At 38.8% G+C, this 72089-nt stretch overlaps 2 protein-coding genes across 2 annotated transcripts in view; both read left to right on the forward strand.

Annotated features, from left to right (window-relative positions):
* The first annotated feature begins 1594 nt into the window (after positions 1-1594).
* On the forward strand, positions 1595-35402 carry TRPC6 (transient receptor potential cation channel, subfamily C, member 6). Its single transcript, XM_009074380.1, has 11 exons — positions 1595-2365; positions 10689-10868; positions 11492-11656; positions 16296-16509; positions 18354-18581; positions 20815-21079; positions 21877-22072; positions 23387-23590; positions 30170-30253; positions 33251-33326; positions 35251-35402. Exons 1-11 carry the CDS (start codon positions 1679-1681, stop codon positions 35400-35402), a joined length of 2451 nt encoding a protein of 816 aa, XP_009072628.1. The 5' UTR covers positions 1595-1678.
* A 33359-nt stretch (positions 35403-68761) lies between these two features.
* The window catches only part of LOC103801943 (ovostatin-like), a gene marked incomplete at its 3' end in the record, with an annotated part of 28269 nt that continues 24941 nt past the window's right edge, over positions 68762-72089 (forward strand). Inside the window, exons 1-3 of the mRNA XM_009074381.1 lie at positions 68762-68826; positions 70338-70521; positions 71168-71324. Coding sequence (XP_009072629.1) covers positions 68762-68826; positions 70338-70521; positions 71168-71324 — 406 coding nt within the window. The remainder of the gene's footprint in view (positions 68827-70337; positions 70522-71167; positions 71325-72089) is intronic.

The raw sequence follows: 72089 nt of genomic DNA on the forward strand, positions 1-72089 counted from the left end.
CCATACTCCCTCATATTCTCTGAACCCACAGTAACTGAGACAGCCTTTGCAGAGATCTTGAGGAGCAGAAGAAGATGGGGTCTAACTTTATCCTGTATCGTGAAATGATAGACATAGTCCAAACTAGGGCTGAAAACTTGCCATTGTAACACAGTATTAGTATTGTCCATGCACTGAACAATGTTACAGTTGTCAATTGTGATATATTCTACATTCCATAACTATTGCTACCTTGCAGAAAAAAATTGTCCTTTTGTATTTAGATTTTGGCAATTTGAAGCATTTCCAGTGCTACAGAGGACTGTATCTCTTGAAATGAGAAGGCAAGAGGCAAATAGGAAATTTACACTGAAGTTAAATATAAACAATCTAGAATGAATAATATCTTGTAATGTTAGTTTTTATGAAGAAATTTTGAGTCACAAAGGACTAATTTTTTTTAATTGAAATTTAAATTCATATTCATTGGTAAGTATTTACTAAATAAAATATTGCTTGTGGTTATTATGGAAAGTACTGAATACACTGAAGTGTATTTAAGTACATGTATGTAAAGAATCATTAAGCTACTATTCAATAGGAAAAAAGATGAAATTCTGATGAATATTATGTAGTTTAGCAGAGTAATTCTAGAAGAGAAAATTATTTGCAATTGAATCTCTATTGAGGATTGGTATCTTAGTTGACTGATAACAGTTGTGAATTAGATTTTCTTGTTAAAGAGGATGTAGCATATTTTGTAGCATTCCTCTGCAAACTTAACTTTGATATGGATCACTTTATGTTTTAATCATTAAATCATTATTAATGAAGTAATTCATAAGTACTGCAAGAGGTTAGAAATGGCTGAGGATTTCAGTAGTAGCAGACTGGACAACCTTTCAGAGCTATTATGAATCAAGAATTGGCAGGTTTTGTTGGCAAATCACTGAGTGAAAAAATAAACAGGATATCAAGGTTATGAACTGTAGTAATGAAAAGGAGGGTGGAGATGGGGAGTAAGAGATGTCATACAATGTAGTTGATACGCTTTTATCTTGTCCAGATTCAATTTATGACTGAGCATTCAATTACAGATGTCAGAAAAACATCAGTAGGATGACGAGGAGAAACCAGAGCCAAAATGCAAGTTAGATAGTTGCTGAAGTAGAGATAGGAGTAGGAATAATATCAGCAAGTGAAGTCAGTCTGCCTGCTTTTCTGAAGCAGAAGGGAATTGAGAGATTTTCCATGTTTGTGTGCCCTGCTGTCCTGAGCAATCCCTCGTTCCTCATCCTATGACTGCTGACTCCTTTCACACTGGGACTTGTTTCACTCTGAGCTGTGAGGCCAAAATAAGGAAAAAAATGTAGTCTTAAATGATGATTGATTAGGGCTTTTCTTTCTTGTAAAAATAAAATGTAGCTGGCCACTGATTCCAGGACTGTGTCATGACAGTGGTTACAAAGTACATCAAAGTCAGGGTTTCTGATCTCCCTGCTGCATTAAAAATAAGCAGCATAAAGGATTAAGATATTTTTATTAATTATTGTTTGAAATGGATATGCCCTTGCATAAAACAGAACTAATAATTTCTCTATTTCCACACAGCAGAGGCAACGAGAACAGGGTAGCACTACGACGACAGACCATTCTCCGGGAGAAGGGGAGGAGGCAGGCCAGTCGAGGGCCAGCATACATGTTTAATGACCACTCAACAAGTCTTTCTCTTGAGGAGGAACGCTTCCTGGATGCAGCAGAATATGGAAATATTCCAGTGGTTCGCAAAATGCTGGAAGAATGTCCCTCACTCAATGTGAACTGTGTGGACTACATGGGACAGAATGCCTTGCAGCTGGCAGTTGCCAATGAGCACCTGGAGATCACAGAACTTCTGCTGAAGAAGGAGAACCTGTCTCGGGTGGGGGATGCCTTGCTTTTGGCTATTAGCAAAGGTTACGTTCGGATAGTGGAAGCCATCCTAAATCATCCTGCATTTGCTGAAGGCAAGAGGCTTGCATTGAGCCCTAGCCAGTCAGAGCTCCAGCACGATGACTTCTATGCATATGATGAAGATGGCACACGGTTTTCCCATGATGTTACACCAATCATTCTGGCTGCTCACTGCCATGAGTATGAGATTGTCCACACTCTGCTGAGAAAAGGAGCTCGGATTGATAGGCCACATGACTATTTCTGCAAGTGCAGTGAATGCAATCAGAAACAAAAGCATGATTCTTTCAGCCATTCTAGATCCAGAATCAATGCCTACAAGGGTCTGGCCAGCCCTGCTTATCTGTCTTTGTCCAGTGAAGACCCTGTAATGACTGCCTTAGAGCTCAGCAATGAGCTGGCTGTGCTTGCCAACATTGAAAAAGAGTTCAAGGTGAGTAGATGGATACTGATTCTGACAGACACAAAATTGCAGGTTAAATCAAAGGTTTTTCTCCCATTCCTTGAGCAGTAAGAGATCAGCATCATCTCATAAATCAGCAGGATCATGTGGTAAAAAATACAATAATAATAATATAATAATTGTATAATTGTTTAACAGAAGATTTAAATCTGTGGAAATGTCTCATTGCTGTGTGCTAATTGTAATTCACGCTGCTTATGAATGTGCCAGTGAACTAAATTTCTACTTCCTATCAGACAGGATAGTAAAGGAGGCCCTTCAAACCCGTGGCTGAAGCTGGTTTAGGGCAGGAGAAGAGGGAGACTACAGTGGCATTGTTTGGTCACTTATGGCAAGACAAATTGCATGATTCTATTAAACCGTCACACATTCTCATTATTTTTTCATAGTTAGACTAGAAGCTTTCTCACTCCTCACAATGTATTCACAGAAAGGACTCTAAATAAATGTCCTTCTCCTTTTTTAATGTGCTGCGTTTTTTCTGGTATTTCTATTCACCTCTTCCTCTTTTTCACTTATTTGTACTTAGTTATATGTGAACTCTGTGAAGCTGAAGACATTTTCAGTGTCAAACAGAATTGTTAATATTTCACAAATGCATGATTTTGAAAAAATAAAAATTAATAGTCGACACCCAGGCCTCATAGGTCCTTGAAGCATGAATGTTCTTTGTTTTCTTTTGTTACATAGATACAAAGGAGCACAACCTACAGAAATACTTATAATAGTATATTTTTGTTAAGACAGTAAGAATGTAAGCCTTTTTCTCTCAAAAAATGCAAATTCAACCCTTGTGTAAACATTGCCAGTATTAATTGTAACTTGGGTTAACCAAATCCCGTAGACTTGGTGTGCCTTATGGCACCCTGTTGAAAGTAAATGCTACTGTGATAGAGCAAGTTATGTGAGCATCACTAGCATGAGATCAAACCACCTCCAAAGCAGTAATAGAACTATTTCTGACATTGAGTTAGGAAGAGTTTTAAGTTGTCATGATCAATATTTAATGTTAATCTTAGCAGTGGCACAGTTCACAAGGCCATGAACCTGTCTCTACTCAGCCAGCCTGAGCTGAGATGCTGCAGTTCTGAATGAATGACTCCTGACTCATGCTTATAGGTGTATCTTTGTGGCACCAATCTGTTGTAAGGAGCTGAAATATTTCTTGGAGAGGAAAAATGAAGAGGAATGTGCAAGGTGATCTTAAAACCAGCTGCTAAATAGCCAAGATTGTAGCAGAGGAGAATTTTAGTTTATATCAATAAGACAAAATGCTGAGAGGACCATCTCAGCTTAAAGGCAGAAGATGCATATCTGCCCTATGAAGTCCCTGGCAGAAATCCTTAGGACCTCAGTGGTCTGATATTTCACAGAATCATAGAATCAACTGGGCTGGAAAAGGCCTCAAAGATCATCTCATCCAGCCCCTTTGACCCACTGCTTTCATGTACAGTTCAGAGAAGAGTATTTAAAACACACACTCATTTCTTTAGCAGCTGCTGATGGGAACAAAAGGAGTTGATTAACTGAAAGAGGAGTAAATTTCGAACAGAAAAGAAAACAATTTTTCATACATCATAAATGCAGCCTGTTAAGTTCACAGCTATGCTGAGATAAATACCATTTCTGATTTGTAGGGACTGCATGGCTCCCTTTACCACAGTTGGAGTGACACGAGCTAAGATTATTATAAAGATAAATAAAATCATCATCTGGAACAGTCAGCAATAAAACGTCCTTCAAATGTATGCCATAGTAGACAGTGAAATTAACTGGGAGTGCAGTATTTGTCCCTGGTACCACCAGGCAAGGAATGGAGCATGCAGGTGAGAATAGGTGGGCTGGGTCACAGACCAAGCTTCTGCATCCTGCTCTGAAGTGCAGTGACAAAGTCCTTCCTCAGTGACTTCTGTTTTTCTAGTTCCTCTTTTGGCTCAATTGTCTTCTCTAAAATTAGAGTTTCACTTCTAATGTAATGTTGCATAAAGCACTTCAACAGAGATTTTGAGATATTGTCCCTCAGCAGAAACAGGGTGAGAGAAAGAGCAGCTCCATATTGCTGGGCATCAATCAGCTCAGGCTCTGCTAGGAACATACATACTCTTTGTGTAGAGTGGAGGTGAATAGGAATAGTGAGGAGCAGGAGCACAAGGCCACATGGAAATTTAACTCTTCTTTAATTTAAAGTTTCACCAGGAGCAAGCAACTGGCAACATAAGGTCTTTTGGGAATGTTTTTATAGATACTAAAATTGAATCTTGGTTCTGAGTAAATATTAAAGACCATGGGATACATTTAACCATGCACTGATGAGAGTTAATGTTTACACTATTGATAAGTGATTAACCTTTACAATATCTAGGCAGGCTGAAGGCTTGACTGAGAAATACCTGGCTTAGGTTCAGTGGAGGTAGTATAAGTGTGTATACAAGTTATGGGAAATGGTTGCTGTCAGCTTTACTCAGTCCGGGCTTGTTTGTGCTCCTGCAATCTCATATCCTTGCTTGCAGCAATTTGTCTAAAAATTGTTGCCCTTATTTTTTTTCAGGAGTTTGCTACAATTACTTGGATAGTGTAGTCACTGATTAAAAATGTTGGTTTGGGAAAAATGTGTTTCATGTCTTAGTGTAATCAAAACAAGCATATTTTTAGTGCATAGATTAGCTGGACATGGCAAATCTTTAGCTCCACCTAGGGTTTGCCTGAGATGTTTAATGTATTTCAGACCTTACGGAAATGGAAATTGAACTTTCTGGTAATACGTTGTTTTAAAAGTCACCTATTTTATAGTGCTGATGGGGAATTGTTGCAGGGGAACTTTCAAGTGGGTGCCTACAGTAATCAGTGGCACAGGTAATGCCCAGGTTTTCCTCAGGGGCAATAGAAAGGGTCACCGCTAAACTGTCATGCTGGTTGTTTTATGACTATCTTATAAATTACTTTTCTCTCCTAATGTTACGGAGAAGGAGAGAACACTGTGAGCATGAAACTTGGATTCACACAAAATAGGAAATTTCATAATCAGTGGAAACCACTATTCTCTGGAATAAACTCCTTTCGTACAGTGATGTCATCTAGCTTTACATGCCTTTTGCATTTCATTGCAAATGAATGTTTTGTAGGAACATTCTCTATTAGGAGTAAAACCAGGAAAGATGTGTCAAGCATAGTGTAGGAATACTTCTGTACCTAACAAACAGTTAATTCAGGCTTCGTGAATAATTCTGAGATCTTCAGGATGTTCTGAACACCATTCAGTTTAGTTCTGTATCATAGAATAGTTTGGGTTGGAAGGAAGCTTAAAAATCATCTAGTTCCAACCCCCCTGCTAAGGGCAGGGAACCTTCCACTAGCACAGGGTGCTCAGAGCCCCATCCAACCTGGTCCTGAACATCTCCAGGGATGGGAAATCCTCTCTGGACAAGTTGCTCCAGTGCCTCACCACTCTTATAGTAAAGAATGGTTTACAAATGTCTGATCTAAATGTACCCTCATTCAGCTTCCAGCTGTTGCCCCTTATCCTATCACTACATGCCCTTGTGAAAAGTCCCTCTCCAATGTTCTTGTAAGGCCTTTAGGTATGGGAAAGCGCTATAAGGTCTCCCTGGAGCCTTCTGTTCTCCAGGCTGAACTGCCTCAAGTCTTTCAGCCTGTCTTGATAGGAGAGGTGCTCCAGCCCTCTGATCAACTTAGTGATCCTCCTGTGAACGCACTTCAACAGGTCAGCCTCTTTCTTCTGGACCCAGCACTCCAGGTGGGGTCTCACAACAGCAGAGTAGAAGGGAGAATCACCTTCTTCAGCTTGCTGGCCATGCTGCTTTTGATGCAGCCCAGGACACGGTTGGCTCTCAAGGTAGCAAGTGCACGTTCCTGGGTCTTGTTGAGCTTTTCATCCACAAATGCCTCCAGCCCTCCCCTGGTTATTCTTGATCCATTCTCTGGGAAGCCTGTACTTGTGTTTGGGATTGCCCTGACCTAGGTGCAGGATATGGCTAAGTGTGAAGATTTACAAGGTTTGATATTATATAGAATATTTTTATTTTCAGAGCTTATGCTCATGTTTTCTATCATCTCAATTGTTTTCCCACCCTAGAGCTAATATCTCTACTATGTCCATAAAGATGTAGGTGGTATGTGACAAATGTTGTCCTGCAGAGATGTGGCATGGAGTTTTGAGAGGGACAGTTGTGACCCAGTGCTGTTTAAAGTGGATAAGATTTGCATTTAGTACAAAGTCTACTGCAACTGTAATGGTAACAGACTGGTTTATTGTTTAATGGGATGGAGTGAAAAATGTATTTTTAAGTTAAATGTTGATATGTGACTGCTGTAAATTAATCCCTCTAATAAGGTTGTCTGAGTTTGCTTTTCTGCTGAGGAGCAAAATTCAATTTATCATCTCAAAGTCTGATCTTCTGGGGTTTTTTCATTTATACAATCCTCATTACAGAAATTGGATCAATCATCATTACAGCTATTGTCAGCTTTCTTAAAGAAAGGTAACATCACCTGTTAGACAGGAAGGACTGAAACACTGAAGGAATAAGGGCCACCTTTGTAAGGGAAATGTGTTTAGCTACCTACTAAGATGCCTAAATCTGACATTATGTTCCACTTACAATCCCAAGACACTTTGAAATCCTAAGTCCTAGTGTAGCAGTGTCCACATTTCTGATCTTGCCACCTACAATTCACTGTGCAGGGCCAGGATATGGTCTGGAGCACTGCTCCATCATGTCTGTGGAGTTCAGTGTCAGCCTGCATCCTCAGAGCATTCTCATCCCGGGCACAGTAAGGACAGCAGGAAGGAATCTGTGTCACAGGACACTGCTTGAAGGACCCATTCTTCTGGGACAAACAGTTGTGGTGATGCTCTCCTGGCCATGCTCTGCTGCTAGACAGTTAGAGGTAAGGCAAAGCATGGTCACCTGAGGTTTTGAGAGTGTCTGTAGCCTGCTTGCTCCCTTACTTGAGACACCAAGGCAGTCTGCAGCTGCCTCTACCACTAAGGGCAGGTGACTTCTCAGCAGCTTGAAGGACCCATTCTTCTGGGACAAACAGTTGTGGTGATGCTCTCCTGGCCATGCTCTGCTGCTAGACAGTTAGAGGTAAGGCAAAGCATGGTCACCTGAGGTTTTGAGAGTGTCTGTAGCCTGCTTGCTCCCTTACTTGAGACACCAAGGCAGTCTGCAGCTGCCTCTACCACTAAGGGCAGGTGACTTCTCAGCAGCAGCCACTGTCACACTCACCACTCTTGTCATTCCCCTGCCACCAGCATCTTGTTCCCCTGCTTCCTCATCCCCACAATGCTCACCCCAAATCACTACCTTCCTTTTGCAAGGTGGGAGCAGCTGGTGCTACCTACTCATCCTTGGTGTGGCAAAATTTATTTTTTTACTAAACTGCTGAGGAGCTCTGAGCCAATGTTGTCACATGCATAAAATAAAGCACACATGCTTTAATTGCAGAATTTAGGGCTGGTTCTTAGAGCCTCCAACTGTAATTTAATTTCCAACTACCTTCCCAGGTCTCCCAGGAATGCTTATTTTAATTCACTAAATTGACAATTTGCAGTAACTTGTGGAATTATCCGTGCCTTTGGCCGTTTTCAAAAATAAGCCAAACAAATTGCCGCGTTCCCTTGGATCACATTAATGGTCTCACATGTGAGGCTTGAGGAGGGAGAACTTTTTGTGCATGAATGACAAAGAGACACTGAAGAGTGTATTAATCATTTTAGTTGTCATTACATATATAAGTGGACCAAGGAGACAAGGGGCAAAAGGCAGCCCGTGCAGTGGCCTCTGCAAGTTAACACTCTTGAATTCTTAGAAACAGACTAGCCCAATTAGGACAACCTGTCTTGTGTTCATACCCTGACAAATCTTCCCGTAGCAGTTTAAGACATTATTGTCCCATCTGTCCTCCATAACCTTCTCTGAAATCATAAGTTCTTCATAAGGAAATAGGTCTCAAAACAGCAAGCTGTGAACTGGAGCAGGGACGTGCTCTGCCTTCAACTGATTCTGCTGTGTTACTGCTGTCCTGTACCACAGCTGAGGTGGAGCAGTGAAGGACACTGTTTAATACCCATAAGCTTGTTTGTTGTAACCTGTCTGTAGAGGACATTTCAGCTCAGCTAACACCCCTGATCACAGCTGTGGCAGTATTTCACAGGAGGAGAAGCTGTTTTATTGCACTTGCAAATGAGAAAATGAACTGTTGGAGTTTATGGGTGAATTTACTGGGTGCTAATATATACTGTATGCAAACCTAAATTCAGAAGGGATAATTCTGCTAAGTGTGAATGGGGAATGTGGCTCTATTAAAAAGTGCATGTTCAGTATTCATTTTGGTAAATAGGACTACACTCAGGAAAAACATCATGTTATTCATTAGAATAAATTATCACATACAATTTCTGTTTTGAGACTACCCAAAGTCATTGGAGTCCCCTATGGAGTAATGGTCTCCTCAGCTACTGTTTTGAAACTCCATGGCAGGTCTCAGTCACTTGAGCTGGAAAATACTGATGAAGAGTGTGTGTGCAGAAATGCATGTATCTCCTGCCAGAAGATATACACATACTAATTACAGAATCACAGAATCAGTTAGGCTGGAAGGGACCACAATGGGTCATCTTGTTATTCTTCTTAAGAAAGGGAAAATAAATAACACAATAATAAAATACAGAGCATGACAGGAAATGTTTAATTTTAGTGTTTAGTTTCTGTTGTCTTTGTAGATAAATGACATTGCAGTTCCTTTCTCTTTTGTGACAGATCTGAGCTATCTTGTTTATGTTACTTAATTAAAAAAATAAATCACTAGCAGTAATATGTAGGTGTACAGTAGTGTCTGTAACTATTTGTCTGTGAATGTTTTCATCCATCTAGGTAAAGTGAAGTGTAAAGCTTGGTTACAATCCTTTAATATATCCAAGTAATAAACTGTTATTGTGGTGTTGTGGATAATAAAACACAAAGATGCATGAAGTACAACCATGGCAAATAAATTAGGGCATCCTGTATACTCAATATAATGGTTTCTCTTCCAGGATGAAGCATCAGATGCATTAGATGGCAGTTAGTATGAAGGAAGTAATTAAAAAGAAGGGATTAAACAGCAACTAAGAGTAGGAGAAGGGGGAATGCTATGAAAAACAGACTGGAAGAGGGGAAAAATGTGTCACTGTAACATAAGCATTTGTAGCAGACCACTTTGAACATGCAATAGAGACTACATGAGCAGTCCTCTATGGTGTGGGATGGTTGGAGCACTTTTTATTTGTTTTGTTTAGGAAAAATTCTGCAGTAATTTCATCTTTTTGATACATAAAAATCAGCAGAGATCACAAAAATAGCGGAAGTTGTTGACACCTGCATAACTAAATCTCTTGTAAGATTTTTTTTTTAGCTTTAGATATACATATATATCCAACTCCCTGACTCTCTAGCTGTCTTCATCTTTTATCACCCAAACACAGCTGCATGTAAGGAGTGGTTCATGAACACTGGATTGCAATGATCAAAAGACCTTCTTATGTAGACTTACAGCTTTTGGAAGACAGTGACTGAGAAGAACACTTGGTAGTTAAAGCAATAAGCAACTTAACCTGCAGTTGTAGAGCAACATTTTGGCTCACAGGGTGAAGTCTGTTCTGAGATATTTGAGCTAGAGAGTACCGAGGCGGTTAGAAATGTAGTATCACCCCACTGTCTGCAGCACTGCTGAGAGTGTTGGAGGAGCACTGCTATCAGATCTTGTGTTTACGTGCTAAAATAGATGTTGGAAAATGAGAAAGATAATTCAAGGCCTAGGAAAATTCAGCATATTTATGCAATTCTCAAGAAGGCTCGGAATTGGTTTAGACATGTTCTGTGGAAGATACTCATCTTGTCCAATTGAAATCTCTGCACTGCAATTTTCTACATCTAAGCTAGTTGCCTAGACTTCTGTGAGAGTGAATAGAAAAATTTCCTCTGTGCTATTCATCTCAACTTGAACTGGTCATTAAAATATGTCCTACAACGTTTCTGAATGTGCTTTTTTTTTTAACTTTCAATTCCCTCTAAAGCAAGTCTAGAGAAGAAACTCAGGTGTAAAAACTGATAATGTAAATCTCCAAGGTAACCAAGGTGAGATGAATCCCGCTTTGAACATTCAGGGGAAGAAAAAAGCATTACAAGATGCAAAGAAACTATTTATATTCACAGAAATATAACTGGGATGTATAACTATTTCTCTAGTGTTGGAACTAAACAGCATGTTTCTTTCTTCTTCTCTTTTCTAGAATGATTACAAGAAACTGTCTATGCAATGTAAAGATTTTGTAGTTGGACTCCTTGATTTGTGCAGAAATACAGAAGAAGTGGAAGCTATTTTGAATGGTGATGTAGAGATGAGCCACGGAGAACACGGTCGCCCCAGCCTTAGCCGCTTAAAACTCGCCATTAAGTATGAAGTTAAAAAAGTAAGCAATTATGTTGATCAAACAGGCATGTCATGATAGTGGTATTAAATTGTGCCAGTATTAAATACTTACGTTTTGGTAGGCTATGACACTTTAAATGAACTTTCTGGCCCTTTTGCACAATGTCCTTATGCAAATAGTCCTTATTCCTGCAAATATGACAACTTATGCCAGCTGAGAAAAATGGATTTTTCCATGTTAGCATGTGAAAATATGACATACTCTTTCATAACTGAAGATTATATAGCATTCTTCACAAAACAAAAAGACTTTAATTTCTGAAACAGTAAAATTAAAATTATAAATGTGAGAAACATACAGAGTTTGCCCAGATAAGTTTGTTTAATTTGCCTTAGATGAAATTAATAATTTGTGATGGAACACAGTGTCAATAAATAACAGTTTTTTTAATTAAAGTATTTATTGTTGCTGATGGGAACAGGCCTGCATGCTGGGTGATTTGGCTTATCAAAATAGTTTTTCTTATGCCCTCATTAATGCTCTTTTGAATATAAGCTGAGTTGTTGCTATTTCAGCATTTTTAATGTCCTTCATATAACAGCATTTTAATAGAAGTTATTCTGACAGCATTATTATTTTTGTGCTCTTTTTCTTTATTACAGTTTGTAGCACATCCAAACTGCCAGCAACAACTTCTCTCAATCTGGTATGAGAATTTGTCAGGTTTACGGCAACAGACCATGGCAGTGAAGTTTCTGGTTGTTCTTGCTGTTGCAGTAGGGCTGCCTTTCCTTTCAATGGCTTACTGGATTGCTCCTTGCAGTAAGGTCAGTCTGTGAAATCTCATAATGGCCTTTTATTAACTCCTGTGTCATCTGTACATAGATTCCTGTCTGACAAAGACAGGCTTAAATAATGCATCATAAACATGTTATTGCAAAGCCAAATTAGAATGGAATTTCTGCAAGATTGTGTGTTCAGACAATTGTAAGTACAACAGGTTAATGTGTTGTGTTAAATGCAATGTATATTAAATTAAGTTACAACGGTTTAGCAAGAGTTGCCTTGTAGAAATCCTGCTTTACAAACAGTGTGTCAAACTGTTTTTCATTAGTTCTTGGCATAGTAAGCAGATACAGAGGATACTAATTTTCCATTGATTCAGAAACAGACTGTTAAAGCTGTGGGTTGATTGCAATTACCTAAAAGACAATTTTATTTTTCATGATTAAAAATTAATAGATGAAAGTCAATGAAATATGAATGCCAGAAACTAAAACAATCATCAGTTTTCCAGAAGTCAAAATTAGCTGTGTTACCTTGTCAAGGCAGTGCTAATATTCATCATATTTCATGAGGTCTTCAAAGCAGTTATGCAACCTTCTCTGCATCATTTGCAATGCACTGCCTGGATTTGGATGCTACTGATATATTTGGTTTGGATGGTGGAAAGCCTTTCCAATAAAGATGGTTTACAATCTCTGACCTCAGTGAATTTTGTGTTGAATCTCTGTATTAGTTGGTCACTATCCATTTTGAATGGACGCTGATGGAAATTTTCCCTTAAAAGTACAATAGGGAAAACCCGGCATCCTCTAAGGGTTATTCAACATGTTGCAGTATAAGAGCCACAATTCTAGCAGGTACAATGATTTCAGGGGAAGAGGAAGCTTGAAAGAGAGGACTGAGGTTTTTGTGAGGTTCTCTGAGAGAAGAAAGGTGGGCCTTTTTTGGGTTTGTGATATTTTTCATTTCTTTCAGTCTGGCAATAAAAGACAGTTATATTATTTTCACTTTTCTGTATAGTGACTAGTGGTTTTATGAATACTTTTGTCTTGAAACATGCCTTGAGATTCAACACACTTCAGTAATTGGTTTTCTACTATAGCAGTGACTTATCTATTTCTCATTTTCCCTTTTCAATGACTTATTGGATCTTAAACTAAATTTGAACAATTGTACATTCTGAAAAATGTATTTCAGAGTAGGTTTTTAAAGTCAAGATACTAGTAACAATATTGTTTAAGGTTGTACTTCTGTCACTATTTATTCGATTCATTGTGTGATTTAGGTGTTGAATGCTTTTTGTTTCATTGTGTTCTTCAAATATAAAATCTAATCCTCCTTTTTCACCGATTGCCAGTTCATACAGTATGCTTTGCTCATACTTCAAAATTTGATTCTTGTTTTTGAAGGCAAAAATATTCACTGTTTAATCTCAAGATAGGATGGCTCCAATATAGAACATGATCTGCATCAACAGAGTCCATTCTGTGTATGAATTGATGGAATTTTATAGGTGTCTTCTCCTCCTACTGAGATAAAGTACCCATTCTTTTTCCCTGTTTGGTACTATATAGTGCAGTGACAGAAGAGCAAGAAAATGTTCCCAGTATTTGTGGTGAAAATAGCAGCTTGCCATGGAGTTGTTATGCACATTTCTTTATATTCTCATGCTAAGGCTCTGAGAAAGGCAAAAATGCCTTTATGACATTTGCAACATCTCCGCCAGTTACCTGTATTGCTGGCCAGTTTCCTCTTTAGGAAAAAGCTCATTTGAGTTTCAACTAGATACTGAATTGAAGGTTTCAGATCTGAAAGGAATTTCATAGAAATGTGTGGACAGTCCTGTTGATTCATCAGGAATTCACTACTATCAGGTGCCAAAAGGAATTAAGATTGTCTTGAATTTCAGCCATCAGTCCACACAGAGGCATGTCAAAACTTTGTGAACTGTTTGCTCTGCTTTTATGATTGTTAATTCAGTGTAAATACTGACATCATTAACCCAGAAGTTCTAGAATAGTATTTAATTACATGATATGAAAGAGTAAAAACTTTTCCAGTTGTCTGCAAGAATTGCTAATGTCTCTGCTCTTCAGCTCTAATTAGTAATAGAATTTAGATTTTGAGTGTTATGAATTCACAAGTAATTCAGTCAGCCTCTGGCCAAGATGAGGGATCTGAATTTGAAACTGGGTTGTCTTTTGCAGTTCCCAGCCACCTGAGGTTGGCATTTCTGGAAAAGTAATTTGAAAAAACCCCACATGCTTTCTAGAAGCATGTTCTGAGGGTTATACAAATTCCTCTTTTGAATTGTGGTAGAGGAAAAGAAGTTGAACACTGTGTCCAGTATATGAGAAGCTGGAAAAATTTTGTTCCTAAAAAAGTATACGCATTATTCTTTTTTTTTTTTTTTTTGGGTTCAGGCCTTTCCTCCTTTGTGATAGATATGGTACCTGGAGTCCTATTTTATAATTTCTATATCAATGCCATGCTCCATAATGTTGCAAGAGTAATTGTTTCTGCAGGGTCACAAGGGGAGAATAATATGAATCACTGACTCCAGACACCACCAATTTCAGGTGACCCGATATACAGATAAACACATGTCAAAGTGTCCACCATGTAACCATTGTGTATCTTGTCCTAACCCAAACCAGCATCTAAAATACTCTCCAAAACTCCATTGCAAACCAAAAAGCATAGCACAGAGGATCAGAATCTGGAAAAGAACCCAAACCAAAGCCCCAAGCTATTTAAAACACAGAGATTCAGAGCATTTAGAAGATCATGTCCTTGGTCTGTGCAGTCGGAGGGAATTTATTATGTCAAAATCACAGTGAAAGTGTATTTAGGAGAGGCTGTAGCTTATGGAAAAGTCCAGAGTTGCAGGATTATGGCCTTGTCTTTACATGCTGGGGTTTTTTTTTCTCCCTGATTCACATTTTCTGACCTATATCTTCTCCATAAAGAGATGCAGAATTTTAGAAGTGTAATTTCAAGATTTTTTTGGATCACTGCCATATGGCAGTGTCATAATAACTTCCAGTGGTTTTGTAATCAGTTCAACCAAAATCCTGCTTCCAGGGAGAATTTGCTATATATATTTGCTATATATAAATTACTTTTCTGTTTCCTTTGAAGGGCTGGGAGGCAGGGTGCTAGGAGTTCAATCTCTTTAATTTTATCTTTCTTGATCAAGGGATGTATAACATTACCTCCTTCAGTGTTTTTTCTTCTTTTCTGGCTATGTCTCTTTCTCTGGCAACTCTCACCTAACCCATCTTCGTTTGTGAATACAAGAATAATGCGTTTAAAAGGACACTGTCAAGGTACTTTATAATTTTCCAGCTCTGCTTTGTTGTGTGTTGTTTATGACTGTTCCTTCCTAGTTTGAAATAAAATCTTTCCACGTGATGATTGCCTGTTCTCTTTGTAGTTCATGCAAAATAATTGGTTGTTGAAGTTCATCTCATGAGGCTGACAGACTATTTTATTTAATAAAAGAGAAATGAATTCTGTTGAGTGAGAAATGTAATGAATGATATGGATTTGAAAAGTAATATAAAGGAGAAAGAAGACCAAACTTTGTGCCTGCTAACCTTGACAGTGTTCCTTTAACAGTATCTTATATTTATATTTGTCTAGTTTTCTAAATGTGATCTGTATTTGAGACCTTAACATTGCATCCTTGGCTCCATCCTCTTATTCTGTGTTTCTGTAAAAGATGACTGTAGGGGCAGCAAAATTCTGACTTTCTGTACCAAAAATATGAATATCAATGACATACCTTTCTGTTTTCCATTCCAGACACAGATTGTTGTATGTTTTAGCTGAGATCCGTGACACTTGCTTTCAATTATTTCCAAGCAATTTTTGTCAGATACAAACATGGTCTTAGCCTAAAATTAAAAAGTATTTTTCTGCAGCTGCCAACTATGTGGACAAGCTAAGGCTTTTGATATTAATACAGGCACTTTCAAAAATAAAGTAAATAATCGTTAAAAGTTCAATCTTGTTTGAGTTTGTATGGAACTTTTAGGGTTTTTAAATGTTGTGCTAAACCATTTCAAAGTTGTTCTTAGTCATGACAAAGCTGAGTACTTTTCCACTGAAGTAGTCAGGAGGAAATTAAGACTCTGTAGAACTATGAACATAACCTTATGAGGCCTCATTACTTTTTTTTAAAAAAAGAAAAGAAGTTAAGAAAACTGCACAATAACTTTATTAGATTCATGTCAGTCAGGAAATGCAATTCTTTGGTCATAATTCACTCATGGTGATAATTTAATGCTTTTAGTAAGTGTTAAAATCTTATTTTCTTTCTTGCCTCATAAAGATGACTGGCATGTAAAAAATTCAACAACTATAATAGATTTTTCTCTTGATTATCTATAATAGACATAGATGCCCCAAAATAATTATGGAATTATTCAAATAACTGAGTTAAAAATACAGATAGAACATCAATGAAACTGATAGATTATTCCTCTGAAAATAGCAAATCAGTAGAAACTCCTAAAGACAACTGTCAACATGGCATCATAGTATACAACATTTTCCGAATATTTGTTCTGTTGTATTAGTGAAATATATGATTATCTGTGTTACTGTTCTTTCTATATATTTTTGTTTTGGAAGAAGCCAATGCAATATCCTTGTGTTTCATAATCTCTGTTGCAGCTGGGGAGGATAATGCGTGGACCATTTATGAAGTTTGTAGCCCATGCAGCCTCTTTCACCATTTTTCTTGGTCTGCTTGTCATGAATGCAGCTGACAGGTTTGATGGCACCAAACTCCGACCTAATGAAACAACAGACAATGTAAAACAGCTGTTTAGGATGAAAACATCCTGTTTCTCATGGATGGAGATGCTCATTATTTCTTGGGTAATAGGTAAATATTTTTGCTTTAATTTGCCTTGCTGTGATTTCAGGTGAAACTGAACCCAATTGAATCCTTCACTATTAATGTTTTGTGTAAAAATGGCAACAGAGGGAGTTTATTCAGCTATCTGCATTCCCACATGGGCTTCATGTTTTTTATTGGATGTCAGCAGAATTCACGTGTGCCTAGTTGAACACAAACATTCAGGTTAAGGATTTAGGTGAAATCTACATCATCTGAATAGGAATTATTTCAGTTTTGTGAATATCGAAGCAAAGTGTCCACCAGTTTTCTGGGGTTTTCAAGTCGCGCTGTGTCAACTCCTGAGGGGAAAGATTTCCACATGATGGGCCAAGTTTTTCTGCGTCCGATTGTCTCTTTCTGCTAAGATTCTCTTATTTTGGAAGTATGCCTCCAGAACTAATGGTGCCTAGCTGAATGTATTACTTACTGACAAAAGAGAAGAAGAATATAGACCTCTGAACATTTGGCAGTAGATTTTTCCATCCCAACATAAGGATGAAATGAGTGCTATGAATAGTATTCTGAGCTGACCTATTCAATTTGGTGATGTAGTACTATTCAGCACCAGAACTTGAGAGCAGACCCTCCAAAATATTTTAGCTGCCAGATTCTTTTCTACGAGTCTAATACCTTTTATTCCAGTAGGATCTAGATGCCCAAATATTTTAAGCATCTAGGTTCTGGTTGTTAGTTAGGTCAGTAATATGTGATAGTTAAATTCAAGCTAAGTAAAATATCTTTCCATTCAAGACCTTATGCATTTAAAATATTTGGCTTTTATGATCTCTCTGTGATTGAAATTTGTACACCAACTGATTCTTATAGCTTTAAAAGACTTTGGCAGTCTTTATATATTTAATCATAAAGTTGTTTGTACATTAATGTAATGTGCATTGTAGGAATAATGTAGCACTTAGATTTCCAAAATCTATAAAAATCAATATTTTAATCTGATAATAAAGGAATAAATAATAATTTCTCAGCTTGAAGTTCTAGTTCTCTAATTTCATCTATTTTAATTTATTTCAATATTGTGCATAATACGGTTTATGAAAAAATCATTCAGTGCATACAGATGTAATATTGAACTTAGTTACTGTAATTGACATTATTATTTTTCCTTACCTGAAAATGACAAAAAGTTCCTTCAGACAATTTGATAAGTGCAAAAACTAGTGACATTAGTCCATTCAGCTTTTTATTAACTCTCTTCAGAGTCCTAGAATCATAGTTCATAATTATATAATTTTTATCCTGAAAAGAAAAAGGATTTGCTCAATAAAAGACATGTCATAAACTAATACTGTACTTTTATATTTTATTAATAAGGGAGAACAATTAGGAATCAAAAGATACCTTTGTCCTATATTAGCTCTGAGTCTTACCTTCATTCTCATTTGTCACATATATTTTCAATTTCAGTAAGAGAGACTATGCCTAGGGTTACTCTGCAAATAAGAAAATGAGTTCTGCTGTTAGCTCTACCACTGTTATATGATCATGCCAGAGCATTTCAGCTCTTTCCATTTCTTCCTGTCTCTGTAACAGATGGTGATACTCACATCTCATTGTTCTCTTTGAAAGCTTATGTAGTTGTGCAGGAAAGAGCAGTCTGAAAGATTGTTATTATTACTCACATGAGAAAGAAGTCTTGGAATGTATACGAATTGGCAGGTACAAGGATTTTATTTTGTGTTCAAACTCCAACTGATTAAAATTGTTTTGAGTTTGGCTGCAACCAGGAGCACGTCCTAGGTATAGTAAAATATAAAATAAATCAAGTTCGAAGGTAAAAGAACATGCTGTTTTCTCTCTTCTGTCTTATACAGGCATGATATGGTCTGAGTGTAAAGAAATTTGGTCTCAAGGTCCAAAGGAATACCTTTTTGAGTTGTGGAATATGCTTGATTTTGGTATGTTAGCAATTTTTGCAGCATCATTCATAGCGAGGTTTATGGCATTTTGGCATGCATCCAGAGCCCAGAACTTCGTTGATGCAAATATGAAAGATTTGACAAGTCCAACACTGGATCCCAACATAAAATACTACACCTTGGGTGAGTAAATTGCACATGATTAAGATTTACTTCTTGGGCCAAGATGAACTGATTTTCTGTTAATAATTCTCCAAGACTGTAGTGCCACGATGTACTACTCAAGAAATTCCAAATTCTTCTCCTCATCCCTACTATTTGTTCACAGTTCCCTTGGATATGCTCATATATCTCTTTGGGGACTGTTCTAGGTAGCAGGCACTGAAATGGTCTAAAATCAAAATAACCTCACTGTCACCCTACTCTTTTATTACTGTGTTCAATTACACAATACTGTCCTGCAAACCTGTCTGTGTCAGTGCAGCTGTGAATGGAATGCACTGTAATGCAGGGAAAGAACTAAGCAATGAGAAGCAGGAACTTCTTAAATATGCTTTGCCAACATAACCGATATATCTTTTATTTCTTATTTACTCAGAGACTCATATTATATTACTTTAATATTTCTCAATCCACTCTCTTTGCCAGTAAGAGACAAAAATGTTAATGAACTTATTTGGTATATATGAAAAGTGACTAGAAGCTATTTTGCCCAAATGAAAAAAAAAAAGCAGCTCTGTTGACTTGTGTCCACTCAACACCACCACATCTTTCCTCTTGTTACTAGATACTTTCTCTAGAGACTGAATTTTATCAGTTTCTAGCTCTATTCCATTCTTCAGATGCTATTTCTGATGAGGTTGAATTTCTGCATTATCCAGGCTCTAGAAAAGCAGAGCAATTAATATATATATTCTGAAACATGTTAAATTGTACTCTTGCCAATTTTACTGGAAAGCTGCAAATTTCACATAAGTCCTAAAAACAACTAGTTAAATTTTAATTCAGTTTTCAGAAACACACACTTGAAGAATATGCAAACAAAGACTGTTGTGTATGTTCACAGTTTCTGTATGACAAGAACAAATCTTGTAACTCGTTTATGTTGTACAATACTGTTTCATCTAGCAAGGCAGTTTCCATTGGCATGACTCATGAGTTTTGACTTGTTTATGCACATTTAGCAGAGTTGAGCCATTTTTTAATGTATGCATGTACACTGAAGTCTGCTTGGAGAACATCTGAGAGTGGTAGTGCTAACATGGATAATATTAATAATGACTATTTAGTGCAACAGTTTTTTTCATGGGGTAGCAAACATAAATTGATGGACACCAAGTTGAACATGAGCCAGCAATGGGCCCTTTTGGCAAAGAAGGTCAGTGGTATCCTGGGCTGCACTGGGCACAGCATTGACAGTGGGGGAGGGAGGTGATCCTGCCTTTCTGTTCAGCACTGGTGAGACCACAGCTGGAGTGATCTTTCCAGTTTGGGCTCCTCATTACAATAGTGACATGGGCAGATTGGAGAGAAAGGCCTTTACTGTCAAGTAGATACAGATAACAACACTTACATGGGATGCAGGTGACCTATTCCAGGTTAACTTCTTCTCTTTGCCTGAAGCACAATAGTGAATGAATGTAAGCTTCCCATGTCATCAAAGAACGCCTTAATCTGTAGCAAGGAAGTATTCTGAGGGTATTGCTTTTTCTGACACTTTTCTGTAAATATTTCTCTGTGTTTGACCTTGAATGTTCTTCTCTGCAGTTGAATGTGTTTCCTATCAAACAGCAGTGTCACATTCACTAATTGATCGAGAGGACATTCAGGTAATTCACAGAAGTAGATTAGCTTCAACAAAAGAGGCTGATAGAGATTGATCGTAGAAAAGGTGATAGCAATGGATGTTTGGTGTTTGCCTGGAAAGGGCCATTACCATTTCACTATGAGTAAAAGAGTAAAGTAGAAAAAATATAGAAATATTATTGTTCCCACAGTTTTGGAGTTGTGAATGGCATTAAATGAATACAGATCCCCACATCAAAACAGTTCATTCTGGGTAGCTCAAACAAATCACATTTCTAATTTAATTTATTCAGTTTTCATTACCTGACACTGTAAGCTGATTTTACTTAAGTTCTCTAATAGGCTGGGATTCAACTCTCAAAAAGTTACCTCAGTGATCTTAGAACCTACCTTTATAATCAATGACAATCTGATAAATACAGTTGGGGCAACTGTGAAAAGGTTTTAGTGTTACCTGGCTCAATTGAGTTGGCTAAACATAAGTGACTAGTACTGTTTGAGTTACCCAGGTTTTATTCCCTCATCTCCAACTGCTGTTCCAAAAAGCCCTCCCATAGATGTGTACAGTTACCTTGAAATACTGACAGAAATTCTCATCTTTTGTTTCTAGCCAGAATAAACTGGGATCCATCCGATCCTCAAATCATATCTGAAGGGCTATATGCAATTGCAGTAGTGTTAAGCTTCTCACGAATAGCCTACATCTTACCAGCTAATGAAAGCTTTGGACCACTGCAGATATCACTTGGAAGAACTGTGAAAGACATCTTTAAGTTCATGGTGATATTTATCATGGTGTTTGTGGCTTTCATGATCGGCATGTTTAATCTCTATTCCTACTATCTGGGTGCAAAACAAAATGAAGCATTTACAACGTAAGTACAACAGATTAAACTGCAACTTTTTTTTTTCTTAACAATGATGCAATAAAATCCAAAATGTGCTTTGCAATGCTACTACATTTTTGGACATGGGGAACTCTTTGTCAAAGCAAGAGAAAAGATGTCTTCAAACAGAGATAGACAGGAAAAGGTATCTCAGAGGTTTGGACTTGTGTTTACAGATATACATAAACTGATTAAGAGGAATTGCATGTATTTAAGTGAGCTAATCCAATTAAAAAAATCAGTATCCCCGTACCACAGCTTTACACTGGAACTGTGGAATAGTAAAAACTCAACTAGAGAATTACAGTCTGTGAGACTGATTCTTTTGAGAACTGATGATTTGTGGTCAGATGACCTATCTTCCTCACAGTTTCAGAATGTTTGTCATATTAATGGTGAAACAATTTACACTAAGTGAAGTAATGGTACAATAAAATATTTGCAGGTTAGTTATTTTTTATTTTTGGTCACTTTACCAGCAAGCTTGTAGAATTTATATTAAAGTAGTTAATAAGTGAATTATTGTAATATTCTTTTGAGGATGTGTATATAATTCCTAAACTGAATCAGATAGTTTTACTGCCAGTCCTATGTACTTAGAGTCTTGTACTATGAAACAGCCTTTACCCATGAAATTAGAAAGTCTACCTCTCATGCACTGTGGTAGAGTTGTACATTAAAATAATGGAAAAATTTGTACACTGTATAAAAATGGTAACTGGCAAATTATAGAATATACAGCTTTGCTTCAGTAACACATGCATGTGTTCAATTTCTCCTTTTAGTGTTGAAGAAAGTTTCAAGACATTGTTCTGGGCTATATTTGGACTCTCAGAAGTTAAATCAGTTGTCATCAATTATAAACACAAATTTATTGAAAATATTGGTTATGTCCTTTATGGAGTCTATAATGTTACCATGGTTATCGTCTTACTGAACATGCTTATTGCAATGATCAACAGTTCATTCCAGGAAATTGAGGTAAAAATACCATTTATGGTGAAATAGCACCACATCTACTGTTACAATTAATTGTCTAAATCTCCTGGAAAGTTTTCTTGTGGACATCTTATTTTAGAAAAGTAGCACGTAGGCTTTTTGCAATATATTAGGAGAAAATATTAATTCCACTATACATTTTTATTGTAAAATACCTGGAAATTACCTGGCTGCACATGCTTGCAATAGTAAGAACAATACTGGACTAAGAAACTGCTGCTGAATGCTTATGTTCCCGAAGGGGATTGGCTATGTGGTGTGACTTTGTGAATCTCTCATTTGTAATTATTTGAATTTTGCTGCAAGGATGTTCTCGTTCCTATGCCTTGACCTTGCAAGCAAATCTCTAATATGCTGTTTTATTCTTTCATTTAAAATAACTTGCTATAGTCCTCTGCAGTGAACAAAGCTTCATTTGACAAAGTAACCAGCAGGGCTGCTGTAAATCAATATGAACTTTTCCATGCCATGGATAACAACGAGCTAAATCATTATCATAATTTTTAATAAAAGGAAGCTAGGCCAATCCAGCCCTTCCCAGGTGACACCCCTGCCACAAAGCAGCAGACTCAGGTTTGACACCACTCTGATCCCAGGTTCTGAGCTCTGATTTGGGGCCATAGCATTGTCTGGCTTGAGAAAAAGCAACATGTTTTCTAGGAAGGTTCACATTTTTGGCTCAGGAGGCTACAGAGCAAACCTATCAGGTTCAGAGCAATAAAAAGCAGTCTATTATCCAAAAATACAGTGATTGGAAACAAACTGCTTCTAAAAACAGCTACTGCAATATTGTGTCATGTCCTTGAACATGATGTCAGTTCTTCCTGCAGCAAACCCTCTTAAACTTTACAGGGAGGAATCAAGTGAGTGTTTTGGTGTTCATAAATGTTAAACATAAACCATGGTGATGATAGTATACCTGGTTTAATCTTATTCCAGCAAGTGGAAGGAATTAGGTAAGAATCACCTAATCTTTTTTAACTTCTTGTTTAAAGTAATAGAGTGACAGACTCTGTCATTCTGATCCTGTATTGCAGACTATTAGCACTCACTCTGGAGTAAGCAATGTATCAGTTAAGTCCATTCTGTTCTGCAATTGCATTGTTTTAAATGGATTAATAAGAACAATTCCATTCATTGAAACCTGGGTTTCACAAATCATAAACAAGTTCTTGATCTGTTTTAGATTAACTTCAGCCAATTGCATTCAAAACACATATAAAGTTTAGCTAGAGCATCTTCAATACTCAAAGTGGTATTAACAGTGTATTAACAGCTGTTATTTCTGTTTTACAGGATGATGCTGATGTAGAATGGAAATTTGCAAGGGCTAAACTTTGGTTTTCTTACTTTGAAGAAGGGAGAACTCTTCCAGTACCCTTCAACTTAGTGCCAAGCCCAAAATCTTTGCTGTATCTCCTACTCAGAATCAAAAAATGTATTTCTAAACCATTTCTGTGCCAAAAGAAGAACTTTCAGGAAGATGCAGAGATGGACAAGGTAACTTTACCCTGTGTGTACTGACTGCTAATTTTAAAAGATAAAACCAATTTTAACTCCATTTTTGTTGTTGCCCTGTTTCACTAATGAATTTCCCAGCATACTTAGTCCATACTGAAGTCAGTTACTAATGTGTCCAGCTCTCCCCTTATCTGCAAATCCAGTAATTTTATCTCAGAATGCCATCCAAATGGTCAGACAGATTTTACTTTTCATAAGTTCACATCTTCCTTTTCCTGTCACCATCTGTTCTTCCACACGTCCCAAGAGGATGCATTATTAATTCCATTATTGTGCCAGTAACTGAAGGGTGGTTGAGTGCCCCATGGTTGCCCAGATCATAATTTTGATCTTTTTTGAAGATGAGTTTGACATTTGTCTTTCTCCAGCCTTTGGGGACCTCTCCAAATATCCATGGTCTTCCACAGACGGTAACATATTTGCAAAGGGTTCATCTGCTCTCTCAGCACCTATGGTTCCAGCCTATTGGGTTCAAGGGACTTGCTGGCTCAGATTCTCTTAAGTACACCCTGATTGACTCACCTCCATATTCAACCATTTTCTTCTCCTCAAATGCCTTTACTAAACACAGAGGCCTGACAGACTGTTGATGAAACCTGAAGCAAAGAAGTCCCTCGGTCTTACCTTTGTCCACTGTCACTAACTCCCCGTCCCCACTGAGCAACAGGCACATATTTTCCTTGTTCAGCCTTACATTGCTATTGTAGCAGAAGTTTGTACTGCCCTTGCAAATAACAGCTTAAGACAAGCTTTTTCTTTGCTAATACCACCCTCACATGCCTGGGGCAGTTTCTACATTCTACCTTGGTAGCCTGTCTCTGCTTCCACTGAAAATACAGCCTGCTATTATTGTAAATCATTGTTATCTGATTTATTTACACAAGTTCAGTAAAAAGCATTTGAGTTGATTCACTGGGCTTGCTTAAAGAGTTTGTAGTAAGTGTATTGTCCCTGAAATATCTTGGTATAAATCAAGTTAATTGCTTTAGGAGAATATGGAATGTTAGGTGGTATTGGAAGTGTAAAGACTAGCACTATTGTAACATGTTAGGGAAGAAGAGCCTTCCAAGACATCTGATCAGGTGTAGAGAGTAGAAAGGTGAGCATAACGGTCCATACACCAAAAAAAAAGAAATTTAAGATTTGTCATGGGGGCAGAAACAAATTTGTCTTCTATGGAAATTTTAATTTGAAAGGATCTTTATTAAAATAGGTGGTGGACTGAGCAGAGGCTTGTTCAAGGTTAGAGTTCTTGAGACTGTAGTCAAAAGTCAGTAGTCATTAGACTGGGGGCCAGCAAAGAATTTACATGCATCTGTCAGTTTTCTGCCATCAATGTAACAAGCACATTTTCCATCAGAGTAATCAGTTGAAGCATAAAAGAGAAAAACTGGTTGCACTCCTAGAATGAAAAAATGGAGTTACAGGGAAAAATACTGTGCCTCTGACAAGCCTCTGCCTCTGGTTAAGTTAATAATAGTCTATGAAAACAAGCACAGGTATTGCAAACACTGTCCCCAAAGTCAAAATTGTTATTCACTTCAAATGTGTCATGTATACTACCAGTAATTTTTCTAGACTTTCACAGATCTCACTTCATTTTGTTTATGAAATTTAATCCCAATGTATTTAAGACCCAACAGAGGTGATACTGCATTTGCTTCTGCTTTTAATGACTGACATTTGCAAAACCTTTCATCAAGCTGCTTGATGCAACTCAATTTCATAACCTCTGTGAGTGATAAAGCCATCACTTAAAAATCATGCATTTAAGAAGATGCATATAAACTTAAAATTGATTGATGGTGAGAAAAAATAAATGGTTCTTTTTCTAATTCACTTAATTTGTTACTTTGAAAAGCACATAAGTTAGAAGCTTGTTTTTAATGACTTGTTAAAATGAAATTTATGTTTCCATAAAACAGGTACTCTTAAAACTGCATTTAAATACCCTAAGGAAGGAAGCTGTATTTTATCATTCCTTTCCAAACCTATATTCAAACATAGCAATTCAGTTTGTTAGAAAGGTGCAGAGTGTAATAATTGCCACTCCTAGATAAAACAGTAACAGTTATGTCTCCTTTTACAGCAGTCCCTTTGAAAGAGAGCTGTAAGCATGCAAACATCATTTATCAGATTTTTTCCTAACTATGAATTAATATTTAGTCTTCAAATATTAATGCTTTACACTCACTGCAGATTGTGGTATCACTAATCCTAGATGAAATGTGCTTCCTCCCCAGCCAAAGCAACTATAAAACTACAAATCAATTTGAAAAAACCCAAACTTTTACGTTGAAAATCATAAAGCATCTGAGTTGCATCTATTCATTCCTCAGCTTTGGCATCAGGGTGACTGATATACCCAGATGATTATATGTTTACTTACCTTTTGGACTGCTACATGCTGTGGAGCTGACTTTACCTGAACCTGTTAGATGCCACCATCCTTTGCACTTCTAAAAAGCAGCTAAAGTGGTTTTGTGTCCCTTTTTGACACACTGTTGATGATTCATTATTGTTGAGGCTATTTTATGGCATCTTCTCAAAGACATTCTCAGGCTTTTTGAGTTTTGTCTTTGGACTTATTCTGTGCTGAGCAGGTTGGTGCTGAGGTGTCTGCTGAGCAAGGAGCTACTATGAATGCACTGAAGTGTGCAAAGATAAGAAAAGATTTGGTAAGATCAGATCCAAGACCCAAGACTTGGCTGCTGTGTTTGTGCTAGTAAAATGTGACAGGAAGTTTATCTGGACACTGAGGCCAATTCAGGAATGGCTTGCCCCTATTCAAGTAGTTTCCTTGCAGAGTAGAATTGCTGCAAGCTCTTGTCTCTAGATGATTCCAGTTGCCAAACTGTGCCTAGGAAGAGGGAAGGTTGCTCTGGTACAAGTCATACCTGGAAAGACTCTAAAAGTTTACTGATAGAAGACATTGCATTGCAGTGCCCAAAAATGAGTTTACTGCTTCAAACCCAGCCTGTGGGTCTTTGTGCTGCAGGTCCTGCATCTTCTCAGTGCAAAAGCAGCTGCAGCACCAGGGTGAGTGCTAAGATAAGAATTCAGATGGGAAAGGGGCAAATTCTGCCTCTAGAGCCTGCTCTGCTCTGATGATTGTTGGCAGAAAACAAAGGCAGATGCTGTCTGTGCTAAACAGCAAGTGATTTACATAGCTGTGTTCAAAGTGTAGCACACCAGAATTTAATTTCTTGAGACTTATTTACATATAATATTAAAGGCTGTGGAGATGTTTTCTTTCAGGCTGTTGATTAAAACCCATAGACTTCTGTTTCAGGCTAGAATTAGAGTTTTAAACATCAAGTGAACAGGAGGCAAAAAAAGAGGTGAAACAAATAAAGAAAAAAGTTTTAAAGACAACTACTTTGATTTTTATTCTCAGTTTTAAAACTGCGTTGTGAATGAGAAAATATATTGTTTAAGAGTCACAGAACTTGTTCATCTTCCTGAGCTAAAAACCTATAGTGGCAGATGATGTATTTAAACCTTTTAAATTTAAATATGTTAGCTTTTATTTTCCTAGTATAAAATAATGTTTCTGAAATATTCACACATGACCTCTGCTTATGGGAGCACAAACTGAGTCATTTTTTGGGAACGCTCCTTTCTGGTCCAAGCATGTACAGTTTTGTGACATTCCAAGTCATCAGCTGCTTCTGGAAACTGGGATTTAAGACATGAACAAAGTGCTACACAACACAGCTACACGGATTACATTACTATTCTGATTGGATTGAATTTTAAGTAATACTAGAGAATGATAAAATGAGAAGAGAGATAAAGACAAAGGTGTTTTCTAAGAGCAGTGATCCATGTATGCTGCTTTCACACCACACTCTCGGAGAAGAGTTATTTTGGGGGGTTTATATCATTATTTTATTTGTTATACATTATTTCCCCTCTGGTTACTCATGTGCTGATGTACAATAGATGTCAACTCAAAAATATGAATTCTAGCTCAGTCATCAGTGTGATGGCTGAGTATACCCTAGTAGTAATTTTTTTGGAGAGAAAAAAGCCATAGGCATGAAGCTTAAAGAGAGTTTTAAATGTTATTTGACATTTTAATGAAATCTTGGCGATCTCTGCCACCAAGTGGTCATTCAGCAACATACAATAGAGGTTCTGTCTATGACTCTTACACATACACAGATTTAATGAAGTTACACACTTCTGAATTACCTGCCAACTTTCCAGGTGCACTCCGTAACTAATTAAAAGTACATTATTCTGTTCAAAAAGGTGATGAAGAGTAAAAGTTCAGATAAAGTTACAGTGTGCCTGTGCAGTGTCTCCACTCATTTTGCCACATATTACCAATTTAACTATTTCAAGTGAAAATCAAGTTGTAGTTAAGCATTACATGAAGTTTTGAAGTGAACCAATGTAACATAAATTCGAAACTGGCAACCAGCATGACAGTTTACTTTTAAAATACACAATAAAATACATAGTAAATACTAAAAAATCCATAAGGAAAATTAATTAATTTTTTTATTATATATAAACTTGTAAGTAATAGGATCACGAATAGTATCACAGGTGCAAAGTCAGAGATACAAAAGTGCTGGGACAATAGCCAGACAACTGAGCCTAAGCTCATGGCCTCGAGCAGTTTTACCCAAGGAGAATTCCCTCTGCCTCTGCCTCTGCAGAGGAATCATGCTTTTCCTCTTTTTCTACTACATTATTTCCAAATATGGTTCATGAGAAATCCAGGAGTTCAAAAAGCAGGAAGATTGTTTTTCACTTTTAACCTAGTAGCAAAAATGAGACCCAAGAAAGCATTCTTAGTTCAAAAATCCTGAAAGATATAGTGATTACACAATTGTGTTAGCTCATTAGTCATTATATTTTATTATAAACCACATACATAGTTTAAGTTAAAACATTTAGATACACTTATGTTATCTAATATATATATTCAAAACTTTTAAAGTAGCCTTATTCGAGCTAGAAAAATGCAACAATAACTTGTCCTTTTTATACATCTTCACTTTAATTTCCATCTAAATGTAGATTAATATGTAAGAAATATATAGTGTTTATATATATATTATTGTATATCTTCTGTCATTATTTTGCTTCGTCAAATAAATATAGTCTGAATAGATAGATAATATTGTTATAAAGCATGTTTATATATATTTGTTAATCTTTCTAAAGAACAAAAAAAATAATTCCAAGTTCAGTGTAAACTTTATAATATTTGCAAATGAATATATTTTGCTAATAGGTGTAAATTTTTCTTCTGGAAAAATATAAAAATACAAAACTGATGTAGTGGAAGGTGTCCTTGCCCATGGCAGAGGGGTTAAACTACATCTTCTTTAAAGGTCCCTTCCAACACAAACTGTTCTATGATTCTATGAAATGTGAAACAAAACCTAAAAGTATTTAAATTATTCCCAGTGTACAGCTGCATAATCATCTAACCTTCCCTTGCATTCCTCCACAACAAATTACATCCCAGCTTATCTCACATAGTATTTAACAAGTTTCAGAATGTCCCAGTTTTCTTATCTGTAGGTACTCGATGAATTAAGACATCAACAACATGGAGAACTTCACTGGAAGTACAACACAATCCCACAGGATCTGAGACACTGCAATGGTAGCCTGGTCCTTTAAAACAGTAAAAATTTTATTGGACCATGTATAAATTCAGAGAACTGACTTTCTGGTGACATTCCCACTTATTCCTCATCAAGATCAATCATGATTGATAGTTCACTTTTTTTTTCAGTACTACTTGTTGCCCTGGCCCCATTATCTATCTAAAGTAATAACACTTGTTTTGACAATTGTTGTTCACTCTTACTGCAGCCCAGTCATTCAGATTGAGTCCCAGTTTACAATTTTGTGATGCTTTAGTCCTTCTCAAAGATGTATATCAGTAACAAAGCCTACAAGTTGCATTCTCAGTGTTAGATCGGGGTGTGGTGCCCTTTCAGCAGGTGTAGTAAAGAAGATGCAACTCAAAAATGTCATCTGGTAATCTTGTAGTCCCAGGAACTGCATAACCAATTACATTCAGCCATGCAAGTGAGGGCAGAAGCAAACTTCTTGTGTATTTTGTGGTAGTGAATGTCACATTAGTTACAGGCAAGCGTTATGAAAGAAAGGAAAGGGATAGTGCTATCACACTTCTTTCTTCGGCTTGTCCCACTACCTGTGCCACACCAGTACTGTCTTCCTCCTGACGTGGATTCCCTGTCCTGTGCACCAGAGGAGCAAGGGAAAGCCTACAAGGATGTGGCTGGTCTGCCTTGGTCCCCTGGGCGTGTTAGGAGCAGGTGAGAGGCAGAGTAAAGGGAGAAAACCTCCCAGTTCTCACTTTGCTATGGCACAGTCTGAAAGGGTTTGTTTCAACTCTTGTCATGAAGTTCTGTACAGGTATGGGGACTTTACCACAGTAGTTCAACACTTCCCAAATTGAGATTAAGTTAATGTTCTGTCATATGATATATGTGTGATATATACAAGATAGATGTATATTATTCTTCTAATTATTTTGTACTATAAATAATGTTTCCATTTCAGCTTGGTCAAAGGAAGCAGTCAAGTATAAGAAGCTCAGATGAAATCCACTTAAACAGTTTAAACAATCCTCCAAGACAATACCAGGTAAAAAAAAAGCTGATTTTTAAATAAAATCAAGAAGTAATAGAACTGGCAGACAGATGTCATGAGGATAGCTTTGAATTCAAGCTCAACAGTGTCAAGAATAAATCCACAGACCTTGTATATATCAGAAATAAATGCAGTGATTAGGTATGTACAGTACAATATGAGGGTGTTTTTCTCTCCTCTTTGTTTCTTAAATGCCACCCTTATATTTTAAAGTGCTTGAGAAAATGTTTTTAATTTTAGAGACAGGTTGAGTCCCCAACTGCACAATGGGAATTAAGAAAACCAAAAAGAAAACCAAAATCTTCTAATTCCTTCTGCTGAAGCAGCTCGGCTTATTGTGCCACACCTTTGTATACTAATACCTCGAGCATTGCAAATATCTTTCAGCTGTTATGCAACCAATACAGTCTCATTTTTCTTTGCCTCTTAAACAACTGCAGTGAGGCTTTGTGCAGTTAAGTATAAAGAGACCTAGCACAGTCCACATAAATCTCAGCTACTCTGGTCCAGAGACTGCTTCTCTCTTTCCTGTAATCCTGCAAAGCAGGTGGAAAGCAAGAAGCAGGAGCTGCCTGGGCAATAGAACAAGACAATCTGAATGTAAAAGTATATAGAAAGAAGTGTACTTTATTGACCATAAGACAGAAAAAATGTTTTTCCCCTTGGGCTGGCTAGCTCTGTTCCATGCTTACGTTATGCAGTGTGTTTCAAAAACTTCATGACTTTTTCACAGCCAATTTCATTATTATACAGTGACAGATATTAAGATTTAAAAATTACCCCACAAACATGAGGATGTGTGGCTTTGTATTTGAAACATTCTTGGGTTACTAGAATAAACAATACAGCTGCTGACCTTGCAAGCATGACTGTAGTGAGGGTCTGGAACCACTAATCTGGGATGACTCACTTCACAACCAGCTCTGGTCAGGCCTGTTATTCTAGAGACAGAAGCAGACATATAAATCTATGCATGTTTTATATCTTATAGTGGAAAACAAATAGTATTGTTTTGTAGGCTACACCATATGAAAAATATTTTAACCCAAAGACAGAAATATAGATTCTGAAAGGTAATTAGATACCTTGTTCTTTCTCAAGTAATTTGAACTAATGGGAGAATCAGGGGTGGAATCAGTTTTTCATGGAAGAATAAATAAATTTGCTGGCCTAGGTTCCCCTTATTATTAGCAGCAGGTTAGTCATTCCAGTGTTGTGATCTGTTTGATCAATTTTAGTTGTCTGAGATTAACTGTGCTCTCAGGTTTGCTCTTTCTATCCGTAGAGGGAATTAAAAGTGACAGATATGTATATTTATATTAGAAAGTATCTGCATTTAGTTAAATGAGTCCCACCTGAGATACTTATATGTGTCTTAGAATTGTGGGTCCCGCTTTTTCTGAGCCCCACACTGGAAAAACATAACTTATCAAATATAATATCAGAATAGATTCAAATAAACAGATGACAAAAGGGTTTAGCAATTAGCACTGCTAAGCAGGGTCATTGTCACCTTTTGGTAGCAATAAAGGCCAGATGGTTTCACCTACATGGAGATCAAAGCTGGAACTGTATTAATACTTTTCATAAATTCCAGTAGTAAGATAAGTTTTGCAAATTATGACATTTGTCAGATATATTTAGTTTTCTAAATTTCAAGTGCATATATATGAAAAATAATAAAAGTTTAGCTATCTACTGTAGAGGAAAGCAGGTGTTTTTACATTCTATTCCTACACTGAAATGTCTTAATGCAACAGAAGGCAACAGAGCTGTCATAATTTAACCCTTGCTGTCAACTAAGTACCACACAGTTGCTCACTTGCTCTCCCCACACTGCGCCCTCCCCAACCCCAGTGGGATGAGGAGGCAAATCAACAACAGTAAAACTTGTGGGTTGAGATAAGAACACTTTACTAATTTAAAGAAAGTAAAATATAATAATAATAGTTGTTAAGGAAACTTCCCAGTCTGACCATTCATGAGAGTCTCTGGCAGTCACACTCCCAATCCAGAGGCTTTAACTGCTGGAACCGATGCTACTTCACAGCAGGCACCTCCAGTGAGCCGATGGGAGCCCTGCTTGACTCACTACACACCCCACTCACACAGTCAGACCAAGTTGCCTTACCAGTTCGACCCCAGGTTTCCCATGGCAGAATCTGAAATGTCTAGTTCCACAAAGGCATTTATTCACAGCGCAGTAACACAGGAACAGCTCGAGCTAGGAGGAGAACCCCCAACAGAGGAATCCCTGGGCTTTATAACCTCACAGTCTAGCCAAGTGCAAGCCTACATCTTCCTCCCAAGACTTCTGCTCCTGCTGTGTCTCTCGGTGTCCATCAATCTTGCTGGTGTCACTTGTCTTTTGTTATGTAAAGGTTGGCAGTTCACAGCCTCTTGTCTCTCTGGGCTCCCACTCAGAGCTCAGTTTGCATCTTGAACTGCAGTTTGCAGACCGAGCAACCTGCACCAGATGTATTCCTCAATAGTAATAATAATAGCAGTAGTAGTGATGAAAAGGAGAGAGAGGAGCAAAACCCAAGAGAAATAAGTGATGCACAATCCAATTGCTCACTGCCCTCTGACTGATGCCCTGCCCATCGAGCAGCAGCAGTCAGTCCTTCAAGGGCAACCCTCCTCCCAGTCTGTATACTGAGCAAGATGTTCTGTGGTATGGAATATCCCTTTGGCCAGTTTGGGTCAACTTTCCTGGCCATGCTCCCTCCCAGCTTCTTGTGCACCTCCTCACTGGCAGAGCACAAGGCACTGAAAGGTCCTTGGCTTAGCGTAAGCTCTGCTCAGCAGCAACTGAAACATCAGTGTTATCAACCTTATTCTTACACTAAACCCAAAACTCACACTGTAACAGCTGCTAAGAAGAAAATTAACTCTATCCCAGCCAAAACCAGGGCAAGAGCTCATATTTTGAGATGTCATTACAATACTAGAAAGTCCAACTGAGAAAACTTTTTTCTTTCTTCTCTGCAGAAAATAATGAAGCGTCTCATTAAAAGATATGTATTGAAAGCTCAGATAGATAAGGAAAGTGACGAAGTCAATGAAGGTAAGTATGTTGCTGAATTATTTGTTTAATCAGAGAATCAAAACAAACTGAAGTGGTTATATATGCCACTCGAAAAAAATGTTTCCAAAATACTTAATCCACTTGACATGTTTACAAGTGCAAGATGTAAAATTAGTATGAAATTGAAGTTGAAGGAGGGATGGGATTTGTGTCTCTTCTCTCCAATCAGAAACTATCACTGACCTGACAAATTGTGAAAAGCGTTGCTACTTCTAGTAATAGAATCATAGAATGGTTTGGGTTGGAAGGAACCTTAAGGATTATTTATTTCCTTAAGGATCGTGTGATTCCAACCTTCTTGCCATGGACAGGGGCACCTTCCACTAGACAAGGTTGCTCAAAACCCCATCCAACCTGACCTTGAACACTTCCAGGGATGAGCTATCCACAGCTTCTCTAGGCAACCTGTTCTAGTGCCTCACCAACCTTACAGGAAAGAATTTCTTCATAATATCTAATCTAAAAGTACCCTCTTTCCATTTGAAGCCATTCCCTCTTGTCCTATCACTACACGCCCTTGTAAAAAGTCCCTCTCTAGCTCTCTCCAGCTCTCTCTCTCTTGACTCTTGGTACTGGAAGGCTGCTATAGTGCCTATGCATTTCCCATGGTGAGGCTGTGTTTAATGAAACAGCTGGTTTGGGGCACTCCCATATGAATTCTCCCTTGTGTGGATGTGTGTTCCTGTCATGGATTCATATGTGGGGATACACATGCTTCATCTCTTTTTGAGTGCGATTTATTACCTGGAAACAGCTAGTGACTGCATTTCACAGGAATGTCATCTGTTTGCACCTCTCTGATGCAAGAAAGACACACAGTGCAGCAGGAGAAGGAGAGGACTGCACTCTGTTGTACAGTGAGAAGCCTTGTTGCTGGCCAAGAGGACTGAGGCAGCCCCAATCTTCATGATCTGTGGAAGACGACCTGGGGGTGTTTGTTGACAGTAGCTGAACATGAGCCAGCAGTGGGCCCATGTGGCCGAGAAGGCCAATGACATTCTAGCTTGTATCAGCAGTAGTGTGATCCAGGAGGACTAGGGAAGTGATCAACCTCTGTCTTCAGCACCAGTGAGGCCACACCTCAAATTCTGTGTTCAGTTCTGGGCCCCTCACTGCAAGAAAGACATTGAGGTGCTGGAGTGTGTCCAGAGAAGGGCAATGAGGGTGAAGAAGAGGTTAGCGCACAAGTCTTATGGGGAGCAGCTGAGGGAGCTGTGGTTGTTTAGCCTGGAGAAAAGGAGGCTCAGAGGACACCTTATTGCTCCCTACATCTACCTGAAAGGAGGTTGTAGTCAGGTGGTGGTCAGTCTCTTTTCCCAAGTGGCAAGTGACAGGACAAGAGGAAATGGCCTCAAGTCTAGGTTGGAAATACTTCTTTATAGAAAGGATTGTGAAGCACTGTAACAGGTTGTCTAGGGAAGTGGTTGAGTTGCCATCCCTGAAGGTATTTAAAAGACATGGAGTGGTTGAGTTGCCGTCCCTGAAGGTATTTAAAAGACATGTAGACATGGTGCTTAGGGACATGGTTTAGTGGTGGGCTTGGCAGTGCTGGGTTAATGGTTGGACTTGGTGAGCTCAAAGATTTTTTCCAGCCCAAATGGTTCTGGGATTCTATGATTCTGTGATCTCTTGCAGCAGAATAGCAGCTTCCATCTAATAGATCACTCAGGTTTTGTGAACTGATGTGGTCTCTCACACTTTTGCCTTCAGATTTGCTTGCTTCCTGAACTGCATCTTCATATTCCTATCCTTAAGCCACCATTCACTAATGGGCAGAAGAACATCTGCTTTTTCTGTTTCAGCCAAGAAATACAGAGTAAACCTGTGATAATTATGAGATATTTTGATATACTGTGTTTTTCTTTTGTTTCTTAATAGTGTGATCTTTTAACATCTGTTATAGGTGAACTGAAGGAAATTAAGCAGGACATCTCAAGTCTCCGGTATGAACTTCTCGAGGAAAAATCTCAAAATTCTGAAGATCTGGCAGAACTTATAAGAAAACTTGGGGAAAAACTGTCAATTGACACTAAGGAAGAAGAAAACAAGAGATAATCAAAATGTTTAAGAGATGCAACAGAACGTTAACAATTCACTTAAAGCCATATTTCTGTTTTTCTCAAGTCTGGCTCACATTCCTACAAAAGATTCAGAAATTAAATAATTTCAGTTCTTTCTTGAAAATACACAGTAGCAAATCCTCTGGGTCTAGAGTAGGGAGGAGATATCACTTCAGTAGATATTTATTCTTTACCTGCTGAAGAAGACTTGATTTGAGATAATTTAAATACCCAATTTGCCTCTTATAATTTCAGTGGAATCTTGATAAGCCCACTCACGAAAGATTAAAAGTATAGATCTAAACTTTTCCTACATTAACTGTTTATTTTTTGCCAATTTCCTTTCATAAACATTCTTACATATATTTTAGTGAAGCAAAAGACAAAGATTCCAGACTTTTTCATATATATATATATACACATATATATAAAGCTATTTAATTTTTCCAGCATTCCCAACTAGCAAAAAAAAAAAAAAGCTAACTGCCTTGTTAAAAATGAGCAGGATATTAAAATACTTTTTGAACATTTCCTTGTAGAGGTAGATATCAGGATACTCAGAGCACTGTGTTATACTTTTTCCTGTCACCACAGGACTATCCTGAAAGATACTTAGGTTGCATTTTCACCAAGCTTATTGAAAAGCTATTGCTGAGGCCAGAAGAGAAACTTCTTTAGTCCAAAATGATTAATCCTTGAAGTTCTAATCTGTTTCAAAATTCTGAAGTTCTCCAGCTTTTGTGTCTTGAACTGAACTTCTCAAACTGCAGGGTAGGGCTTTGAATGTAACATTTTTATTTAAGGTGGAAGCTACTAAAATGGTAGGTGCAAACCCTCTCTCTGAATTCTGGGAATGTCATGCATGGAGGACCATGTTTCCCCACAATTAAACCTGTTGAAATCATTACATTTTCTTCAAATCTATCCATAGCAAACAAAAGCATCTTGTTCCAAAAATTCATGAAATCTCATGCACTATGGATTTGCATCCTTGTCCTTTTTTCCACTGGAGAAATCTGAATTCTCATGCTATATTCTTTAGAACTCTTCAATGAAGAATCTTCACACTGTGTCATCAACTTTCACCCTGCCCACTGCAAAACCTCTGTATCTTTCTGTTAAACTGGAGATGAAGTAGCCTATGCTGGGTCTGGCTGTTAGTTGTGTGATTCATTTGTCCATGCAGGTCAGTCATCTGGTTTCTGTGTCTCCAGATAGATACAGCATAAATTACATATTATTTTCCCCTCAGTTAACATAGTAATTTGGGTTTCTCTCTTCTGACAGTTACTGGTTCTGGGAATGTTATAAGCAACAGTACTTTGGGCATCTCTGCTTCTCTTTAAGCTTGGTAGAGATTAGTGAAAGGACTGTGAAAAATTGTTAACAGGAACATGGGGGTGTATAACACACCTGTAAGGGGCCTGTATGTTTAGGAAACAAGGCTGAAAATGGCTTGTCAGTAGCTGCTTTCAAATTAGCTTGGTGAAACTTGTTGATTGTGGAATGTATCAGAATGTTTCTGCCTCTCCCTTCTAGGCTGGAAGTTATTTTTAATGGGTTTAGATTAGTTTACAGATGAGTTTACTGTTAGTCCTTTTTAAAAAATTGTTGGTGGAATCACTGTGTATTTTCAGGGAAAAACCCCATATATTTACATGGGGTTTGAAATCAAATGGAGATAGGTGAAGGCAAGGAGCTGTGTCCTGCCTGGAGAGCAATAGGAGCTGCTGTGAAGGTCAGCCTGCCCCCGAGGGTGTTTTGCATCATTTGGCAGAATGCTTAGTGCATTAATTTAGCCAACAATGGAGTGTGTGGGACAATTTGTGTCCTGTGGGCCTTAGGCCTAATGAACTCAATGTTTAGAAACTTCTAAGGTTTCTTCCTCTGAGGTAGAAGAAGGAAAGTGAGGTTTTTGAAGGTAGTAGAGTATGAGCAGTTGGTGTGACCTTGGGCTGGAAGGCAGTGTGACATTAACTTCACTGCCTTTCAGCTCCTAGATTGTTTCTGGCCATATTCCTTGACCAGGACTGGCCACTGATTTTGAGTTTTCACTTTAGTATTTTGGGCCAGATTTTCCAAAGCAGTGAGCAGTTAGTACAGCTCCACTGAGTGACTGTGTTAGAGGCCATGCTGCTCAAGGCACATCTTTCACCTGTGACAAGCTCTTTGGAAATATTAGTCAGAACTTGAGGTAACAGAGACAGTCAATGTTTGCTTTTGGTAATCAGAAGTATTTATTTTTGGTCATTGTAATGTCCAATTTGAATCTGCTGTAGTGCTAGGTGATGGTAAACCTTCACTCTCCATAAACCCAGTGAAAGGAAATACATATACACAGTTTAAGATCCAGTCACGTTAAAAGTGAAGATTTTTATTACAGAGGTAAAATATACACTGTGAATTTGTTTAAGCCCAAAATTTAACTTACCTTAAAACTATGAGATCATAATGTATATATTGTATTTCATGAAGAAAATCATATGGATTTTTTTAATTCAATGAAGAAATTTTATATGTAGTTATTATTCATGGAACAATTTGTTAAATATATTTGAAGAGGTCTATTGACAAACATAGTGTGACAAGCAATGTAGTATTTAAAATGAGCACAATACCAAATATATTATTCTGATTAAAAAAATTAAATGTACCAGACTCAAAAGACCTTTGTGATGCATTGTATGAACACATCAGTATTGCACTGGGAACCTTTGCCTGCTCTGGCTTGGAAGACTAATATGGTAAAAGACTTTCATTTGCTAGCAACACTAATACAAAAAAAATTTTCAAAGAAGGAACAAGTATTGATTAGACTCCAGGCCAAGTATTTTGTCTGCTGTGACCAACTGTGACTGATGCTAGATGTTTCAGATTATCTGCAGTAGGTAACATAATTTTAATTACTACCTTTTGGTTTCTAGTAAGACAAGACTGACATAACTTTGATGAGGAATTACTTCCAGATTTTTTTTGGTCAGTTATTAGGATAACAAGATAGTCTTGCTACCTAATTAATTGTTTCTTTAAATCTTGTCTATTTTTTGAGCTCAGCAATTTACAGTTTCTGTAGCAGCAGCTCCCACATCTAAACCAGACCTGCTTTCAAGTATTGCCTTTATATATTTTTTCCCCTGAGTATTAAGCTTGGATATTACAAGATACGGTGAGTAGAATCTGTCATCTCTTAGACATTCTCCTTTCTGTTCATCCAAACGTATTTCACTAAAGATATAGAAAGGCTTGAGATATTCTGAAGAGAAGAAAATGCAGTAAGAAAATCCCCAAATCAAGAAAGCTTTGTCCAAGGTTTTCTCACACTATTCTGGATGAAACAGAATCATATTAAATATTTGGAACAAACTTTATACGTCATGGAGAACTGAAGATTATTAAAAAGCAATGCTGCAATGCAAGCTTAAGGTACTCAAGATTTACAGTGACAGGTCCTAAGAGCTACAAGATTTCACATGTAGCTCAGCTATTTCAGGTAAAAATCTGCTGTATATCGGCATATTTTAGAGCACTGCCAACCCAAGCCAATGAATCTTACTGGTTTTAGAAGTGGACCTACAGGTTCATCTGATTTTAGATGCCAGCCATGAAGACTTCTGCATCTGAGCTTGTCTAAACTTTCTTTGTATTCAGTGGATAGAAGTGGTCAAAGGCATGATTTTGTGTCATCTTGAGGCAGACAAGTATCCCAGGGGATTCTTATAGTACAACTGGCTATTTTTCTCCTGTTACTCTGAAGAAGTCACTGTAACTGTTAGCAATGTTTATATTGAAGTGTGAGAAGCCCCAGCTTGACAGAAATGAGGACTGCAGCACACTGCAGGGCCATGAACCATCATCACAAATGCTCATCTGCTTGGAAGTGCTTGGACTGATGAGGACAGTCATTGAGAGGGACAGGATCTAGCCTAAAATTACTGCTGGTAAACCAGGAGCTTTATAACAAAGAGATGTTCATATCCCATGTTTTAGTACATTGGGGTGAGTATATATTTTCAATAATGTCTTTAAAGTTTACAGTATACAGCTTGATCTTGGCAGTACTTCAGCTATAGCAGCTGTATCATGTAATTTACTAAGAACATGTTCTCATGACTGCTGTGTCCCAAAATGCAGTTTAGTCCAACAAAATCTTACATTCGCCTCTTAGAAATTTCCCTTGAGCTTGAAATTTGTAGCTGAACATTGTAATTAATACATTACAAACCACATAATGTGCAACTGTACTCATTTGCAGAACAGTAGAAATTGTCCTTATGGTGTAAATTGCTCATTTTTCATGTAAATATATAATGCTTTTTAAAATTTGTTAGAAAGTGCCTGGTGTGAATAATATTTCTAAGCACTTATATTCCTGCTTAAATTTTAATTTGGCCTGTGGAAAATAGAACTCACAAAGTTTGTGTGTAGAAAAATACTTCAGGAACTCATATCAAAAGAGAAGTTAAGCAAAGTCAAGGAGTGTACCATAAACTCCATGCACTTAGAAGGCCAGGGGATCCCATACATTGTTCTTCTCTGGTGTATATGCCCTTGAGTACTCAATATTTCATTTGCTTTCTCATTTTCATTGTTGCAAAAGCCACGTCTCCTGTTCCTCTTTCAGTTCTTATCACCATCCTTAATATGACAGTGCAGTGGGGATCACAAGGTACAGTCTTTCAGTGCTTTCTCTGTCCAAGAAACTATATTTTAGTAGCGTCTGGTTTTGTTTTAAGCTTTTCAATATTCTGTGATTCAGCTCCTTGGCATTTGCTCTTTGCTCCTTTAATCAGTGGACCACCAAATCGAAGAAGACTAGATCATATAGTATGCAAAGTGAAGTACAGCAGATAAATCATTCTCTATTAATAGCAATATTTTTATGCACTTTTATATATGGACACTTTTATACTACTTTGATATATCATCGTGCTTTATAAACAATGAGTATATTTTGGTAGGTTTGCACAATCTGTTAAAAAGGGCATAAATAAAATGACATCCAGTCCAAAACCCTTTTGTTTGTAGGCAAAATCTACTCACTCTCAAACACAAATAAATTTATTTTCCCCACAGCCTTTGTCAAACCAGTTCAACTCTCTGTTCCTCAGTTTCTTCATTTATGGCAGGGGAGAATGATATTAACTGATGTCAACATGCTCGAACAAGTAGCTTGAGGAATTTCTAAGAGAAAACTTCAATTCTTTCTCAAGGGCACAATTTCATTGCTTCCGCAGAAGATTTTGTGTAACTTACCAGAACTCCAATGGTGTAATCAAATTCAATAGAGAAAAAAACATGGGATTTTATACATTTAATGTCTTCACAGCAAAAGGTGGTGCTATGGGATCATTCTTTAAAGCTGCAGTTTTAAAAGTTTAAGACCCTGAGCCTGTCCTCCCTTTAGCCCCATTTCTCAGTCCCCATTTCCACATGGCAAACCAAGGCAGTGCTGCTGAGTCATAACATACTCACCTTTGAATGGACAAATATCACTGACACAGTAAATTGTTTGAAAAAACATGCAACATGAGCAAGTCTTTTGGGTGAGTAGAAAATAAGGTACAGTATCAGGTTGTTATCAAATCATGTTGGTAAAAGATTCAAGACTACTTTGTGTGGCTGTGCTAGAGCACATATGATCTCTCCTGACATGGTGATTCTGTTTTTCAAAAGAAAATGTTTATCCTAGAAACGTCCTTGTGCTCAAATGTGTCAGCATCATTTAAGAATTCTGTCAGTATCTTCCCTCTGAAGCAGACACTTAATTTGGGGAAACTCAGCTGCCTGATAAAACCACATCCCTTCAGCAGAAGCTTCTCTCTGACCCTACAGGAGGCCACTGACCATAGTATGTATCATCAAAAGTATTAAATACAAGCCCTGACTGGACCAGGAAATATTTCTCAATATCAGACTGGGGAGAAATAAAGACAAAATCATTCCCAAAGAGCCTAGGGTTCTTTTGATGTTGCAAGTTAGCCTGTATCCACTCATGAATGTCCCAAGTGTCTGCTAATTTTGCCTCTTCTGATTTAGATATCCACAGCACAGGTAACACAGCAAGCCATCTAGACTCTCCTTCTACTCTTTGACAATATATAAAAAATTATAGAGCACAATTTTAGATGTCTAAAACATGCCAGTATAGCTTGCTTTTAAAACCCCTTTCTTTCCACTGCTCAGGTAAGTCCCATCCACTGTCACAGACTCTTGATTGTTGATGGCTCTGTGAGTACAAATGCAGATCAACAGAACCTTCTGCTTCAGGGCCTTTGCTCAACACAGGCTTTTATTGCCTGAATGGTATTTTGGAGGTAGATATTTGCTTCAAGTGGAGGTGCAGCCTTGGCCCAAACTGTTATTCAAGATCTTGAGAAAATGGAAATCCCTTACTAGGTCACCAGTGAGGTCTGCATGAAGTATTGAGCTAACAAGAACTACTGGCAGTTGCAAGTAAAAAATATGCTGACTGTTCTTTTCTGCAGACATTTTCACAGCTTCAAACAGTGTGCTCTAGTAAGACAGACTTTAGATAATTTGTGAATGTTACAAATTAATCCCCATTACACTTGTCTTAGACTATAAAATCCAGCAGTTTTTGTTGAGCTAGTAGCTGATCACTCAACCTCAAATTATTCAATTATTGCATTAGGTGACCACTAAGAGATTTTTATTTCATGCAACTAAATTTTCTAGTCACCCACCAAAACTTAATATGAAGGAGATTGTGTTCAGGATAGGATGTGTGTTGATGATTCTAGTGAGGTATCCACTCCAACATTATCTCATAGGATGATGCCATGTTATGGTCCTCAGGAGTTTCCATAGGAGCTTGATAGGAGAGAATACAGTTACACATCATTGAAAGAATGAGAATTGGTTTTAGCAGATGCTACTGTTTTTAGGCTTGCTTGAAATTACTTCTAACGCATGGATTTCTTTTGGTTTATTTTATACAAAGAAGAGAGGCAGGACTGCAGTTAGTGTACTGGAGTAGCTCTGAAACCAATAATTCCAGTTCTTCCCTTCATCAGAACCAAAAAAAACCCCAAAATCAAAAAAAAAGACTTGGAAAAATTTGAGAGTCATCTTAGCCAAGGCAAAGTTGACATATTCATGCCTCTCCAGCAAAATGATTCTGTTTAACTTACCCCTTCATTTCATCTAACACTTCTGTTGAAAAGTAAATTATTAAGGTTACCAATTTATTTTTAGGTTTCTTGGTTTATGTACTTGGCTTAGTCAGGAATTCAATCTTAACTAAGATAAATGTATTTCAAGTCATCATTGTCAATGTCTATAAATGTTATGATGGTGTTGCAGCATAGTCAACAGCTGCTCGCCGAGAGTATGTCATCTTGGGCTTTTTCCATGCACAATAAATACCATCAGTTGATGCAATGGTAGGTAAAGCCCTTTGTGTACCTGCAGACCACAGGATGTGTGCCAGAATGCAATAGATGGTGGTAGATACCTGGGTCAAATTAACCTGTTCCAGTGACTCAAAGTGAATTTTCCTTCCTATATACCCAGACTATTTTAATTAACTTTATAATAGGACTGAAAAATTTCTGTATGAATGCTGTTCTGTGTGACACAAACCTGTAGTTGTTTGTCTAAAGTCAATTCAGTCTAATAGCAGAGGTGAAAACAACCTGGAGAAATTAGTCATTAAATGCATCTTCAGGTGTTTTTCAGTTCAGGTGACTTGGAAGGTAAGAGGGAACTAGAAGGAACTGTTACAATGGGGGGTTGAGCTGCAGTGAAGTCCCTGCAGGACTGTGGGTAGGCTCCCAGAGCCCAGCAAGAACCAGCCTGGAATCTCTAATGACAAAGTTCAGTAACAGTTTTAAATTTCTAGTCCCTCAAAATTCCAAAGCAAAACCTAAGAATACTTCCAGTATAACGGAAGTAGTAGTGACTGGCTGAAAGACAGCTTCTAGCAACTCCTGAGGTTTATGGTTCACCAGACATGTCAGGAAAGTTAAACTCATAATTCCTCCTTTGACAAAAAACGTGGCAGTGCGTGTCCTTCTGTGTCAACAGGCAAAGAAACCATTGACAACTCATTATCAACTTAGCTGAGTTGCAATGAGACTTTTTCTTTTGTAGTGCTTTATAAAATAAATATAATTACTGTCTGGATCAAAGAGAAGATTTGACATAGCCCAGAAGCATATCACATTTTCTGCAGTTTACAAGAATTACATTCCCTCTTGCTGCACTAACACTATCTACATGAGCCCCATTAAACTCTGCCTTTTGCTAAGTCCACCCCTGTAAATGTCTTAACTGGGTATGTAAATACATGAAGTATCATTCTCTTTCCAATAAAGGAAGTGTTTTAGCAATTTTATTTCCCAACTGTATTTCCACATTCCTTCTACTCTATGTCAAAATAACAGTGAGCTTGAAAACAATAATTTCCCTCAACAATGCCTTGGCCCTGCCAACATAAACTCATTATACCGTGGCCAGAGGTTTGAATTAACAAGTGCAGTTAGGAAATAGATGTATTGATTCAGTAATTATTATAATGTAAACTACTTATCTTTGTGCAGTACATTTATCAAGGGCATGGCTAAACAAATTTTTTGTATCAGCTTTCCAGAAATCCTGCTATAAAAAGCAGGAGAAGCACAAAAAAATCCCACATGTCTGAGAAAACTAAATTCTGGAAGCCAGAGCCACTGTCCTCATTCTTATTTCTTGTTTACAGTATAAAAGGATATGGGTATTACAAACAGGCCCTTAAAAGCCCAGTTGCTGCTGGGAGAAGTTATATTTAGCACTATAGGTGATTGTAAACCACTGTAATATAGATAAAACCCTTTCAGCAGCTTGCATCCCTATAAAACTCAAGCCATATAGCCCTATTCATATTTTGCCTATACCCTCAGGCTGTAGCAGCAGGTGAAATGCAATGGATATTCTGGCTGGGCATCACTGTAAATAAAATGCATCAGCCCCTGATGGTCTAGTGGCTTTCTTGATAACTGCAGTCATGAGCTCCATTTTCCAGGGACTGTATGTAACCTGTCTGCCAAGTATGAACACCAGCCATAAAGCAAGCTAAAACTTGTCTCCCATTTAGGTTGTTTTGGATGAAGATGTTTGTCAAGAAAAAGCCAGGCATGGAGACTGAGCTCACATGTACCTTCAAAGTAAGTTCAAGATTATTCCTAGCTAATGTGTGTGTGGACCTGATATAGGAATATGATGTTCACCTGGCCTGAGGTCACTGTTGTCAGTGCCATCATTGGACTCCGCATGGCTCACTCAGGGCAAATAGATTGGTCTAAAATCCTGTCAATTTCATACAGTCAGGCCTTATCAGTTATGCAGGTGCAAGAATTGCAGCTATCCAAGGGCAGCAATGATACACAAACCCTATCAGTGCACATACTTTGGACCTTTGGGAAAATGCAGTGTGACTAAGACTTTGTGCCTCTGTGAGGTCTCTCAGGCACAAGAAGGCTGATTGGCCAAGCTACAGGAAATCACAAGCTTGGACACCACTTCCAACTAATGTTCTAAACAATCCGTGTTGAACTGATTATATTCATTTGCAGTATCTTTTTTGTGTAAAACTTCTTAAACAAAAAGTGCAGTATGGCTCTTTAGGAATTGCCTAGTTAGAAAACACACCTATTATTTGAGGTTCAGGCAAACTGAAGTACAAATTAAACTAAAACTCTATTTGAATTTATATCATTGTCGTAAGGCTTTAAGGACCCAAGTGAGAAAAAATTCAGCATATTCAAGACCTGCAATTTTCAAGGCACCTGCAAGAGCACAGGCCACCACGCTGGGGCAGTAATGCCTTGGGTTTGTATAAGAAGCAGGTGATGGACTGGTTGTGCACAATCCTGCCAAACCTGCTATCTCATCTCACTAAGCAGTGCTGACAAAACAGACAGAAGCGAACACACGTTTTGTTTTATATACATATACACGTATGTACATGTAAATGTGCACACATTTCATACATGCTCATGTTTGTCTATACTACATATACGTATATATGACACATACACACAAATATATGTTTAATACATATGTACATATTGTTAGACTTGCAGACACCAAACTTACTTAATTTTTACTGTGTCTTGAGCATTCCCAAACGACGCTTCCTATAAAGCAGACTGTGAAACTATGACTGCAGTAAAACCACTCAAAGTTTGTGGTTTCAGACTTACAGTTACCTATCTCAACCACACAAGGAGAATAAGGGCCAATGGGCATAAGATGCAAGAGGGTAAATCCAGGTTAGATATTAGGAAAACTATTTTCCCACTGGACGTGTACAAATATTGGTACAGGCTGCTCATAGAGGCTGTGAAAAAGATTGACTGGACTTTGTCCAGGAGGCTGGTCCAGGTGATCTACTGAGCCTCCTTCAAAACTCAAGTATTCTATAAGTTTATAGTTCTCTGATTATTATGGATACCCATATACGCATTTACAAGCCTCAGTAGTTGAAAGTGTTACCTGTATTTATCCAAAGCAACTACTTGGGATCCTGGGCCAGCCATGTTATTAAAGCCTCTAGTTTGTGTTCCTGTAATTGAATGGATGCCATAAATCTTCTTAGATTTTAACATTTCACTTTTCCTTTGGTGAGTTTGGGAAATATATTAATCCCTGTAACTGAATGGATGCCATAAATCTTCTGAGATTTTAACATTTCACTTTTGCTTTGGTGAGTTTGGGAAATATATTAATTTTTATGCATGGTTTCTAGACCTAGGATTAATCACTTCCTTCTCATTTAAACACAGCAGTTTTCCAGTATATGTTATTTCTCCAGCCAAGGAAAATAACTAAGGAACAAGCAGCCAAGCAGAAGACCCAAGCCGACAAACCAATACAGGCAAACAGACAGGGTCCCATCCCTATCTGGGTGACAAACCAATACAGGTGAACAGACAGGGTCCCATCCCTATCTGGGAAGGCTGAAGACTGTAGGTAGTAGAAAAAAAATGTTATCCTAATCTGATGCAGCAGTGTTAGCAAGCTGCCTGGTAAACTGTCTTAACAATTATTTAGAAAGATATTATATCAGTTCTTTACAGTATCATCAAAATGAAGCTCTACAAAAGAAGTCACACCTTGAGTGTAACTTAATATGAATGTTTTAAATCCCCAAACATAGAAACTTTCAAGTCTTAAACTACATCTGCTGTCACTCCTCAGGCTAATGCTCCAAGCATGAAATGGGTTTTGCTCGGTCTACTTGACTTATTTTCATATTATCCTGTTTCTAGAAACACAATTCCAAATTATTTTTCTTTTGTCCTATCTTGCACCATTTTTTTCCAATAAATCTTTGGTCATCAATGTTTGGTGTTAAATTTTTTAATTTTAATTGCCATAGATCAACTTATTAGGCTATAGGTAAATATGAGATATATTTTGATTCCTTCTTTCCTTTGTTCTTACAGCTGTACTAGATTTATCCAGATTTCATAAAAAGAAGATGCCTTACTGTGATCTCTGTTTTCATTCATTATTTCTTCATCAATGCAAATATTTGCCAATTCCAAGAGTAAGCCAGTGTTGTAGCTTTGCACAGGGCTTGTGCTGTATTTTCCTCACGCATAGAGGATGGAGCTAGAAGTTTCTGAGAGATGCTTCTGGGTTAATTGCCTCATAGGGCATGTATAAGATTTGAAAATAGAATAGGGAATTTGATCCAGCAGCCCTGGAGTTCAAACACAGCTTAGGGACCAGATCTGGCCCTGGCCTCTGTCCCATGGAGGCAGCAAGTCTGTGCTGACACAACGGGAGAAGCCATGAGGACCAGGACTGATGCACCTTCCAGCTCTGCACATACCCAGTGGCTGGTGCTCCTCACCCCAGTTCTCTGTTGCTCTGATTTTACAGAGCAGTCATTGAGAATATAACCCTCAGCTCCATATTTGTGGTGCTGCCATGTTTACTGGCTCCCAAATGGCTTTCATTTCAGAACAGCCTAAAGGCTGACATCATTTTATTCATAGAAAACAAAATATTCCAGCCACCTGTCCCACCATCTTGAAACATCACAGAAAGCAACAGTGGTGGCACACCTCGAACACACTGCGTGGTTTTGGGCTGGATGCATTTCCTCGGGTCGTGCTGCAACAGTGGACACTGCAAGCTGCAGTGTTGTCAGGCTGTCTTTATATTTCTCATCTTTGCCACCCTGTATCTGCTAACTGACTGCCCATTGCCTCATTTATACATACAAGATCTCATTTTAATGTTCACTGTTCTTTTTAGTTATGTTTATCAGTCTTGCATCTCGTTTCTTCTTTTGGGGCTGGCACATCTCCAGGGTCATGAGGGTTGAATTACTTCAATGTCTGGATTTTATTCTGCAGGAAAGGGATTAGGTGACACAGCCTAGTGTCTATTTGCTTCCTTCTCTTGTTCTTAAGCCTTGGCAGGCTGAGGAATGATGTGAGCGAATTTACCACAAGTTTTCTATGCCTGCTAGAATATAAGCTGAAACTGCTAGTTATCTGGAAAACTCACAGCAATTTATCGCTGTATTATGTTTTAACACTTTTGGTTTTATAAGTGCTTTTCACTAAAGGCAGTGCTGCAATTTTCACACTACAGCTCAGAAAGAAACAAGTAAATGTGCCAGTTTAGCAAACTTTGTGACTTTTATTTCCCCAGGGGTTTTGTAGCTTGCTGCAGATAAGGAGGTTCACAAAAGTATATGGGATCTAAGGAGGTCTCAGAAGAACAGAGCAAATACATTTCCCTATTTATGGCTGGGAAATGTTGTTTTCACTAGGTTTTTGGGGAGCCAGGTAAGTAATAATGTCTGAAAGGTCTGCACAGCTGTTTTCCAAGACCTAAGTGTTGGGAACTGTATGGAACAAGTATATGGTAAAGGTCATGTTCTTCCACTGAAAAACAATTACCAAACCAGTTTGCCTGATGGAATTTTTAAATCTACATCAGGTAGATCAAGGCATGAATGTCTCTTTGCTGTGTGTTCTACACAACACTGGCACTCACTTAAGGAAACACTAAATCACCCTCCACAGCTATAAACAGCAAGACTGGGACCTCCCTTCCCCAAGAGATAGAGCTGACTGACTTGTGTGTATTTGGTGCTAGTGCTTTATGATGAGCAAAATAAGGGGCATTAGAAGGCTTTCATTGCTGGGGCAATTCAGACCAGGACAAAGCATGGATAGGCCAGTGAAAGCAACCAGGATTCAGTCTGTTCTTTTTAAAACTCATAGACTCAAAGTCTGCCCCTCCTCCTCCTGACATGGGTTCAGTTTTATAACTATCTTGCCTTAGTCTACTTTTAAAACCTCAGACACTTGTGACTCTACAGCAACCATAACCTATACACAGGCTTTACTGTCCCTAAAGATGGACTTTTTTTTAAAATCAGAAGTTTTCTTGCTACATTGTCAAGTCATACCATCCCAGTACAATGAGTCAAAGCAGATTATTCTTTTCCTCTTTGTCACAGTCTCCTATGCATTTGAGGACTATTGTCATTTCAGTCAATTCTTCCAGGCTAAAAAACAATTCTTTTCATCAAGAATAATCCTTTCTAAATTATTGTCATTTAAGATAATTTCTTCCAAATTTTTTTATGTCCTGTAGTAGATGTGACTGCCCAGCTGAAGCCCTACCAACACAAACCAGTGCTGTAGTATGACTTTCTCTTACAAGCTGACCTTCAGCTTATGCTGGTCGTTTTCTTGTAAGCATGTCACAGGTGATATTAATTTCTTCCCAATCTACCATAATACTTGGATTCCATTTTTTGGACAGAATTCCTTCCCAGTCTGTTGATTCCCGAATGAATCTGCAGATATATGCAGATTTCTGCTCACATTGTAATTGATTTATATTCTCTTTGGAGTTTTCCTCAGATCATTTCTCCAATTTGTACATATGAGCCTGCATTTAGCTTACCTCCAGCAGCTCTGCAGTCCTTGCTAGCTCGGGGAAAGGACCGTCCTGAATTGAATGATCTGGTCTTCTGCAGAGTTGGTGCCTGAGGACCTTCCTGAGTCCAAGGAAAGCTATTCCCTGGTATAACACCACTAACTTCATCTGGGGCCTGCTGTTCCTCATTTTGTCAGGCTCAGAGCTTGTTGCATATAAATCAGGTTTTGTGAGAGGTCTGATGACACTGCTCCCAGCTTGCCCAAGGAACTCCTTTCTTCCATTACAAGGTTGGAATGAGCTAATGCTGCTCTGGCTGCCTGAAGAAGAATATGCTGCTGGCCACAATCCTGTTCCAGCATCTGAGAAGGCAAAATTTTCTGCAAAGTTAAAGGGACAGCAGCTGTTTGCACACATTTATGTAGAGCTTTTGGATGGTGTTAAACACTGGCACCTGCCACAAGGTTCTCACAACTTCTGCCTGGCTCTAAAGAGAATGTTTTCCTGCCTTTGTTTCTGTGTAGGAAACACACAGCAGTTCCTGGGGAGACCAACTGAAGTCCTGGGCAGGAGGTGAACCCCTTATCTTCTTGATGTGTACTTATTTATACATGGAGTAACTGTACTAAAATCAAAGCTGGATTTTTGGGGGATTTTTTTGGCAACTAATTCTACCTTGACAGAAGCAAAGTCTGACTTTTGCCAAATTTATAAATAAACAAATAAAGAAGTTTCTCTTTCCTTCATCTTCCCCATATATTTCAATTCTACTTATTTTAGGGCTCACTTCTAACAGTAGCATATTAAAAAAAAAAGCCCAGATTTTATTTTCTTCATGTTCTATCAGCCATCCCTTCCCACACTGCCTGGTTTTTAGACACCATTCAAAACTGTGTTGTTAGTTTGCAGCATTTCACAGAAGCAGCTTTCTCTTAGCTGCATTGCTGCAGAAATTCATCATGAATTTTGAAATCTTTCAAGGCTGCTCTTTACAAAGCAGCTTGAATTCACGTTTCCAGCAGCACAGTAGAAATGGAGGGGTAAATTTACAACATTTATGATTGCATATTTTTTATATAAAGTATATTAAAAGTACATACCGTACAAAATTACAACCCTCTAACTCAGCTTTTCTCATTTGTCAAACTGATCTAGCTCCATCCACTTCTCTGAAAGACTTTGCTGATCTACAAGTCTCTTTCTTAGACAAACGTATAAGTCCTAAAAGGCTTAGATACTAAAGCAAGATTAAGATGAAGTATCAATACCTAAACTCCAAACTGTTATCATAAATCTTTGCTCAGCTGCTGCCTGAGATCTCCATGTGCCTAAAATCACCATATCAACTCTGCTTTTCTGTCAGCAGCTGAGCATTCCTGTGAAATTCATACTTGACAGTAGCAGCAGTGCAGCATTTCATGGAATTTCTAATACAGCCTCCTGTTTAGACTGGGATATTTTCTGCCTTGGCAAAGATGGGAAAGGCTCTGTCCGCTCCACAACTTTAGTGGTGCAGTGCAGACAATCTTCTGTTTGCCTTCTCCTCTGCATGATAAGGAAGGTGAGGATGCAGAAACAGTGTGGGAGCCACAACCAGCTGCCACTGAGCCTTCTTCCAGGCACTATTGGTGACCACAAGAACACCTGCTGGAGATTTCCCTGCTACTGATGTCACCAGTTAATTTCATATGTTGTCTTTCTCAGTCTTCCTGCAGTTTCTGGGAGAGATGATTTTCTTGTACAGAAAGCAGATTTTTAAAAAATGCAATATCTTCTTTCTCCATTGGGTGAACATGGAATGCAAGATAGGTTGCTTATGAAGTAATTAGGGAGTGGAGACAGTAATATCAATGTAAGTATAACATTTTATTCGATAGAACTTGTGTGAGCTATGCACATATTTTTCTTGTTGTGTGGAATATCCTCCCATCTCATCTTCCGTGATTCTTGCTTTTCTGCAGGGTAACAGTTATATTTTTCAGGATGGGCACCACTGATTCGTCCCATCCTAGTGCAACTAACTCTCTGCAGGGGACTGCAGAGCCTGTTGTGTGCATTGCCCCATGCCCATGGAACTCTCTCTGAGCTGATTTCTTCCTTCAAATACATTTTGTGATCTTCTGAAGTACGGCCTAGCCTATCCTTGAAGCCATATTTAGAGCCATTATTCCATCATCTTCTACACTGTTTCTCTGTGCCCTCTATTCAACTTGACTTGAAGGGAACCAGCATAAGATAACCTGTCTCTACCAATACTTCTTAATAGCTTTGCCCTTCTGCGCAGGCTGAATTGAGGCTGGAAGCTGTATTAAGTTGTTACAGCTCTAGCCTGGTTTGCTTTTTACAAATCCAGATCGTTTATAGGCAGAACAGACTATACAAGTGTTACTACAGAAAACAAAACATAATTTAAGGTGTGAGAATACTCAAGAATTGCTAAATATAGCACAATCATATATATGTTGAGGAAAAATCTTTGCAGCAAATCTGATGTTTTATCCCCTACAATCTTCAAGGATTCTTAATTTGGCAGCAGTCTGGTCTATGTGAGAATTGTCTTTTGGTCTTTCTCTGAGCATCTTCCACTGATTTCTTGATGAAATATTTCTAATCATTCTGATGATGTGAGGAAGTGTTTTCCTCGCTTTCCTTCGTATTTTGAGGGGAAAGATAAATAAATAGTCGTCAGTGTTCACTGTTTCTGTTACCTGGTTGCACTGATGTTCTGTAATAGGTTTATGCTGCTGTATTGGCAGCTGTACTGGGAGGACCTGACCCCTGTGGCCCTCTGCTTTAGTCAGTTGGCTTGGCCGTGTCCCTCGCAAGATTTATGTCATTTTTGGTATGGGCTTTGTGTGGTGGTATCTGCTGGTTAGATGTGACCTCTACGTATTCTACAGTTTTTCTACATTTATGAATCACAAGTAATTCAGCTTCAACTGACTCCCTGTTTGCAAAGGATAAAGCATCCTTATCCAGTAAATCTCTGCTTGCACACAGTTCTCACCCTGCAGCGTGTGGTGGTAGCTAACACAACATATTTGCAGCAAAATGCATTTTGCATTGGCCAAGGATGAAACTGTGCACAAGGTGGGGGCTCTGCATTAACCTCAAGGAATCTACTGAAGTTCCTTGCAACAACCATTCCTCATCTCTCCAGATCCCCTGGGGTAGGAAGATAAACTTGAGGCTTCCAGTTTAGCAACCAGACCAATAATCTGCTACTCGGCCAAAGCTCAGTTGAATATGGCTTTCTGTATTGTTCTGCTGGCCAAATGGCTGCCCTCCCTCTCCCTTGGGTGGAAAAAGCCCTGTGAGGCTCCCAACAGGGAGCTGTACCCTAGGACGTGAGATGGAGCACCTTTGTGCTGTTTAGCAATACTTATCTAACAATTGATTGTGATTGCAAAGCAAAACAAACAACCTTCCTTTGGCATAGCTTCCTGTTGTCTTTGTCCTTGCTCTCTGTTCAGGTGGCTCTCACTGCAGAGCTAGCAGAATCACTGTTAATTTTTCCTATAGATTCTGGCTTGAATCACAGTTCACATGAATTGTATTACTGGGAGGGCAGAGGTCTGGAGGAGAGCATGTAGCTGTCATCACTAGGTAAGAATGGAAATCTTATTCATTGATTGAACATTGATGCAACATTATTTGTTGATTTAGAGCATTTAAATTAATTATCAGTGTTTGAATATCTAAGCCCCTTTCTTTTAAGGTTCCCCAAACTATCACACTCCTATGTAATTACTGGGATCTTCTAAAGTATTTAAACTGAGCCTTGAAGGAGGTAATTGAGCATAGCAGTGTAGGTGGAAACTGAATGTAGAAGCTGTGACTCACAGTCACTTGCTCACATGCCTGTATTGTTTGCATTGCTCACATTGTTTTCAGAGAAATTTCTGAAAACTGACAGCTTTAGCCAGTCCAGTAGAAATAAACAACAATCTAGAATTAACATTAGAGAAAAAAATACCCTAAAGACTAACCAATACATATAAATAACAGTTATCCAACATCCCAAGTACGAAAGGTTCTGCTTGTTGGAGTGGCAGCTCTTCGCAATAAGGTTATTTGATGGCATAACCAAAACAGGATCACTTGAGGTTTCAGTTGTGCATCCAAACAGAGGGTGGCAAAAGTCCAGCCAGGGCACAACTGTCAAGTCAGACAGGAAATCTGAGAACCCTGTGAGGAAGTTAAAGGAGCGCAAGGGGAACTACAAATTAAAACCAGACAATAGGACACTATTCATGCAGAGGGGGAAAAAATAGTGTTTGTACCCACACAGTATTTACTTAAGATCTCTTAAGCCACTCATGCTGATATGGCATGAAAACATATCATAGAATGGTTTGGGTTAAAAGAGACCTTAAAGACCATCTAGTTCCAATACCTTCTACTAGAACAGGCTGCTCAAAGTCCCATCCAACCTAGCCTTAAACACTTTCAGAGATGAGGCTTCTCTGGGCAACCTGTGCCAGTGTCTCACCAACCTCACAGGGAAGAATTTATTCTTAGCATCCAATCTAAATGTGTCCTCTGTCAGTCTGAGGCCATTGCCCCTTGTCCTATCACTCCATGCCCTTGTCAAAAGTCCCTCTACAGCTTTCTTGTAGAGCTTTAGGGCTGGTTGAGTACACGAAAAGCACTAAGAGTCAGTCTTAAAAAGATCCAGTATAAATTGTTGCATCATTGCTACTGGAAAACATGCAGTTTCAGTCTCAGTGTTTTCAGAACATGTAGACAGGATTCTGACACCAAGTCAGATTACAAACGTGTTTGGGCTTCAACAGAAAATGAGAAAGCATCAGAAAACAGTTATTGGGGAAATCAGTTTGATTCTCAAAATTACCCTACCCATTACAGAAAAGTGTTGCTTATTTCATTATATGTTGAGCTTGGAAAAACATCAAAAGGGGAAAAAAACTTTTCATATATCATGAATGAGTGAAGTAACAGCAAAGTAATGAAGTGACACTACTAATTAGAAACATGATCAAGTGTAATAAAATGGACTATCACCAAAGGAATCTTATATTTAAAAATATGCAGATCACAAAGGGAGACTGTTAATGATACATATAAATTGCATAATAATGTAATGCTTAACAGTTGGTCATCTGAAATCCTGTCTTGGGCACTTAAGTAATTCCCTTATTTACGCAATGTCTGTCCTCTTATTCCTTTCCATAATATTTACATTCTTACGCACTTTGCTGAGTTAGTGACATAACTTTGAGGTTTTGGACTGTATCTGCACCTCTGCTATTGACAAATCCTATAAAGACACAGGTTTGGTTTGACCTGGGACCTCTGAAAGGATCAGAATGGGTCATTTACAGCACTTGGACTGAGAAAAAAAAAATCGTAAGAGGAACCTTTCAGTTCACTATGTAGAAAATTGGGGGTTTGGGGGCTTTTTTCCCCTCCAATTTAATTTTTGTTCAACCAGAATTCAAAAATGCTTTTCAAACAGAGAATTCAGCTTATCCAAGTGGACCCTTTAAGAGCCTATTAAAGTTCTGATAACTGTAGCGGCACTTATAATCCTGAGCATCAAAAAAACACCCACTGCAAATGACAGAAAAACTCTTCCTACTGCCATTGAAGGAAAGTGCTGAATTTTTAAGGTACATTTTATCCATCAGGACCTGATGGAAAATAGTAGTAACAGGTGGGAGAGAAGACTGATGGTCTTCTGGTCATTTAGGTATTTCCATTTGGTTTCAGCCTTGCAAGAATTTTCATGTCACTTTTGAATCAAATTAAGCATTTAAGGAGCTTTGGATTGTCACTGGCAGATATTTTTCTAATATATATATATAGCTAATCTCTTTCACCTAATCTCTATATGCTCACATTTTTCAGAAACATGTCTTACAACTTTATGTATTAAGTCTTTATTTTGGTAGAAGCTACTTTCCCCTTTTTTTTCCTGTATTTTAAACCTGGCACCTGTTCGATCTGGACCTTTAGGGTCATCTTATGAAAACCTTTTTTCAGATCTGGGCTCTGAGTCCTGGCCTGATGATGGTCAGCTTAATCCACCTCACTCCATCATGCTTAAAGCTGAATGGATAATTTGAGGTGTTGGTCTATAACCAACAGAGAGGCAGAGGCAGGGGCATCTCCAGGGTAGTCACATCACCAAGAAATTATTTTACATATTTTGGGCCAGAAAGGATGTTCTTCAGAGATTCTTTTCTCTCTCCGTGGCCAGCAGTAGAAGAGCAACTTAAAGCAAGTACATATCTTCTCAGAAGCTGAAATAAAGTGTCAGATCCAACCAATACTTCTTCATCAGTGAGGGTTGGATTAAGCCATCTATGTGCATCTTTTCTGCTGAAGTCAACATAGCACCTGGTCTTTCCCTTTCACTAGTAATAGCTCAGACAAACCGTTCTGAAGGAAGGTCCAGGAGTGCTTGATCCACTCTAGGACACTGAATGGGGACACAGGTGACCCCTTCAGAACCTTCCCAACCTGTATTTCTATCAGATTTTATGGAATAAAGATCAATCTCTGGATCAGACTCTTCTGCAATTAGTCTCTAAAAGTGCCTCTTATTCCTCAATTCAGACACAAGCATTAATATCTTGTGCAATTTAGTCTCAAATATTTGCAGTCTTGATAGTGCAGTTGGGGATCTCGTACTTTCTATCAAAGGAGAAAGATCTCCAAATTCATTGCAATGCATGCAATATTCATTAGAAGTAAAGTGTCTTTGATATCTGCTATTGAGTGATAATGTGAGACATTGAAGGACAACCGCATAGTTTATTTTTCAGTACACTTTCTGGTTATCTAGAGACCAGCTCTTTAAGCAAGATGATTAGCACTGAGCAGGCAGAAGGTTTGAGGATGATAATGTGGAACTCAAAATTTTACATTCTCCAGAATCTTATGTGACTATAAATCAGAGTGGGCTTCTTCAAACTGCACTAGGAGACAAATTCCATGTACACCCTTCATCAAAATGAAAATTCTTAGCAGTGAGAATTGTTACAGTCTGGCTTTGAACAAGCAGTAGTTAATAAACTAGTGGGATGAATGCAAATATGTTTGAATTTCAAGGTAGCCTAAACTTACAAATTAACTGAAGATCACCTTCTGCCATATTATTACAATGAAGTTGAAAGGATAAATGAGTACAGCACATAATAGTCAAATTAATTCATAGAATTAGTCTTTCAATAAGGCAAAGATTTCTTCCTGTGGGTATGGAAAAGGAGTTAAACCCCTGACTATCCATTTGTCAAAATGCCAAATCAAGGGTTATTACAGCAAACTTCTCCTCTCCCTGTCCTTCAGAGTGTTATGTTTAATGGGCCTTTCCAGGAGCAGGGATGGGATAGAACACAGTCGCATCAGAAAATGGGTGACCACTTGCAGTTTCAGGTGGATGGTACCTCTTGGGTTACAAATCTCAGTCATTTCTAGGAACAGCACCCTACACTTCGACATAGTTCAGAAGAAATATAACCCCTATTCTACCTCCTTTCTAAGTTTGATGACATATTAACTTTACAAGTTGGCAGCTTGACATTTTTTTTTTCTAACAAGCTCAAAGCCAAATGACAGTGGTAAAATTCTGGTGTCGGTAAGGGCAGAATTCTGATATGAATGTTCCAAAGGTTTTCTCCAATGTCTGAAATCTGGACACTTCTTCCTCACTCTGGACATTTTTGATCCAGTTTTAAAGATTGTGGAATGAATTCTACCTAGGACTGGCTGTCTCAAGCCCTCAGAGAGTGTACTCCAGCAGTGCTTATGTGTCATTGCAACGGCAATATCATTGGCCAATAGCAAAATGATGTGAAGAGTGTTTCATAAAGACTGGATTTACAGACAACAGATTAGTTTCCTTTAGAGATACGAAAGATATAAACAGGATCAAATTTTCCTTTCTGCAAACATTTATGTACGTTCTATGCTTCATTTATCAGAGTGGGCTAATTGACGTCAGACGCTTGTGTGCATAAAGTTCAATGTGTATAAATACTGTCAGCACGGGGGGGTCAAAAAAGTAAAAGAAAGCCCTTAGGCAGACAGTTATATATAATCAAGTGAGTGGTTAAGAAGTTACAGCTTGTCAACTTAACTCTGGTACTTGGCTTGTGCAGATTCTTAAAGTGCAAGAACACAACTTGGCTTTGACGTGAGTGGCAGAAGAGAGATTTAAGCATGAGCATTTCACTGTGCAGTTGAGGTAGACTGAGAGAAGGAACATACACAGTGATGACAGCTCAACAGCGAACAGAAATTTGGCAAAGGTCATCAGAGATGTGCTATCAAACCTCTGAACCATCCTTCTTCAAACCCATTTTTCAAAGGTCATAGCTGGAAGGATTATGATGGCGTGTGCAGGGGATGAGGAGTGTATTTCCATTTTGTACCAGGGAGCTGCAGAAATCTTGATGTAGGTTTTGGGGAAAGGTTCTGTTCCCATTAGAAGAGAGTCACTCTTCTTTTCTTCCTTGTGGAACTGGTGTAGGTTTTGACAACATGTCTGGTGTAGAGGGTTTTTGTCCTCATCATCCATTGATTGTTCTACCACATTGGAGCCCCATACTTACAGTACAGAGGGACTTGTGAGGGTGAGGTGAGCAAGAAGGGCTGTTACCCATTCCCCTGAGCAAGGACTTGCCTCCGTTCACCCCTTCCTTCTGATCTACTGCCTTTGACCTGGTGGGAAAGAATACAGGACCCTCTTGATCTGAGTTTCTTTTTGGTGTCTGGGAGGCCAGAGCATGGTCCCACCAGTCTTTCTTCTCAGAGTTCCTGATACTTCTTAACCTTTCTACCTCATTTCTTAGCTCTGCCACTGTTGGGGTCCTGTGAAGGATGGACTACAGCACACCATTATGATGCTCTGATAGCCAACTTTATTTAGGACACTTAACAGTATTTATAGTATAAAGTCTCCCGTACATGCAGCTACGCGCTGATCACACAACTTTGAATTGGTTGCTCAAGCTGTCAATGCATACAATTCTTACTTATGATAGGTTACAAGTTTAAGCTACATCCTGCTCTCACATCCTGGGAAACTGATAACAAGAGCTACACAGTGTCCATGAGAACCTAAACAGCAGCACTATTCTCAGCTTGTTAGCAAGATGACTTATCTATAAGGCAGTAAAACTAAAACTAAACCTAAAAACCCTGTCAGCAGGAGAGAGCAAGACCATTATATGGTGTTGGATTGAAGACACAGGAATTCGTGAAGATAGAAACAAGGTCAGCAAGACCTATTTTGTGTGTCTTGTTTTTAATTGCTTAAGCATTCCTTTAACCATTGCTCAGGTTACAGGTCCCCTGCTAGCCAGGCCCCAACATGCCACCAGTCTAAGTAGATCATTCACCTGGTGACACCTTACACAGCTGTCATGTCTACTGCTGTCCAATACCAGTGCCAGGCTCTGGCACTCCCTGCAGACCTGGACAGCTGCATGTTTTTGTGCGAGCTCCATTTGTGTTGTTGCATCCTTTCTGACGAGTGCTGAGGACATGGCTGCCCAACAAGTGGTTATCATACTGGGCTCCTCCTGAGAGGGTAATGACCACCAATTGAGCTCTGGAGTTGGTAGGTTGACTGCATCCTCCCTACTGCTGCACCATGCCCTGCTGGTGCACCAAATCCTGTTTACTGGACTTATTTGCAGTTATCCTGGTCACTCATGCTCCCTGGAGCCATTTAAATTTCCTGTGGTTGCCCCAAAAATGCCTTCACCATGTCAGCTTTGTTCACAAGAGCTGCTGGTTCCTGATAGGTGTCTGGGCTCTTGCTCAGGTTTCCCTAAGAAAACTCCCTGCCCAGCATACTCTAGTGCTCAGCTCACACACATTACCATAGGTGCCACTGATGTTGCTGCTGTTGCTGCGGTCACTGCTCACCTTGCTGACTGACTGGTGGCTGATGATTTAGTGATGTCACTAGTTTGCTTGAACAGAGGACAGGGCAGAAGTAGGCCACTGACTTGTACAGCTCCTAGTGATGGCCACCTGGAAGTCTAGCAGCTTGGAAATCCTGGCAGGTGCTAGTGGTCTAACTGGTGGCTCTGTTGCTATTATGCAGGAGCAGGAAACAGGGATCTGCAGGTTTGGCAATGTCATAGTTGATTTGGTAGATGACAGGGTAGAAATAGGCCACAGTCTTGTACAGTTGCCTGTGATGTTCTGGTTGGCATAGTAGCTGTTTGGGTATGAATGGAAATCCCTGCTTTGACAGATGTTTCTGGTTTAACTGGTGTCTCTTGCTATTATGTGGGAGCAGGAAGCAGGGATCTGCAGTTTTGGTGATGCCATAGGTGGCTGAATAGATGACAGGGCAGAATCAGGCATCCTACTTGTACAGTTGCCTGTTATGTCCTCGTTGACACAGTAGCTGCTTGGGTAGGAATGGAAAATCTGGCTTTGCCAAGTCTTTGTGGTGTTGCTGGTGGCTTTGTTGGTACTATCCTGGAGCAGGAAGGAGGCTTTTGGTGATATCAAAGGTGATTGAGTAAAGGACAGGGTAGAAGCTGTAAAGAACTGTTGTTTACAGCTGCTTGTCATATCATAGCTGTCATAGTAGTCACTTGTGTATGAATGGAAATACTGGCATTGGCAGAAGTTTGTGGTGTCACAGTTGGCTCTGTTGCTATTGTGAAGGAGCAGTGATCTGTAGCTTTTGCAATGTTGTAGGATGCTCAGTAGATGACAGATGCATCTTTCTTGCACAGCTGACTGTGATGTACCAGCTGGCATAGTAGCTGCTTGGGTAGGAATGGAGACTCTGGCTTTGGCATGTATTCGTGGTGTCACTGGTGCCTCTGGTGCCATTATATTCAGGAATTGCAACTACAAAAAATTTACCGGGACTGAAAGCTGTTGCTGTCGTTCACCTTCCCCTTGAAGCCTTTGGAACACAAACACTGTGGATATGCGCTTTCCTTCCCACCTAAGTGTACCATCGTTCGCGTCGGATTCCAGCTCAAACGCTGAAAACGTCCAGCGGCTGCTCCCACAAGTGTGCCAGGACCGAAACCTTTTTATCTTCCCCTTGTCGCCGTTCCACACAACCGCTAGATGGGGCAAGGCACTTGCCTAACAAACTGGATGTACCGTGACGCTCCCTAACAGACCCCAAGGGCAGCTCGAAAATCGAAAATGTCAGGTACTGCTCCCACAGAAAATACCCAGACAGAAAGCTGTTCACTTTTCCGTTGCAGCCTTTAAACTGCTCCACCAACACTGAGGCTATGTGCTTCCCTTCCCACCTAAATTTATTATCATAATTACTCTCTGCAGATTCCAGCTCAAAAATTGAAAAACTCCAGGGACTGCTCCAGCACAAAAGATCACAGGACTGAAAGCTCTTGCTCAGGTTCTTTTTCCCCACACCACCTATAAACTGAACCACGAACACTGAGGCTATGCTTTTTCCTTCCCCCTTAAATGTACCATCATATTCTTTCACTCTAGTCAGAGTCCAGATAAAAAAGTGAAAACATCAGGCACCACACCGAAGGTGCCAAGACACAAAGTTGTTGCTGCTCTTCACTTTCCCATTGCATCCTATAAACTGTACCACCAACACTGGGGCTATGCATTTTCCTTCTCACCTAAAATTACCATCACATTCAGGCTTCAGAGTCTAGCTAAAAACTGAAAATACCCAGCAAGTGCTCCCACCCAAAAGATACTAGGACTGAAAGCTGTTGCTGGCATTTCCATTCCTCTGGCAACCTATCAATTACACACAGACACTAGAGCTATTCACTCTCCTTCCCACCTAAATGCACCATCACATTATTTATCTGCATCAGATTCCAGCTCCAAAATTGAAAATGTCCAGTGACTGCTCACATACATAAGGTGCCAGGACAGAAAGCTTTTTCTTTCCCCATGCAGGCTATGAACTACACCAGCAACAGTGAGGCTATGTGCTTTCCTTCTTACTTATAGAATCCTATTTTTTTAATGGCCAGCAACCAAACTTGAAACCTGAAAAAATTTTCATCAATTGCTCCCATACAAGAAGTGCCAGGGCAGAAAGCTGTTGCTGACCTTCACTTTCCTATTGCACATCCTATTGCAGCATATAAACTGCACTACCAACACAGAGGCTATGCATATTGGCAAACCACTACCAATGCAGGCTAGGATCCCAGGTGAACTTACCTAGTACTGGTAGTCAAGTGAAAGAGTGAAAAAAATGTGACTGTACACTTTGTTTAGGAAGGCGAGCACATAGCCCCAGTGTTGGTGCTTGCAGTTTGTAGGCAGCATGGGGAAAGGGAATGCTACAGCAGGAAGGTAAAGGCTAGCAACACCTTTCTGATATGTCACCTATTGTTTTGGAGCAGTCACCAGATATTTTTAATTTTTTATATTATTTGATATGAGATAGACTGTGTGATGGTGCATTTAGTTGGCTAGGCAAGTGCATAGCCCCTGAGATGGTGGTGCTGTTGAAAGGCAACAGGGGGAACGCAACAGCTCACTGTCTTGTCACCATTTGTGTGAAAACAGTTGCTTCACCTTTTCAATTTTAGAGCTGTGCTTGCCATTAGTTAGATTTTGTAATGGTATGTTTAACATTACATAGTGCATAGTGCCATTGCTGGTGGAGTTGTTGAAAGGCTACAGGGGAAAGTGAACACCAGCAACAGCTTTTTGTCCTGTTTCCCTTTGTGTCAGAATAGATGCTAGGTGTTTTCAGTTTTGGAACTGGGATCTTGGTATAGTGAAAAATACAGTAACTTTACTGACAAGGCAAGCACATAATCCCAGTATTGGTGGTGCTGTTGAAAGGCTACAGCAGAAAGGTGAAGGCCTGCAAAATATTTCTGCCTTGTCACCTTTTGTGTGGGAGCAGTTGCTACATGTTTTCATTTCTGGAGGTCTATCTTGCAGAGTAAGAGGGCGTGATAGTACATTGCTGGCTAGGCAAGTTCATATCCCTGTATAATTATGCTGGTGATAGGCTACATGGAGAAGGATAAGGCCATCAACAGCTTTTTGTCCTGTCACATTTTGTATCAGAGCACTCACCAGACAAATTAAATTTTGGAGCTAGCTCTCTGTTAAAATAAATGTGTGATTGTACATTTAGTTGGCTAGGCAAGCCTATAGCCTCTAGTACTGGTAGTGCCATTAAAAGCTACAGGGGGAAGGCAAAAGACCTTTCTGGAGCCTTTCTTTGGGAGCACTCACCAGGCATTTTCGATTTTGGATCTGTATTTGGGGTGAGTTAGAGGGTCATGGTACGTTTAGGTATTTCACCTTCACTTTGTAGCTTTTCAACAGGCTCAGGTGATAGGGATGTTAAAGACAGAGCTTTGGTTTGGGTGGGACTGGGAAACAGGCTGTCAATGCAAATTTATGGCCAGCCACACCTTTCAGTGCAGGGCACTTCTCTGTGGGAGGCACATCTGGTGGTTTTTTGTTTTGTTACTGTGCACTGGTGCCAGTCAGAGCTAGCCAGTGGAGCATGATCGGAGTCTAAGTGTTGGTGGAGTTTTGATATGGCCTACTAAAATGAAGGTGACTGATAGCAATAGTTTTTGGCCCTTGTGTGTAGTGTTTGATAAACCTAGCTGTTTGCTCTCCATTTTTGTGCTGGGCTCCGGTGATGGTTAAGTATTAGAGAAAAGTCAGAGCCTTGGTTTAGTGGGGCTGTCAATGGAAGGTGAGGACCAGCAACAACTCTCAGTCATAGACACTTCTGTCTTGGGACCCTAGCTAGAGGCTGTCCTTTTTCTTACTGGGCTCTGGTGATGGTGATGATTAAGTGACAGAGCCCTGGTTTTGGTGGCACAGTGAAATGGCCTGTTAAGGGAAGCTAAGGACCAACAAGCATTTTTAGCCCTTGTTGCTTCCTTGTGGGAGTCTTTGCTGGAGGTTTTTGTCTTTTGGACCTGGGGTCTATCTTCAGTGAAGATTGTGGAGATGGAAATCATTAGGTCTCATAACAAGCACACTGGTGGTGGTGGGGTTGTGTATAAGCTGTAAAGGGCAGCTGAGGCATGGACATAGGTTCATTCTTTAACAGTTCTGTATGACACCATTTCCTGAAAGTTTTTTCTGTTGTTTTTTGGGTCTGACTAGTGAGAAGTGGGAAAATCATTAGATGTCAGAAGCAGAGATTCTTGCTGATGGGGCCATGAAGGGGCTGTCAAGGGAAGGTAAGGCGTGGCAAATTCTTCCAGTGTTAGCCACTTCTGTGTGGAAGCCCTAGCTGCCTGCTGGGTGTTATCTTGCTGGGTACTGGTGATTGGATAGGTAGTAGAGCAAACACAGAGCTCAGGTTTTGGTGGGCCTCTGAAGGGGCTCCCAGGAGATAGTGAGGGTCAGCAATAGCTCTTAGTGCTGACTACGTCTTTTGTGTGAGCTGTAGCTGGCAGCTGGCCTTTTTCTTGCTGGCTGTGGTCATGGCGATGGTTAGGTGTTAGAGAAGAGACAGAGGTCTGGTTTTGTGGGCCTCAGATGGGGCTGCCAAGGGAATTTGAGGACTGGCAGCAGCTCTTGGCCTTTGGTAGTTCAGTGTGCATTCAGTTTCCCTTTGCTTGCCTTTGCATCTTGCAGCACACCCACGGCCACCCCTCCTGATTCCTGACAGTTCCAGGATGGCTGGGAATGTAATTTAAAGAGTTGTGCATAATTGCTTATTAATTATTAGGTAATCATCCCTGGATTATAATGATAGTGTTCCTGTGCACCTTGTAAATGTAGTTCAGCCCTGTTGTCCAAAAGAAGAGGTGAAGATTTTATGACTGCAGCATCATCTCTGAAACAGCTCTGCTTTGGACTGTAGTTGAAGGGCCTCATTCCCATATGTGCAGGAGAGTCTTGAGCTATGTGACTGGACTTGTTTTCATATTCCCTCAGGAACTGCTATTTTTATTACCTTGTATGGAGCCTGAACAAGGGTCAGAAGGCTGCAATGTAACAGTGTAATCCAGGATTATAATGAATAGACATCTGGCGTTGGCAGGAGCATGAAGAAACACTCTTTGTACTGCCACACTGGTACACAAGAAAGCTGGTTGTAGACTGGAACATGACACAGCTGAGTTTTTGGGATATTCAAGTTTTCCTTTAGTGTCAGTGACCTAATGCATTTACTTTTAGAATTGATCAAGCTGCATTCACTACTTCAAGAGATAATTTGTTCCTGTCAGATTCAGGCACATGGAAAACTAGAGCAATTACTAATCTAAGTGAAGTGTCTGGGTCTTGTTTATACATTTAGAAGCACTTGTACTAAAAGCAAATATGCATACAATAAAATGCCGGCTTGGGCCACGCCTAAATTTATTCTCTTTTCTAGCTGTTGCTGCAAAAGTTTGAGGTGTATCTCAGCTAAAAAAAAAAAAAGTAAAGCCTCTACTTAGTAATATGCTGCCTCCAAAGACATGGTTTTCAATGTAAGGGCTCTCTGTATTCAGTCATGCAGTTACATGTGAGGATTTCTAGGAACACCGAACACATTATATTTCAAACCATTTCTTTGCTAATTTATGGAATTTTTTTTTTTTTGCGTTTTGGCCTTAGTTTTAGAAACTTGGCAACTAAGTGCTAAGAAATTTCAAAGATTTGCACAGGTGAATAGAGAGAGACTGGGACATTGGTGCTTCTGCTCGTTTTCTTCTCTTAGGAAAAGACCTAATGAGTTTACACAGAAGTAGTTTTCAAATAATGTAACGTGCTTTTAAGCTCTGTTCATGTCTTCAACATCCTTTCTACTGAAATGTCTTCCCTAATCAGATAGTAGACAGAGCCCTCTACTTGTGCTTGAGTCATTAAATGTATCTTATAAAGGACACAGTGCAAAAGATTCTTAGAGATGGTGGAATTTGTCAGCCCAACAGAGGTCATATTGCCACAGCACCCTGCGCTCGGGTGCAACCAGTAGCAAGGCTGAGCTTGTTATTCCTAGTAGGCACATGCACACACACCAGATATGAATATTTAATTTTTCATAGGCAGGGCTAAAATACATTCAATACAGATGATGCTGACATTACACTACTTTATTTACTATTGGGCTGTCTGTAACAAAGGCTGTTCAGGGACTGAATAATGTGCTGTTTGCTCTTCTCAACATAAGAGTGTTACAATATTTAATATTACCTGATGTTTATTATCACAGAAAACATGCAATATCAGTAAAATGTTCCATCCATTCAACACAAAATGATACAGCATACTCTACCAACCAAACTATGAGCTGCCTGTTGCAAGCAAACATTCTGAGAAATACTATCACCTGCAAACCTTGTAGATTAAGGACATGCCTTGGAAGAGTAGAAGGCTGTGTGGGCAAAACATCCAAAGTATATAAACTGTAAGACATACACAACACTATTCAGGGGTATGTTGGCTTTTCAAAACAAAATGTTTTGTCACAGTGCATTTGATAAATGTGTTCTGGGAAGCATATTTCAGATGATCATTTCCTGAGAAAATCACAGGCTAATAAATAGTCTGGGAGTGTTGATGAAGGCGTTTGCCTAAGTGAAATGGAAGCTGGGGCTCTGATCCCACATCCATCAGTTTTAGATAAAGAAATCAGGTAATAGAACAGGTATTGTAGTGTGTGGGGTGTGGTGGATTATTTGTGCGTCATCTCAGATGAAGTCATGTCTTAGAAAGTACTCACAGTCCCTGCCATGAAGTGGTATGCAAATATGAAGTGGAGCCATGGAACAGAAACAAGCAATTATGTATTACTCACTCTTCTGGAAAGTCCAAGGCTTCACTGCTAAAAGCTGCTTATATTTCTACTGAACGTCCTGCTGTTTCTCCAACAAAAAGGAAAACAGGCATGACTTAGATCTGTATTTACCAATAGTTTGAATGTCTCAACTCCACATTCAGACTATGCAGCATTCTGCATGGCTAATGGATATTCTTTGATGTTTTTATTTTTTAATCTGTCACTACATTTAGTGTCTGGATTCTGCACATGCAGCTATACTGGGCATTTCAGGCAGAGTAGGGATATCTGAGATGACCCTCACAAGCTAATTGGGGTATTGGATTTGGGCTAGTCACAACCTCATAGAGTGGTCTGTTGGTACATGCTAAACAGCAAAATGTCCACAGAAAGTGGGTGGGATCAGTTTTGGTTTAAAAACTTCACATTGCCCTGGTCTGTATGTGTATTCAACAGAAAAGAAGTGAAAAGGTTAGGTGCATCTAGTGTGGTGAAATGGATTGGCAAATTCAACTTTAACTGAAAGAAAATGAGCTTGTGAAAACATGTGTTTTTAATGCAACTGAAACAATCATCACTTTGACTTATTTAGAGAAAGAATGGAGTGGGGGAGGAAAGTATGTGTATATTGAATATCTTAATAACAGGGAGCTAATGCAATAACTTTCTGAAGCCTGGTCTGAATGGGTTGAAGACATCTTGATTTTCTGCTTTCCAAAAGGCATGTCACATGATGGTACTTTGAATACCAAGTATACATCTGTGTTTGTATTGCTTTGTTCTTGGACAGGACACTGTTCCTCATTTCATCAAATTTATAGCCAAACTATGATATCCAATTACATCTTTCCTTATGCCAATACAAAGCAGGAACACTTTAAGGTCCACAGATTCGTTTATGACTTCCAGTGTAAAGGTACCTTCTGTGCGTCTTTCTTGTAACTGGTGCTTAGTGTGAGGTTCATTATCTCTCCATGTCAAATCCTGATCTTTGTGTTTCTAGATGATTAACCCTTTCTGGGACCTAGCCTCTCAATCATACAACTGAAAACTTCTTTTGACCGCCTACGAAAGACAATTGGAAGAATTTCCCCCTTGTACTGGGATCTTAAAAATTATCCCAGACATTGTAGTGATATGCATAAAGATTTGAGCTTACTCTTTTTTTATTACAACATTTCTACAATACAAAGAGGTCCTCTGGGATCATTAATTTCACTAAGGAAATGAATTTAATACCTTGTTCCCTGAGAAACATGTGCTTTTCAATTTATCTGAGCAAAATCTCTTCTAAGATTTCAATTTTTCAAATGTTTTATCTTTTTCTTTTCCCTGTCTAGTTATCAACAAGAGAGCCCTCATGATAAAGGCACGTTGCACTTAAATGAAGGGTGAGCTCCTGGAGCAGCTCACACCCGGGTTCTGGAATTCCTTGCTATTTCCATTTCCCTTCTTAATTCTTTTTGTCTGTTACTTTGTACCTATTTAAAGTAAGGGATAGGATCTGAGCCACTTCAAAGCCACAAATGCAAACGTGTCTGTGACATATTCTTAACTGTCTTCTGGCGTCATTACAGCTAATGCAAACATTTTCCTTCATAAAATGACTGTCCTGCTTGCACAGCACCCACCTGCCACTCAGCATTGTCACTATAAGGCTAGGTCACTCTGGGAAGCTTTGTGCAATATTTCCCACTAGTAACTCAACGGGAATAGACAGTCACTCCAGCAGCACGTTGGGAAGTTTCTTTATGTCCTAACTTGGTCATCGAAAAGCTTTTGGGAAAGATGGGTAGGTAAGCTGGTTAGGCATATGTAGTTTAGGGATCACCTATGCTGATGGAAAGAATAACCTCTGTGTGGCTGAATCATTAGCCACAGGGTTGAAAGAATGTATTATATCATGAAAAGTGAAGTCAATAGAATCCTTCTTTCAACAGGCACAATCTTAGCATGTTACTATAGCAGTCCTCATTCCCTTCTCATGCTCATTACTACTGAAATCACTATGCCCACTCTGCATATCAGACAGGTGACTGAACAAATGAAGTAATGATAGCAGATTCCTTTCCCTAGATATATGCTTGTGATCACAGATGTATAAAATAGATATATAAAGCTCAGATTACAAATTTTATTTCCTGACCACTGGCAAAAAATAGTAGACAACTAGCCAACACCATTCCTTGCTGAATGTTAGTGTCTGCAGTAAGAAATCCAAATTAGGATTCGGAGTTCCTCCTGTGCCACTCTGAATGCATGTATAGATGTATTCTTTTTGATGCTGTATTTTTAACTATCTAGGCCCCCATGCAGGCATACAATAGCAGTATGTTATGGTTATTTCTGTTATGTGACATGTATCTACAGGAGAACTTTACAGAATAAGGAAATACTTCAGCAGTGACAAATGCTAACAAGATGAAACATTGAGGAACCTTCAGCCAGTGACATGACAATCAAAGATGTAAGCTTCAATAAAACAATCATATAGGCAGGAACCGGTTTGGCTTGCAATACCTCATGAAGCTATGTGAAATATGAGAGCTTTCCAAAGCTATTATTTGAGAGTTCAAGGAGTGTAAGAACAGACAGCAGAGAGGAAATAAGCTATGCAAATTTTATGTAGATATCTTTTGTTGGAGTATGACTGAAGTTGTGGAGGAGGAGCACCATTTCAGGCCAATTTAAAAGCCAGGCTGTCCACTTGAGATCAGACTCCTTTATGTACAGAGATGTGGTCAAGGATTCTTCTCAGTATTCTGTCCTTGAACTGGTTTCCCATAGTGTCTTCTGAAACGTAAGTGATCATACATTCTGTCTTTATGATAACATTTTATTATTTTTCCCTCCAGTTTACTTCTTATGGGACACTGCTATATAATAAACAGAATGTTGGAGATCTAGATCCTTAAATGTGTCTATCTCGGAAGTAGATGACATTGAAGGATGGTTTAGAATTATGCTTTCCATCATAAGACTGCTATAAAACCTATTTTAAATTACAAAATCCTGAAACTGGAGTAGATGAGGTCTGACATGCATAGGTAAAGTGGGAGGGAGATTCAAGACTAGACTAGCAAGTAATACTAGTGTTCAGCATTGATATGCATCAGCAGTACAGAGAGAGCATGGTTTATAAAGAGGTGCTAGAGGTCAGTATTCTTAATAGCACTGTCAATGTCCATGGCTTTATACAAACAGATTTCAGCCACAATTTTTGAGAATACACCAACATTGGAGCTTAAATCCTGTTCTCAGAAGTTCTAAAGGAAAAGACTGTGAAACAGAGTTTAGCTTTCTCAGACACTCTTTTAATTTTAATAATTTTACTTTTGGTCTTTGAATTTAATGCAACCTGAACTGGGCAAGTGAAAATAACAGTAAAGGCAATGTGAGGTAGCAAAGCTGTGAGAGAAATAAAAGAGAAAATATCAGATTAGAAAGAAAAGATTGTGTAAGTCATGTTATGCTGCAGAAGTAACTCACGAATTCTGTAATGCATTTGGAAAGGCTAGTTTGGGTAGCAAACGTGGACAGCAACAGAACTTTAGACAAATATAGCAAATATGAAGGAATGTTTTTCAGAGGAAGAATTTGGGGAAGGAAGGCTTCACTAATTATAGAGAGCAGTATAAACAGAAAAGTTCAGTGGAAGAAAGAAGCAATGCAAACAACACAGGGAGAAGCCCAGAAACAGAGGCAGAGAAACAGAATAGAACATGCAGATTAGATTGAGCATTCCCTGGAATATCCTTGAAAATGGAAAATCAAGATCATTTCTTGTGCTTTACATGGATTGACTTATGTCGGTTCTTATCTGAGAGATATCGAGAGAAAAAGAAATTTCAAAATTTTTGCAGCCATTAACTTATATTTTTATCACTGATCTCAAGAACAAGCTAAATATCATTCCTCATTATGGGAGGTTACAGAGGTTTAAGTACACATATAGGTCATGGAAGGATAAATGCAGCTATGTTTGTCAGATGTTTAGCCACTTTAGTAATTAGAGCTGTCTAAGTACCTGGCATGGAAAGATGCAGAATCATGTTGGATAAGACACTGCATAGAATGATGCCAGTCTCTTAGCTCCAAAAGAACTGTGAGGGATTAAAAAGCTGACATTTGTACTTTCTTAGCATATTATTTAAATTCATTAAAAGAAATGGAAATTCTTCCACAGGTTTCAGCAAGCTTTTGACCATGTCTTCCTTCATTCATATGACATTTCTGTGGTATTTTCCTCTCCTGTTTGCTCTAACTTTCCTTCAGGACTGAACTCTCTGATCTGATTTTGCCTTCTTACAGTCAGTATGTGCTGCTGGTCCCATCAGTTGTGCGGAGCGACTCTCCACAGACTGCTTGTGTGCAGTTACAGAACCTCACTGAGCCTGTGTCCATGAGCATTGTCCTGGAATATGGCAGTATCCAAAAGACTGTCTTTGAGGAATCTGTGGCAAAGAATGTTTTCTTCAAGTGCAGCAAGTTCAAGGTATCTTCTCTTTTGAAGTCACTGAAGAGGGTGTAGAAGCTGGAAATACTTCCGATTGCGACTCTCCTTATCAGTGAGGGAAAGAAGATGAAGCATGTGTATAGGGAATAGGACACAAAAGAGATAAACTGCTGGAAAAGATGACAAAATAGGAAAAATAAAGATATATGGATTGTAGAAGGAAGCTAGAGGAAGGCTTTCCATCTCCATTCACAGATCACAGGTCCCTTATGGGACTATTTTAAGTGTCAAACTGGAGAAGCCGGATGGGTCATGCTCATTCCCTTTCCTGTGACTCTGCAAGATCTTGACAGATAAGACAAAAAATTCCCAAGATTAGGTCCTCCTGAATGCGGCAGGAGAAAACACTTCAGAATTGAGCTAAGTGGCTGGGGAAACCTGCATACAGGCACACATGAGCCAAGGAATGCATAGGACAGAGCATAGTTTAGTACCGGGTGACAGATTATGGAATTTCCTCAGCAGAAATTGCCAGAAATGATCTCACCACCCAAGATGGACCTTCTCATGACTTTGCATAAGCTATTCAATTGGTAGTCAGTATCTTACTCAAAACCCCTGAGCATCAGGGGACCTCAACATATCTCATTTATCTCTTTTCCTCTGGGGTTTTGATCCTTTCTAGGTACCTCCTGCTACTTCTGATCCCGTGGCATTCATTTCCTTCTCTGCCAAAGGCACCACAATCAACTTAGCTGAGAGAAGATCAGTGGCGATTCAGAATGTGGATAATGCTGTCTTTGTCCAGACGGACAAACCCATCTACAAACCAGGGCAAACAGGTGGATGATGAATTTGAGTCAGCTAGAGAAGTGAGAAATTGAGTGCAAGGGTGGGTCTAGAATGACAAAACTTCCTCTTGTGGAATAAAAGATCATAACATGCAACATCCATGAGCAATCCTTCAGATTGTGTATGATTGTCATCTGACGTTGGGATCATCAAAAATTAGTGAAAAATAGAACCAATTTACAAAATTGTAACAAATTAGTAGTTTGCGTTTTTGCTGAGTAAATTGCATTTACAGGACCTTAAGTTCTGACAGGTTTACATAAAAACCTGTCAGAACTTCAGTCACATAAAAAATATCCTTAAAAGTACAGAAAGCTTGGATTCAGGTTAAGCTTGGAACTAATAAAATTAATATAAAAATAAAGTAAGCACCTTGCTTCCTGTCAACAGCTCTTTCTACTTAACTGCTGATTTATTTAAAAGTGCTGATTCCATCACAATATTTAAATGACAGTAGTAGCTGTGGTATAGTTAGGTATCCCTTTAGCATAATTATACTTCAATGCTGCGCGGAGTTTACACTTAAAATAAAGAATTCCTTCTCTATGATTTTTTCAATGATCTGGTTTGTGTAAACAGTTTTTTAGAAAATTCTCCAAAGAACTGAGTCCTTCAAGAAGGACTGGAGGCAGTACAGAGTAACTGTATTTCCTACAGAGGTTAATTAAGTCCAGTGGGCCATAATCAAAGATATTTCAGCTGACATTTATTATGGTTTTCTTTTTTCACTGGCTAAAATAATCAATTCCTTTCTA

Source organism: Acanthisitta chloris, unplaced genomic scaffold (assembly GCF_000695815.1).
Source record: "Acanthisitta chloris isolate BGI_N310 unplaced genomic scaffold, ASM69581v1 scaffold9755, whole genome shotgun sequence".
NCBI classification, from domain to species: Eukaryota; Metazoa; Chordata; class Aves; order Passeriformes; family Acanthisittidae; genus Acanthisitta; species Acanthisitta chloris.

Coding starts and splice junctions, on each gene's coding strand:
- TRPC6 (XM_009074380.1), top strand. CDS start 1,679: ATGTTTAATGACCACTCAACAAGTCTTTCTCTTGAGGAGGAACGCTTC. Junction 16,510..18,353: donor CATTATTTCTTGGGTAATAG/GTAAATATTTTT, acceptor TGTCTTATACAG/GCATGATATGGTCTGAGTGT. Junction 30,254..33,250: donor ATCCTCCAAGACAATACCAG/GTAAAAAAAAAG, acceptor TCTTCTCTGCAG/AAAATAATGAAGCGTCTCAT.